The following is a 72089-nucleotide window of genomic DNA, read 5'->3' as shown; positions in this document are numbered from 1 at the left end:
GAACATAATGTATACATACGTATTGCCTTGGCTGCTATAGAGAGATATATTTGATTCCAAAGCCAGATATTGTGATGTAGAGTGAATTACATACATCTTTTTCATTGTTTAGATAGTTTATCCATAAAGTATAATTGTACATATTGATAATGCAAAATTCATATGCAAAACAAGTAAGCTATATTTCATACGTTCAAGTCTGGGATAAAATGTGGTGAAAACAGTTATAGTTTACCTGAGAATATATTTTATTTGAGTGTTGTAGTTGAATAGGCTGAATAGGTTGGGTGGTAGTGGTAGTGTTGTAGTAGAAGCAGTAGTAGTAGTAGTAGTTGTAGTAGTAGTGGTAGTTGTAGTAGTAGTAGTAGTAGTGGGAGTGTTGTAGTAGTGGTAGTTGTAGTAGTTTTAGGGTAAACAGTAGTAGAAGTAGTAGTAGTAGTAGTAGTAGTTGTAGTAGTAGTAGAAGCAGTAGTAGTAGTAGTAGTAGTGGTGGTAGTAGTAACAGTAGTAGTAGTACTAGTAGTAGTGCTGGTAGTAGTAGTAGTGCTGGTAGTAGTAGTGGTAGTAGTAGTAGTATGACTACCAGTTTATTAGGTACACCCATCTAGTACCAGGCCAGTTTATTAGGTACACCCATCTAGTACCAGGCCAGTTTATTAGGTACACCCATCTAGTACCAGGCCAGTTTTTTAGGTACACCCATCTAGTACCAGGTCAGTTTATTAGGTACACCCATCTAGTACCAGGCCAGTTTATTAGGTACACCCATCTAGTACCAGGCCAGTTTATTAGGTACACCCATCTAGTACCAGGCCAGTTTATTAGGTACACCCATCTAGTACCAGGCCAGTTTATTAGGTACACCTAATAAGGAGGACGGCCATTTATGAGATACTGAATCACCACGCTCAAAGTCGTTTAGGTCACTCGTTTCGCCCATTCTAACGTTAATTGGAACAGTAACTGAATGCCTTGAAGCCTGTCTGCCTGCTTTATATAGCAAGCCATGGCCACGTGACTCACTGTCTGTAGGAGCGATCCATTTTGGTGAACGTGGTTGTGCACCTAATAAAGTGGCCGGTGAGTGTAGTTTAGAATAACATAGCCATATCGAGTAACAACATGTTATCTACAACTGGCTTGATCTGAGAGCAGGATGACATCATTATTCAAACCCGAAGTTCATTTAGCCTGACAGGCAAATCGCCAGCACGTATCGGCTCGTCATTGGCTACCAAGCCCTCATTGGTTGTCTATCTCACTAGACATTGGTATTGTCTCTAAATGCATGTGCAGCATACATCACTGAGATATATCACTGGTATATCGCCCATGTCTTTCTAGTCTGAACTCGGCTATGGATTCAACTATTTCCTACATAATGAAGTCTGTCAACCACATATTTATTTACAGCAGGTAGAATACAATGTAGAGGCAAACGCTAGATTTATTTTAATATAGATTTGTACAGTGTTTTTGTATATAATGCACTATATGTCAATGATATTCTAATGCTGTCTCCTTGGAGAAGGGACCACACTCTTGTTGAATGGATGAATTCAGCTCCCGATCAACTGAAATGGAATTCAGAATCGCCGTTTGAAAAGGCTTCTTCGTGAATAATCTAGACCATTCTATGGAATTATAGATTCACAGAACAACATTCTATGGAATTATAGAATCACAGAACAACATTCTATGGAATTATAGAATCACGGAACAACTGAAGGGACGGAATCAGCTGACGTGGAGCTGAACTGTCTTCAACTAGCAAACACAGATTTACTTTTATAAAAACGGGGTATTTTTTATAAGAGAACAGAGTTTTCAATGAGTGAATTTTGTTGTTGTTGTTGATAATAATCATGGTTGATAATAAAAATGTACATCCTGATAGTATTGCAAATGATATCCAGTAAACACTATTTGTTTTGTGCACACATTGTTTTTGTTTATATCTAAACTATTGTGAAGTGTTTGTCTGCCACCCTCCAGTATTTTCTTCTTCACATTGCTCCATTTGAGTGATTCATGTATCTGAATGGAGTGCTTCCTTACAGGTCATAAGGTACAGGTATATCAGCAGTTTGATAGACTAGTGTCCTGTCCAGGGGGTGTCTTGTACATCAATCTATCTCACTACAGAAACAGGAGGTATTGTAGACTAGTGTCCTGTCCAGGGGGTGGACTAGTGTCCTGTCCAGGGGGTGGACTAGTGTCCTGTCCAGGGGGTGGACTAGTGTCCTGTCCAGGGGGTGGACTAGTGTCCTGTCCAGGGGGTGGACTAGTGTCCTGTCCAGGGGGTGTACTAGTGTCCTGTCCAGGGGTGGACTAGTGTCCTGTCCAGGGGTGGACTAGTGTCCTGTCCAGGGGTGTACTAGTGTCCTGTCCAGGGGGTGGACTAGTGTCCTGTCCCGGGGGTGGACTAGTGTCCTGTCCAGGGGTGGACTAGTGTCCTGTCCAGGGGTGTACTAGTGTCCTGTTCAGGGGTGTACTAGTGTCCTGTCCAGGGGGTGTACTAGTGTCCTGTCCAGGGGGTGGACTAGTGTCCTGTCCAGGGGTGTACTAGTGTCCTGTCCAGGGGGTGGACTAGTGTCCTGTCCAGGGGGTGTACTAGTGTCCTGTCCAGGGGGTGTACTAGTGTCCTGTCCAGGGGGTGTACTAGTGTCCTGTTCAGGGGGTGGACTAGTGTCCTGTCCAGGGGGTGTACTAGTGTCCTGTCCAGGGGGTGTACTAGTGTCCTGTCCAGGGGGTGGACTAGTGTCCTGTTCAGGGGGTGGACTAGTGTCCTGTCCAGGGGGTGTACTAGTGTCCAGTCCAGGGGGTGGACTAGTGTCCTGTCCAGGGGGTGGACTAGTGTCCTGTCCAGGGGGTGTACTAGTGTCCTGTCCAGGGGGTGAATACGATTCAATGCGATACAACACGATTCAATGTGTTACAACACAATTCAACGTGATACAACATGATTCAATGCGATACAATACGATTCAATGTGATACAACACGATTCAATGTGTTACAACACGATTCAATGTGATACAATATGATTCAATGTGATACAACACGATTCAATGCGATACGATACGATTCAATGCAATACCATACGATTCAATGCAATACCATACGATTCAATGTGATATAATACGATTCAATGCGATACGATACGATTCAATATGATATAATACGATTCAATGCAATACCATACGATTCAATATGATATAATACGATTCAATGTGATACAATACGATTCAATGTGATACAATACGATTCAATGTGATACAATATGATTCAATGTGATACAACACGATTCAATGCGATACAACACGATTCAATGTGATACCACACGATTCAATGTGATACAACACGATTCAATGCAATACCATACGATTCAATGCAATACCATACGATTCAATGTGATACAATACGATTCAATGTGATACCATACGATTCAATGTGATATAATACGATTCAATGTGATACAATACGATTCAATGTGATACCATACGATTCAATGTGATATAATACGATTCAATGTGATACAATACGATTCAATGTGATACAACACGATTCAATGTGATACAACACGATTCAATGTGATACCATACGATTCAATGCGATATAATACGATTCAATGTGATACAATACGATTCAATGTGATACAATACGATTCAATGTGATACCATACGATTCAATGTGATACGATTCAATGTGATACAACACGATTCAATGCGATACAACACGATTCAATGTGATACCACACGATTCAATGTGATACAACACGATTCAATGCAATACCATACGATTCAATGCAATACCATACGATTCAATGTGATACAACACGATTCAATGTGATACAACACGATTCAATGTGATACCATACGATTCAATGTGATATAATACGATTCAATGTGATACAACACGATTCAATGTGATACAACACGATTCAATGTGATACAACACGATTCAATGTGATACCATACGATTCAATGTGATATAATACGATTCAATGTGATACAACACGATTCAATGTGATACAACACGATTCAATGTGATACCATACGATTCAATGTGATATAATACGATTCAATGTGATACAACACGATTCAATGTGATACAACACGATTCAATGTGATACCATACGATTCAATGTGATACCATACGATTCAATGTGATACAACACGATTCAATGTGATACAATACGATTCAATGTGATACAACACGATTCAATGTGATACAACACGATTCAATGTGATACAACACGATTCAATGTGATACCATACGATTCAATGTGATACAACACGATTCAATGTGATACCATACGATTCAATGTGATACAACACGATTCAATGTGATACAACACGATTCAATGTGATATAATACGATTCAATGTGATACAACACGATTCAATGTGATACAACACGATTCAATGTGATACAACACGATTCAATGTGATATAATACGATTCAATGTGATATAACACGATTCAATGTGATACCATACGATTCAATGTGATATAATACGATTCAATGTGATACAACACGATTCAATGTGATACCAACGATTCAATGTGATATAATACGATTCAATGTGATACAATACGATTCAATGTGATACAACACGATTCAATGTGATATAATACGATTCAATGTGATACAATACGATTCAATGTGATACAACACGATTCAATGTGATATAATACGATTCAATGTGATACAACACGATTCAATGTGATATAATACGATTCAATGTGATACAACACGATTCAATGTGATACAACACGATTCAATGTGATACCATACGATTCAATGTGATAAAAGATTCAATGTGATACAACACGATTCAATGTGATACAACACGATTCAATGTGATACAACACGATTCAATGTGATACCATACGATTCAATGTGATATAATACGATTCAATGTGATACAACACGATTCAATGTGATACAAACGATTCAATGTGATACCATACGATTCAATGTGATATAATACGATTCAATGTGATACAACACGATTCAATGTGATACAACACGATTCAATGTGATACCATACGATTCAATGTGATACCATACGATTCAATGTGATACAACACGATTCAATGTGATACAATACGATTCAATGTGATACAACACGATTCAATGTGATACAACACGATTCAATGTGATACAACACGATTCAATGTGATACCATACGATTCAATGTGATACAACACGATTCAATGTGATACCATACGATTCAATGTGATACAACACGATTCAATGTGATACAACACGATTCAATGTGATATAATACGATTCAATGTGATACAACACGATTCAATGTGATACAACACGATTCAATGTGATACAACACGATTCAATGTGATACCATACGATTCAATGTGATATAATACGATTCAATGTGATACCATACGATTCAATGTGATATAATACGATTCAATGTGATACAACACGATTCAATGTGATACCATACGATTCAATGTGATATAATACGATTCAATGTGATACAATACGATTCAATGTGATATAATACGATTCAATGTGATACCATACGATTCAATGTGATACAATACGATTCAATGTGATATAATACGATTCAATGTGATACAATACGATTCAATGTGATACAACACGATTCAATGTGTTACAACACGATTCAATGTGATACAACACGATTCAATGTGATACAATACGATTCAATGTGATATAATACGATTCAATGTGATACAACACGATTCAATGTGATACAACACGATTCAATGTGATACCATACGATTCAATGTGATACAACACGATTCAATGTGATACAACACGATTCAATGTGATACAACACGATTCAATGTGATATAATACGATTCAATGTGATACAATACGATTCAATGTGATAACATTTGTTGCATAAACACATTAATTTTCCTTTTTATATTCACATCTATTGCTGATGGAGCTCATGAGCTGGGCCTCTCTGAGCTGCATCTGTCTGAGCTGTGTGTGTGTGTGTGTGTGTGTGTGTGTGTGTGTGTGTGTGTGTGTGTGTGTGTGTGTGTGTGTGTGTGTGTGTGTGTGTGTGTGTGTGTGTGTTTATTCAATCCATTTTAGAGTAAGGCTGTTAAGTAACAAAATGTGTAAAAAGTCAAGGGGTCTGAATACTTTCCGAAGGCCATGTATCTTGATTAGATAACTATTCACCACCTGAGTCAATAGAGATTACAGCTGTGAGTCTTTCTGGGTAAGTCTCTAAGAGCTTTTCACACCTGGATTGTACAATATTCTGACATTATTATTTTCAAAATTCATCAAGCTCTGTCAAATTAGTTGTTGATCATTCAAATCAAATCAAATCAAATTGATTTATATAGCCCTTCGTACATCAGCTGATATCTCAAAGTGCTGTACAGAAACCCAGCCTAAAACCCCAAACAGCAAGCAATGCAGGTGTAGAAGCATGGTGGCTAGGAAAAACTCCCTAGAAAGGCCAAAACCTAGGAAGAAACCTAGAGAGGAACCAGGCTATGTGGGGTGGCCAGTCCTCTTCTGGCTGTGCCGGGTGGAGATTATAACAGAACATGGCCAAAATGTTCATAAATGACCAGCATGGTCGAATAATAATAAGGCAGAACAGTTGAAACTGGAGCAGCAGCACAGTCAGGTGGAAGTTGAAACTGGAGCAGCAGCATGGCCAGGTGGACTGGGGACAACAAGGAGTCATCATGTCAGGTAGTCCTGGGGCATGGTCCTAGGGCTCAGGTCAGTTGAAACTGGAACAGCAGCATGGCCAGGTGGACTGGGGACAGCAAGGAGTCATCATGTCAGGTTGTCCTGGGGCATGGTCCTAGGGCTCAGGTCCTCCGAGTGAGAGAAAGAAAGAGAGAAGGAGAGAATTAGAGAGCGCACACTTAGATTCACACAGGACACTGAATAGGACAGGAGAAGTACTCCAGATATAACAAACTGACCCCAGCCCCCCGACACATAAAGTACTGCAGCATAAATACTGGAGGCTGAGACAGGAGGGGTCAGGAGACACTGTGGCCCCATCCGAGGACACCCCCGGACAGGGCCAAACAGGAAGGATATAACCCCACCCACTTTGCCAAAGCACAGCCCCACACCACTAGAGGGATATCTTCAACCACCAATTTACCATCCTGAGACAAGGCTGAGTATAGCCCACAAAGATCTCCGCCACGGCACAACCCAAGGGGGGGGCGCCAACCCAGACAGGATGGCCACAACAGTGAATCAACCCACTCAGGTGACGCACCCCCTCCAGGGACGGCATGAGAGAGCCCCAGTAAGCCAGTGACTCAGCCCCTGTAATAGGGTTAGAGGCAGAGAATCCCAGTGGAAAGAGGGGAACCGGCCAGGCAGAGACAGCAAGGGCGGTTCGTTGCTCCAGAGCCTTTCTGTTCACCTTCCCACTCCTGGGCCAGACTACACTCAATCATATGACCCACTGAAGAGATGAGTCTTCAGTAAAGACTTAAAGGTTGAGACCGAGTTTGCGTCTCTGACATGGGTAGGCAGACCGTTCCATAAAAATGGAGCTCTGTAGGAGAAAGCCCTGCCTCCAGCTGTTTGCTTAGAAATTCTAGGGACAATTAGGAGGCCTGCGTCTTGTGACCGTAGCGTACGTGTAGGTATGTACGGCAGGACCAAATCAGAGAGATAGGTAGGAGCAAGCCCATGTAATGCTTTGTAGGTTAGCAGTAAAACCTTGAAATCAGCCCTTGCTTTGACAGGAAGCCAGTGTAGAGAGGCTAGCACTGGAGTAATATGATCAAATTTTTTTGGTTCTAGTCAGGATTCTAGCAGCCGTATTTAGCACTAACTGAAGTTTATTTAGTGCTTTATCCGGGTAGCCGGAAAATAGAGCATTGCAGTAAAAAAGCATGGATTAATTTTTCTGCATCATTTTTGGACAGAAAGTTTCTGATTTTTGGCAATGTTACGTAGATGGAAAAAAGCTGTCCTCGAAATGGTCTTGATATGTTCTTCAAAAGAGATCATTGGTGTTCCAGTCTCCCTACATAGTGATGAGAGGTGTTCCAGTCTCCCTACATAATTATACGTGATGGGAGGGTGTTTCAGACATAATTATACGTGATGGGAGGGTGTTTCAGACATAATTATACGTGATGGGAGGGTGTTTCAGACATAATTATACGTGATGGGAGGGTGTTTCAGACATAATTATACGTGATGGGAGGGTGTTTCAGACATAATTATACGTGATGGGAGGGTGTTTCAGACATAATTATACGTGATGGGAGGGTGTTTCAGACATAATTATACGTGATGGGAGGGTGTTTCAGACATAATTATACGTGATGGGAGGGTGTTTCAGACATAATTATACGTGATGGGAGGGTGTTTCAGACATAATTATACGTGATGGGAGGGTGTTTCAGACATAATTATACGTGATGGGAGGGTGTTTCAGACATAATTATACGTGATGGGAGGGTGTTTCAGACATAATTATACGTGATGGGAGGGTGTTTCAGACATAATTATACGTGATGGGAGGGTGTTTCAGACATAATTATACGTGATGGGAGGGTGTTTCAGACATAATTATACGTGATGGGAGGGTGTTTCAGACATAATTATACGTGATGGGAGGGTGTTTCAGACATAATTATACGTGATGGGAGGGTGTTTCAGACATAATTATACGTGATGGGAGGGTGTTTCAGACATAATTATACGTGATGGGAGGGTGTTTCAGACATAATTATACGTGATGGGAGGGTGTTTCAGACATAATTATACGTGATGGGAGGGTGTTTCAGACATAATTATACGTGATGGGAGGGTGTTTCAGACATAATTATACGTGATGGGAGGGTGTTTCAGACATAATTATACGTGATGGGAGGGTGTTTCAGACATAATTATACGTGATGGGAGGGTGTTTCAGACATAATTATACGTGATGGGAGGGTGTTTCAGACATAATTATACGTGATGGGAGGGTGTTTCAGACATAATTATACGTGATGGGAGGGTGTTTCAGACATAATTATACGTGATGGGAGGGTGTTTCAGACATAATTATACGTGATGGGAGGGTGTTTCAGACATAATTATACGTGATGGGAGGGTGTTTCAGACATAATTATACGTGATGGGAGGGTGTTTCAGACATAATTATACGTGATGGGAGGGTGTTTCAGACATAATTATACGTGATGGGAGGGTGTTTCAGACATAATTATACGTGATGGGAGGGTGTTTCAGACATAATTATACGTGATGGGAGGGTGTTTCAGACATAATTATACGTGATGGGAGGGTGTTTCAGACATAATTATACGTGATGGGAGGGTGTTTCAGACATAATTATACGTGATGGGAGGGTGTTTCAGACATAATTATACGTGATGGGAGGGTGTTTCAGACATAATTATACGTGATGGGAGGGTGTTTCAGACATAATTATACGTGATGGGAGGGTGTTTCAGACATAATTATACGTGATGGGAGGGTGTTTCAGACATAATTATACGTGATGGGAGGGTGTTTCAGACATAATTATACGTGATGGGAGGGTGTTTCAGACATAATTATACGTGATGGGAGGGTGTTTCAGACATAATTATACGTGATGGGAGGGTGTTTCAGACATAATTATACGTGATGGGAGGGTGTTTCAGACATAATTATACGTGATGGGAGGGTGTTTCAGACATAATTATACGCTATAGCTGTATTTGCTGCTATAACAGGATGGGCACTGATGTTGGGCGATTAGGCCTGGCTCGCAGTCGGCGTTCCAATTCATCCCAAAGGTGTTCGATGGGGTTCAGGTCAGGGCTCTGTGCAGGCCAGTCAAGTTCTTTCACACCGATCTCAGCAAACCATTTCTATATGGACCTCGCTTTAATGCTGAAACAGGAAACTGTTGCCACAAAGTTGGAAGCACAGAATCATCTAGAATATCATTGTATGCTGTAGCATTAAGATTTCCCTTCACTGGAACTAAGGGGCCCGAATCATGAAAAACAGCCCCAGACCATTATTCCTCATCCACCAAACTTTTCCGTTGCCACTATGTATTGGGGCAGGTAGTGTTCTCCTGGCATCCACCAAAACCAGATTCAGCTGTCGGATTGCCAGATGGTGAAGCGTGATTCATCACTCCAGAGAACGTGTTTCTACTGCTCCAGAGTCCAATGTTGGCAAGCTTTACACCCTTCCAGCCGACGCTTGGCATTGTGCATGATGATCTTAGGCTTGTGTGCGGCTGCTCAGCCATGGAAACTAATTTCATGAAGCTCCCTACGAACAGTTATTGTGCTGACGTTGCTTCCAGAGTCAGTTTGGAACTTGGTAGTGAGTGTTGCAACCGAGCACAGAATATTTTTACACGCTACACGCTTCAGCACTCGGCGGTCACGTTAAGTGAGCTTGTTTGGCCTATCACTTTGCGGCTGAACCGTTGTTTCTCCTAGACGTTTCCACTTCACAATAACAGCACTTACAGTTGACCAAGGCAGCTCTAGCAGGGCCGAAATTTGACAAAATGACTTTTTGTGGCTTCCTATGACGGTGCCACATTGAAAGTCCCTGAGCTCTTCAGTAAGGCCATTCAACTGCCAATGTTTGTCTATGAAGATTGCATAGCTGTGTGCCGAATCCACTAATTTCAAGGGGTGTCCACATACTGCTGTATATATAGTGTATGTTGGTCAATAGAGCCATTGGACTTGTCTCAATGATGTTCCTATCTGCCAGGACATTGCAGGTTGACTCATTTTCCCTGGCTTTGTAAAGACTGCAGCCTGATGGGAGACCTACTTCCTGGTTCCCACTCTCGAAGGCAGTCTTTTCAAAATGGTTCTGGTACTAGATAACAGGTTCACAGGAGCTATGTTGATTTTCTTTTACATAGGAACATACAACCCATTGATTTCAGCTGGGATACACTGGAGACGAGTTGAGTCATGGAAAGATTTCGTACATTTCTGTAAGATTTTGAGAAGGTGACTTACCCTAGTTCCTGGTGCTGAGCGTGATGTTGAGGCCGCTGCAGATGTTGATGGAATCACAGTTTGCCTCTGCGGTAGATAGTTAGCTAGTTATTTGTCGAATGATTCATTAGTTAGCTAGCTAACATAACCTAACAAAGCTAATGTTATCTCATCACCAGATAGCGGCTGGCTACTTGCATTGATATGCTTTGGAATGTCTAGCTAGCTAACTTTTGATTCAGATAAACAAATGTAGTTTGCTAGTTACATTACATTTACATTTAAGTCATTTAGCAGACGCTCTTATCCAGAGCGACTTACAAATTGGTGCTTTCACCTTATGACGTCCAGTGGAACAGCAGTTACCTAGGTAATGTTGGGTACCTTACCTCAGCATACTATATTCAGTATGCTTACTTAATTTATTAAATACAGTATGCTTACTTAATTTATTGTGTTCTTCTTATTCTTATATCTTGTGTGTTTTTGTTCTACCCTTGTTATTTTTAGTATTACATTGATTATGTAAAGGCACTGTACGTGTGCGTGATGAGACATTTAAAAACGTGAAACTAATGACAGAAAGAATGAAGTGTGTTTTGTGGAACTCCCAAAGAGGCTGATTCTATGATTTAATCTGTTTTCTGCTGACTTTCACTAGTAAGAATAAGCACAAAATAACCACTGAGATATAATAAGAACTGAAGACTGTGTCCAAGATGTCCGACTGTTGTTTTCAAGGTAATCTGCTCCTCTTCCCATACTCCGATTCATGGACTGTCTATATCCGTGTTGCATCCGGTTTACATGGAGCAACCTCATAGCGCGAGCAGCAACGGTGTCATCACAAAAACATGGCAGACATTGGACGAATAGAAAATTGTAATATCTTCGATTGTGAATGATGGACAAAAAAAATAATCTGCCTCAGCTAAAGTGTCTTATTAGGAATTTTCAGATTGGACTTTTCTATGTGGCTGTCTATGGAAGTTTAAAGAACATTTCCATGTGCAAATGTACTTTCTTAATTAAGGATGTGGTGATGTTCAACACTTGGCCAATATCAAAGTCCTATCCTCAACCACTTATATTTCTCAAATCTTTTCGAGCTTAAATTCCAGCTAAATTTAGAGCACAGTTAGGGCTAACTACTTACAAAAGCATGTTTCTGATTAATCAAATCAAATGTATTTATATAGCCCTTCGTACATCAGTTGATCTCAAAGTGCTGTACAGAAACCCAGCCTAAAACACCAAACAGCAAGCAAATGCAGGTGTAGAAGCACGGTGGCTAGGAAAAACTCCCTAAAAGGCCAAAATCTAGGAAGAACCCTAGAGAGGAACCAGGCTCTGAGGGGTGGCCAGTCCTCTTCTGGCTGTGCCGGGTGGAGATTATAACAGAACATGGCCAAGATGTTCAACTGTTCATAGATGACCAGCATGGTCAAATAATAATAATCACAGTAGTTGTCGAGGTGCAACAGGTCAGCACCTCAGGAGTAAATGTCAGTTGGCTTTTCATAGCCGATCATTCAGAGTATCTCTACCGCTCCTGCTGTCTCTAGAGAGTTGAAAACAGCAAGTCTGGGACAGGTAGCACGTCCGGTGAACAGGTCAGGGTTCCATAGCCGCAGGCAGAACAGTTGAAACTGGAGCAGCAGCACGACCAGGTGGACTGGGGACAGCAAGGAGTCATCATGCCAGGTAGTCCTGAGGCATGGTCCTAGGGCTCAGGTCCTCCGAGAGAAAGAAAGAAAGAAAGAGAGAATTAGAGAGAGCGTACTTAAATTCACACAGGACACCGGATAAGACAGGAGAAATACTCCAGATATAACAGACTGACCCTAGCCCCACGACACAAACTACTGCAGCAAAAACACTGGAGGCTGAGACAGGAAGGGGTCAGGAGACACTGGCCCCATCCATTGATACTCCCAGACAGGGCCAAACAGGCAGGATATAACTCCACCCACTTTGCCAAATCACAGCCCTCACACCATGAGAGGGATATCTTCAACCACCAACTTACCATCCTGAGACAAGGCTGAGTATAGCCCACAAAGATCTCCGCCACGGCACAACCCAAGGTGGGGCGCCAACCCGGACAGGAAGATCACTTCAGTGACTCAACCCACTCAGGTGACGCTCTCCTCCTAGGGACGGCATGGAAGAGCACCAGTAAGCCAGTGACGCAGCCACTGTAATAGGGTAGCGGTAGCTAATGTGGCTGTTTTATTTCAAGTAGGAAAGCAGCCTACACAAGAAATACAGAACATTGGGAAAGTATTCAGACCTGCTAGATCTACTGTCTCTATTATATTATAACAGACCAGCTAGATCTACTGTCTCTATTATATTATGACAGACCAGCTAGATCTACAGTCTCTATTATATTATGACAGACCAGCTAGATCTACTTTCTCTATTATATTATGACAGGCCAGCTAGATCTACTGTCTCTATTATATTATGACTGACCAGCTAGATCTGCTGTCTTAAATATATTATGACAGACCAGCCTGATCTACTGTCTCTATTATATTTTGACAGACCAGCTAGATCTACTGTCTCTATTGTATTATGACAGACCAGCTAGATCTACTGTCTCTATTATATTATAACAGACCAGCTAGATCTACTGTCTCTAATATATTATGACAGACCAGCTAGATCTACTGTCTCTATTATATAATGACAGACCAGCTATATCTACAGTCTCTATTATATTATAACAGACCAGCTAGATCCACTGTCTATTATATTATGAAGGACCAGCTAGATCTACTGTCTCCATTATATTTTGACAGACCAGCTAGATATACAGTCTCTATTATATTATAACAGACCAGCTAGATCCACTGTCTATTATATTATGAAGGACCAGCTAGATCTACTGTCTCTATTATATTATGACAGACCAGCTAGATCTACAGTCTCTATTATATTATGACAGACCAGCTAGATCTACTGTCTCTATTATATTATGAAGGACCAGCTAGATCTACTGTCTCTATTATATTATAACAGACCAGCTAGATATACTGTCTCTATGTCTCTATTATATTATGACAGACCAGCTAGATCTACTATCTCTATTATACTATGACAGACCAGCTAGATCTAATGTCTCTATTATATTATGACAGACAAGCTGGATCTACTGTCTCTATTATATTATGACAGACCAGCTAGATATACTGTCTCTATCATATTATGATAGACCAGCTAGATCTACTGTCTCTATTATATTATGACAGACCAGCTAGATTTACTGTCTCTATTACATTATGACAGACCAGCTAGATCTACAGTCTCTATTATATTATGACAGACCAGCTAGATCTACTGTCTCTATTATATTATGACAGACCAGCTAGATCTAATGTCTCTATTATATTATGACAGACCAGCTAGATATACTGTCTCTATCATATTATGACAGACCAGCTAGATCTACTGTCGCTATTATATAATGACAGACCAGCTAGATCTACTGTCTCTAATATATTATGACAGACCAGCTAGATCTACTGTCTCTATTATAATATGACAGACCAGCAATAAATAATCTCTCTATTATATTAATGACAGACCAGCTAGATCTACAGTCTCTATTATATTTTGACAGACCAGCTAGATCTACTGTCTCTAATATATTATGACAGACCAGCTAGATCTACTGTCTCTATTATAATATGACAGACCAGCTAGATCTACAGTCTCTATTATATTATGACAGACCAGCTAGAAATACTGTCTCTATCATATTATGATAGACCAGCTAGATCTACTGTCTCTATTATATTATGACAGACCAGCTAGATTTACTGTCTCTATTACATTATGACAGACCAGCTAGATCTACAGTTTCTATTATATTATGACAGACCAGCTAGATCTACTGTCTCTATTATATTATGAAGGACCAGCTAGATCTACTGTCTCTATTATATTATAACAGACCAGCTAGATCTACTGTCTCTATTATATTATGACAGACCAGCTAGATCTTCTTTCTCTATTATAATATGACAGACCAGCAAGAACTACTCTCTCTAATATATTATGACAGACCAGCTAGATCTACTGTCTCTATTATAATATGACAGACCAGCAATAAATAATCTCTCTATTATATTAATGACAGACCAGCTAGATCTACTGTCTCTATTATATTGATGACAGACCCGCTAGATCTACTGTCTCTATTATATTAATGACAGACCAGCTAGATCTACTGTCTTTATTATATTAATGACAGACCAGCTAGATCTACTGTCTCTATTATATTATGACAGACCAGCTAGATCTACAGTCTCTATTATATTATGACAGACCAGCTAGATCTACTGTCTCTATTATATTATGAAGGACCAGCTAGATCTACTGTCTCTATTATATTATAACAGACCAGCTAGATCTACTGTCTCTATGTCTCTATTATATTATGACAGACCAGCTAGATCTTCTTTCTCTATTATAATATGACAGACCAGCAATAACTACTCTCTCTATTATATTAATGACAGACCAGCTATATCTACTGTCTCTTTTATATTATGACAGACCAGCTAGATCTATTGTCTCTATTATATTATGACAGACCAGCAAGAACTACTCTCTCTATTATATTAATGACAGACCAGCTATATCTACTGTCTCTTTTATATTATGACAGACCAGCTAGATCTATTGTCTCTATTATATTATGATGGACCAGCTAGATCTACTGTCTCTATTATATTAGGACAGACCAGCTAGATTTACTGTCTCTATTACATTATGACAGACCAGCTAGATCTACTGTCTCTTTTATATTATGACAGACCAGCTAGATCTATTGTCTCTATTACATTATGACAGACCAGCTAGATCTACAGTCTCTATTATATTATGACAGACCAGCTAGATCTACTGTCTCTATTATATTATGACAGACCAGCTAGATCTACTGTCTCTATTATATTATGACAGACCAGCTAGATATACTGTCTCTATTATACTATGACAGACCAGCTAGATCTACTGTCTCTATTATATTATGACAGACCAGCTAGATATACTGTCTCTATCATATTATGACAGACCAGCTAAATCTACTGTCTCTATTATATTATGACAGACCAGCTAGATCTACTGTCTCTATTATATTATGACAGACCAGCTGGATCTACTGTCTCTATTATATTATGACAGACCAGCTAGATCTACTGTCTCTATTACAACATGACAGACCAGCTAGATCTACTGTCTCTAATATATTATGACAGACCAGCTTGATCTACTGTCTCTATTACAATATGACAGACCCGCTCTATCTACTGTCTCTAATATATTATGACCGACAAGTTAGATCTACTTTCTCTATTATATTATAACAGACGAGCTAGATCTACTGTCTCTATTATATTATGACAGACCAGCTAGAACTACTGTCTCTATTATTTTGTGACAGACGAGCTATATCTACTGTCTCTATTATATTATGACAGACCAGCTAGATATACTGTCTCTATCATATTATGACAGACCAGCTAAATCTACTGTCGCTATTATATAATGACAGACCAGCTAGATCTACTGTCTCTATTATATTATGACAGACCAGCTGGATCTACTTTCTCTATTATATTATAACAGACGAGCTAGATCTACTGTCTCTATTATATTATGACAGACCAGCTAGAACTACTGTCTCTATTATTTTGTGACAGACCAGCTAGATATACTGTCTCTATTGTATTATGACAGACCAGCTAGATCTACTGTCTCTATTATATTATAACAGACCAGCTAGATCTACTGTCTCTATTATATTATGACAGACCAGCTAGATCTACTGTCTCTATTATATTATGACAGACCAGCTAGATCTACTGTCTCTATTATATTATGACAGACCAGCTAGATCTACTGTCTCTATTATATTTTGACAGACCAGCTAGATATACTGTCTCTATTATATTATAACAGACCAGCTAGATCCACTGTCTATTATATTATGAAGGACCAGCTAGATCTACTGTCTCTATTATATTATGAAGGACAAGCTAGATCTACTGTCTCTATAATATTATGACAGACAAGCTAGATCTACTATCTCTATTATATTTTGACAGACCAGCTAGATATACAGTCTCTATTATATTATAACAGACCAGCTAGATCCACTGTCTATTATATTATGAAGGACCAGCTAGATCTACTGTCTCTATTATATTATGAAGGACAAGCTAGATCTAATGTCTCTATTATATTATGACAGACCAGCCTGATCTACTGTCTCTATTATATTATGACAGACCAGCTAGATCTACTGTCTCTATTATATTATGACAGACCAGCTAGATCTACTGTCTCTATTATATTATGACAGACCAGCTAGATCTACTGTCTCTATTATATTATGACAGACCAGCTAGATCTACTGTCTCTATTATATTATAACAGACCAGCTAGATCTACTGTCTCTGTCTCTATTATTTTATGACAGACCAGCTAGATCTTCCTTCTCTATTATAATATGACAGACCAGGAAGAACTACTCTCTCTATTATATTTTTACAGACCAGCTAGATCTACAGTCTCTATTATATTTTTACAGACCAGCTAGATCTACTTTCTCTAATATATTATGACAGACCAGCTAGATCTACTTTCTCTAATATATTATGACAGACCAGCTAGATCTACTGTCTCTATTAAAATATGAACAGACCAGCAATAAATAATCTATCTATTATATTAATGACAGACCAGCTAGATCTACTGTCTCTATTATATTAATGACAGACCAGCTAGATCTACTGTCTCTATTATATTATGACAGACCAGCTAGATCTACAGTCTCTATTATATTATAACAGACCAGCTAGATCTAATGTCTCTATTATATTATGACAGACCAGCTAGATCTACTGTCTCTATTATATTAATGACAGACCAGCTAGATCTACTGTCTCTATTATATTATGACAGACCAACTAGATCTACTGTCTCTATTATATTATTACAGACCAGCTAGATTTACTGTCTCTATTACATTATGACAGACCAGCTAGATCTACTGTCTCTATTATATTATGACAGACCAGCTAGATCTACAGTCTCTATTATATTATGACAGACCAGCTAGATCTACTGTCTCTATTATATTATGACAGACCAGCTAGATCTAATGTCTCTATTATATTATGACAGACCAGCTGGATCTACTGTCTCTATTATATTATGACAGACCAGCTAGATCTACTGTCTCTATTATATTATGACAGACCAGCTAGATCTACTGTCTCTATTATATTATGACAGACCAGCTAGATCTACTGTCTCTATTATTTTATGACAGACCAGCTAGATATCTACTGTCTCTATTATATTATGAAAGACCAGCTAGATCTACTGTCTCTATTATATTATGACAGACCAGCTAGATCTACTGTCTCTATTATATTATGAAGACCAGCTAGATCTACTGTCTCTATTATATTATGACAGACCAGCTAGATCTACTGTCTCTATTATATTATGACAGACCAGCTAGATCTATTGGCTCCATTATATTATGACAGACCAGCTAAATCTACTGTCTCCATTATATAATGACAGACCAGCTAGATCTACTGTCTCTATTATATTATGACAGACCAGCTAGATCTACTGTCTCTATTATATTATGACAGACCAGCTAGATCTACTGTCTCTATTACAATATGACAGACCAGCTAGATCTACTGTCTTTATTATATTATGACAGACCAGCTAGATCTACTGTCTCTAATATATTATGACCGACAAGTTAGATCTACTTTCTCTATTATATTACAACAGACGAGCTAGATCTACTGTCTCTATTATATTATGACAGACCAGCTAGATCTACTGTCTCTATTATTTTGTGACAGACCAGCTATATCTACTGTCTCTATTATATTATGACAGACCAGCTAGATCTACTGTCTCTATTATTTATGACAGACCAGCTAGATCTACTGTCTCTATTATATTATGAAAGACCAGCTAGATCTACTGTCTCTATTATATTATGACAGACCAGCTAGATCTACTGTATCTATTATATTATGAAGGACCAGCTAGATCTACTGTCTCTATTATATTATGACAGACCAGTTAGATCTACTGTCTCTATTATATTATGACAGACCAGCTAGATCTACTGTCTCTATTATATTATGACAGACCAGTTAGATCTACTGTCTCTATTATATTATGACAGACCAGCTGGATCTACTGTCTCTATTATATTATGACAGACCAGCTAGATCTACTGTCTCTATTACAATATGACAGACCAGCTAGATCTACTGTCTCTATTATATTATGACAGACCAGCTAGATCTACTGTCTCTATTATATTATGACAGACAAGCTAGATCTACTGTCTCTATTATATTTTGACAGACCAGCTAGATATACAGTCTCTATTATATTATAACAGACCAGCTAGATCCACTGTCTATTATATTGTGAAGGACCAGCTAGATCTACTGTCTCTATTATATTATGACAGACCAGCTAGATCTACTGTCTCTATTATATTATGACAGGCTTGTTAGATCCACTGTCTCTATTATATTATGAAGGACCAGCTAGATCTACTGTCTCTATTATATTATGACAGACCAGCCTGATCTACTGTCTCTATTATATTATGACAGACCAGCTAGATCTACTGTCTCTATTATATTATGACAGACCAGCTAGATCTACTGTCTCTATTATATTATGACAGACCAGCTAGATCTACTGTCTCTATTATATTATGACAGACCAGCTAGATCTACTGTCTCTATTATATTATAACGGACCAGCTAGATCTACTGTCTCTGTCTCTATTATTTTATGACAGACCAGCTAGATCTTCCTTCTCTATTATAATAAGACAGACCAGGAAGAACTACTCTCTCTATTATATTAATGACAGACCAGTTAGATCTACAGTCTCTATTATATTTTTACAGACCAGCTAGATCTACTTTCTCTAATATATTATGACAGACCAGCTAGATCTACTGTCTCTATTAAAATATGACAGACCAGCAATAAATAATCTATCTATTATATTAATGACAGACCAGCTAGATCTACTGTCTCTATTATATTATGACAGACCAGGTAGATCTACTGTCTCTATTATATTATAAAGGACCAGCTAGATCTACTGTCTTTAATATATTATGACAGACCAGCTAGATCTACTGTCTCTATTATATTATTACAGACCAGCTAGATCTAATGTCTCTATTATATTATGACAGACCAGCTGGATCTACTGTCTCTATTATATTATGACAGACCAGCTAGATATACTGTCTCTATCATATTATGACAGACCAGCTAAATCTACTGTCGCTATTATATAATGACAGACCAGCTAGATCTACTGTCTCTATTATATTATGACAGACCAGCTGGATCTACTGTCTCTATTATATTATGACAGACCAGCTAGATCTACTGTCTCTATTACAATATGACAGACCAGCTAGATCTACTGTGTCTAATATATTATGACAGACCAGCTTGATCTACTGTCTCTATTACAATATGACAGACCCGCTCTATCTACTGTCTCTATTATATTATGACAGACCAGCTAGAACTACTGTCTCTATTATTTTGTGACAGACGAGCTATATCTACTGTCTCTATTATATTATGAAAGTCCAGCTAGATCTACTGTCTCTATTATATTATGACAGACCAGCTAGATCTACTGTATCTATTATATTATGAAGGACCAGCTAGATCTAATGTCTCTATTATATTATGACAGACCAGCTGGATCTACTGTCTCTATTATATTATGACAGACCAGCTAGATATATTGTCTCTATCATATTATGACAGACCAGCTAAATCTACTGTCGCTATTATATAATGACAGACCAGCTAGATCTACTGTCTCTATTATATTATGACAGACCAGCTGGACCTACTGTCTCTATTATATTATGACAGACCAGCTAGATCTACTGTCTCTATTACAATATGACAGACCAGCTAGATCTACTGTCTTTAATATATTATGACAGACCAGCTAGATCTACTGTCTCTAATATATTATGACCGACAAGTTAGATCTACTTTCTCTATTATATTATAACAGACGAGCTAGATCTACTGTCTCTATTATATTATGACAGACCAGCTAGAACTACTGTCTCTATTATTTTGTGACAGACGAGCTATATCTACTGTCTCTATTATATTATGACAGACCAGCTAGAACTACTGTCTCTATTATTTTGTGACAGACGAGCTATATCTACTGTCTCTATTATATTATGAAAGTCCAGCTAGATCTACTGTCTCTATTATATTATGACAGACCAGCTAGATCTACTGTATCTATTATATTATGAAGGACCAGCTAGATCTACTGTCTCTATTATATTATGACAGACCAGTTAGATCTACTGTCTCTATTATATTATGACAGACCAGCTAGATCTACTGTCTCTATTATATTATGACAGACCAGTTAGATCTACTGTCTCTATTATATTATGACAGACCAGCTGGATCTACTGTCTCTATTATATTATGACAGACCAGCTAGATCTACTGTCTCTATTACAATATGACAGACCAGCTAGATCTACTGTCTCTAATATATTATGACAGACCAGCTAGATCTACTGTCTCTATTGTATTATGACAGACCTGCTAGATCTACTGTCTCTATTATATTATAACAGACCAGCTAGATCTACTGTCTCTAATATATTATGACAGACCAGCTAGATCTACTGTCTCTAATATATTATGACAGACCAGCTAGATCTACTGTCTCTATTATATTATGACAGACCAGCTAGATCTACTGTCTCTATTATATTTTGACAGACCAGCTAGATATACAGTCTCTATTATATTATAACAGACCAGCTAGATCCACTGTCTATTATATTATGACAGACCAGCTAGATCTACTGTCTCTATTATATTATGACAGACCAGCTAGATCTACTGTCTCTATTATATTATGACAGGCCAGTTAGATCCACTGTCTCTATTATATTATGAAGGACCAGCTAGATCTACTGTCTCTATTATATTATGACAGACCAGCCTGATCTACTGTCTCTATTATATTATGACAGACCAGCTAGATCTACTGTCTCTATTATATTATGACAGACCAGCTAGATCTACTGTCTCTATTATATTATGACAGACCAGCTAGATCTACTGTCTCTATTATATTATGACAGACCAGCTAGATCTACTGTCTCTATTATATTATAACAGACCAGCTAGATGTACTGTCTCTGTCTTTATTATTTTATGACAGACCAGCTAGATCTACTTCTCTATTATAATAAGACAGACCAGGAAGAACTACTCTCTCTATTATATTAATGACAGACCAGTTAGATCTACAGTCTCTATTATATTTTTACAGACCAGCTAGATCTACTTTCTCTAATATATTATGACAGACCAGCTAGATCTACTGTCTCTATTAAAATATGACAGACCAGCAATAAATAATCTATCTATTATATTAATGACAGACCAGCTAGATCTACTGTCTCTATTATATTATGACAGACCAGGTAGATCTACTGTCTCTATTATATTATAAAGGACCAGCTAGATCTACTGTCTTTAATATATTATGACAGACCAGCTAGATCTACTGTCTCTATTATATTATTACAGACCAGCTAGATTTACTGTCTCTATTATATTATGACAGACCAGCTAGATCTACTGTCTCTATTATATTATGACAGACCAGCTAGATCTACTGTCTCTATTATATTATGACAGACCAGCTAGATATACTGTCTCTATTATACTATGACAGACCAGCTAGATCTACTGTCTCTATTATACTATTACAGACCAGCTAGATCTAATGTCTCTATTATATTATGACAGACCAGCTGGATCTACTGTCTCTATTATATTATGACAGACCAGCTAGATATACTGTCTCTATCATATTATGACAGACCAGCTAAATCTACTGTCGCTATTATATAATGACAGACCAGCTAGATCTACTGTCTCTATTATATTATGACAGACCAGCTGGATCTACTGTCTCTATTATATTATGACAGACCAGCTAGATCTACTGTCTCTATTACAATATGACAGACCAGCTAGATCTACTGTGTCTAATATATTATGACAGACCAGCTTGATCTACTGTCTCTATTAATATGACAGACCAGCTAGATCTACTGTCTCTAATATATTATGACCGACAAGTTAGATCTACTTTCTCTATTATATTATAACAGACGAGCTAGATCTACTGTCTCTATTATATTATGACAGACCAGCTAGAACTACTGTCTCTATTATTTTATGACAGACCAGCTAGATCTACTGTCTCTATTATATTATGACAGACCAGCTAGATATACTGTCTCTATCATATTATGACAGACCAGCTAAATCTACTGTCGCTATTATATAATGACAGACCAGCTAGATCTACTGTCTCTATTATATTATGACAGACCAGCTGGATCTACTGTCTCTATTATATTATGACAGACCAGCTAGATCTACTGTCTCTATTACAATATGACAGACCAGCTAGATCTACTGTCTCTAATATATTATGACAGACCAGCTTGATCTACTGTCTCTATTACAATATGACAGACCCGCTCTATCTACTGTCTCTAATATATTATGACCGACAAGTTAGATCTACTTTCTCTATTATATTATAACAGACGAGCTAGATCTACTGTCTCTATTATATTATGACAGACCAGCTAGAACTACTGTCTCTATTATTTTGTGACAGACGAGCTAGATCTACGGTCTCTATTATATTATGACAGACCAGTTAGATCTACTGTCTCTATTATATTATGACAGACCAGCTAGATCTAAAGTCTCTATTATATTTTGACAGACCAGCTAGATCTACTGTCTCTAATACATTATGACAGACCAGCTAGATCTACAGTCTCTATTATATTATGAAGGACCAGCTAGATCTACGGTCTCTATTATATTATGACAGACCAGTTAGATCTACTGTCTCTATTATATTATGACAGACCAGCTAGATCTACTGTATCTATTATATTATGAAGGACCAGCTAGATCTACGGTCTCTATTATATTATGACAGACCAGTTAGATCTACTGTCTCTATTATATTATGACAGACCAGCTAGATCTACAGTCTCTATTATATTTTGACAGACCAGCTAGATCTACTGTCTCTAATACATTATGACAGACCAGCTAGATCTACAGTCTCTATTATATTTTGACAGACCAGCTAGATCTACAGTCTCTATTATATTATAACAGACCATCTAGACCCTTTCTTTCTAAAATTATCTGCCGAAATTGTTGCCACCCCTATTACTAGCCTGTTCAACCTCTCTTTCTTGTCATCTGAGATTCCCAAAGATTGGAAAGCAGCTGCGGTCATCCCCCTCTTCAAAGGGGGGGACACTCTTGACCCAAACTGCTACAGACCTATATCTATCCTACCATGCCTTTCTAAGGTCTTCGAAAGCCAAGTCAACAAACAGATTACCGACCATTTCGAATCTCACCATACCTTCTCTGCTATGCAATCTGGTTTCAGAGCTGGTCATGGGTGCACCTCAGCCACGCTCAAGGTCCTAAACGATATCTTAACCGCCATCGATAAGAAACATTACTGTGCAGCCGTATTCATTGATCTGGCCAAGGCTTTCGACTCTGTCAACCACCACATCCTTATCGGCAGACTCGACAGCCTTGGTTTCTCAAATGATTGCCTCGCCTGGTTCACCAACTACTTCTCTGATAGAGTTCAGTGTGTCAAATCGGAGGGTCTGCTGTCCGGACCTCTGGCAGTCTCTATGGGGGTGCCACAGGGTTCAATTCTTGGACCGACTCTCTTCTCTGTATACATCAATGATGTTGCTCTTGCTGCTGGTGAGTCTCTGATCCACCTCTACGCAGACGACACCATCCTGTATACTTCCGGCCCTTCTTTGGACACTGTGTTAACAACCCTCCAGGCAAGCTTCAATGCCATACAACTCTCCTTCCGTGGCCTCCAATTGCTCTTAAATACAAGTAAAACTAAATGCATGCTCTTCAACCGATCGCTACCTGCACCTACCCGCCTGTCCAACATCACTACTCTGGACGGCTCTGACTTAGAATACGTGGACAACTACAAATACTTAGGTGTCTGGTTAGACTGTAAACTCTCCTTCCAGACCCATATCAAACATCTCCAATCCAAAGTTAAATCTAGAATTGGCTTCCTATTTCGCAACAAAGCATCCTTCACTCATGCTGCCAAACATACCCTTGTAAATTGACCATCCTACCAATCCTCGACTTTGGCGATGTCATTTACAAAATAGCCTCCAATACCCTACTCAACAAATTGGATGCAGTCTATCACAGTGCTATCCGTTTTGTCACCAAAGCCCCATATACTACCCACCATTGCGACCTGTACGCTCTCGTTGGCTGGCCCTCGCTTCATACTCGTCGCCAAACCCACTGGCTCCATGTCATCTACAAGACCCTGCTAGGTAAAGTCCCCCTTATCTCAGCTCGCTGGTCACCATAGCATCTCCCACCTGTAGCACACGCTCCAGCAGGTATATCTCTCTAGTCACCCCCAAAACCAATTCTTTCTTTGGCCGCCTCTCCTTCCAGTTCTCTGCTGCCAATGACTGGGAACGAACTACAAAAATCTCTTAAATTGGAAACACTTATCTCCCTCACTAGCTTTAAACACCAACTGTCAGAGCATCTTACAGATTACTGCACCTGTACATAGCCCACCTATAATTTAGCCCAAACAACTACCTCTTTCCTAACTGTATTTAATTTATTTATTTATTTTGCTCCTTTGCACCCCATTATTTTTATTTCTACTTTGCACATTCTTCCATTGCAATACTACCATTCCAGTGTTTTACTTGCTATATTGTATTTACTTTGCCACCATGGCCTTTTTTGCCTTTACCTCCCTTCTCACCTAATTTGCTCACATTGTATATAGACTTGTTTTTTTTTTACTGTATTATTGACTGTATGTTTGTTTTTACTCCATGTGTAACTCTGTGTCGTTGTATGTGTCGAACTGCTTTGCTTTATCTTGGCCAGGTCGCAATTGTAAATGAGAACTTGTTCTCAACTTGCTTACCTGGTTAAATAAAGGTGAAATAAAAAATAAATAAATAAAAAAATCTACTGTCTCTATTATATTATGAAGGACCAGCTAGATCTACTGTCTCTATTATATTATGACAGACAAGTTAGATCTACTGTCTCTATTATATTATGAAAGACCAGCTAGATCTACTGTCTCTAATATATTATGACAGACCAGCTATATCTACTGTCTCTAATATATTATGACAGCCCAGCTAGATCTACTGTCTCTATTATATTATGACAGACAAGCTAGATCTACTGTCTCTATTATATTATAACAGACCAGCTAGATCTACTGTCTCTAATATATTATGACAGACCAGCTAGATCTACTGTCTCTAATATATTATGACAGCCCAGCTAGATCTACTGTCTCTATTATATTTTGACTGACCAGCTAGATCTTCTGTCTTAAATACATTTACATTTTACATTTAAGTCATTTAGCAGACGCTCTTATCCAGAGCGACTTACAAATTGGTGCTTTCACCTTATGACATCCAGTGGAACAGCCACTTTACAATAGTGCATCTAGGTCTTTTAAAGGGGGTGAGAAGGATTACTTTATCCTATCCTAGGTATTCCTTGAAGAGGTGGGGTTTCAGGTGTCTCCGGAAGGTGGTGATTGACTCCGCTGTCCTGGCGTCGTGAGGGAGTTTGTTCCACCATTGGGGGGCCAGAGCAGCGAACAGTTTTGACTGGGCTGAGCGGGAACTGTACTTCCTCAGTGGTAGGGAGGTGAGCAGGCCAGAGGTGGATGAACGCAGTGCCCTTGTTTGGGTGTAGGGCCTGATCAGAGCCTGGAGGTACTGAGGTGCCGTTCCCCTCACAGCTCCGTAGGCAAGCACCATGGTCTTGTAGCGGATGCGAGCTTCAACTGGAAGCCAGTGGAGAGAGCGGAGGAGCGGGGTGACGTGAGAGAACTTGGGAAGGTTGAACACCAGACGGGCTGCGGCGTTCTGGATGAGTTGTAGGGTTTAATGGCACAGGCAGGGAGCCCAGCCAACAGCGAGTTGCAGTAATCCAGACGGGAGATGACAAGTGCCTGGATTAGGACCTGCGCCGCTTCCTGTGTGAGGCAGGGTAGACTCTGCGGATGTTGTAGAGCATGAACCTACAGGAACGGGCCACCGCCTTGATGTTATTTGAGAACGACAGGGTGTTGTCCAGGATCACGCCAAGGTTCTTAGCGCTCTGGGACGAGGACACAATGGAGTTGTCAACCGTGATGGCGAGATCATGGAACGGGCAGTCCTTCCCCGGGAGGAAGAGCAGCTCCGTCTTGCCGAGGTTCAGCTTGAGGTGATGATCCGTCATCCACACTGATATGTCTGCCAGACATGCAGAGATGCGATTCGCCACCTGTCAGAAGGGGGAAAGGAGAAGATTAATTGTGTGTCGTCTGCATAGCAATGATAGGAGAGACCATGTGAGGTTATGACAGAGCCAAGTGACTTGGTGTATAGCGAGAATAGGAGAGGGCCTAGAACAGAGCCCTGGGGACACCAGTGGTGAGAGCACGTGGTGAGGAGACGGATTCTCGCCACGCCACCTGGTAGGAGCGACCTGTCAGGTAGGACGCAATCCAAGCGTGGGCCGCTAGATCCGGAGATGCCCAACTCGGAGAGGGTGGAGAGGAGGATCTGATGGTTCACAGTATCGAAGGCAGCCGATAGGTCTAGAAGGATGAGAGCAGAGGAGAGAGAGTTAGCTTTAGCAGTGCGGAGCGCCTCCGTGATACAGAGAAGAGCAGTCTCAGTTGAATGACTAGTCTTGAAACCTGACTGATTTGGATCAAGAAGGTCATTCTGAGAGAGATATTATGGAGAGCTGGCCAAGGACGGCACGTTCAAGAGTTTTGGAGAGAATAGAAAGAAGGGATACTGGTCTGTAGTTGTTGACATCGGAGGGATCGAGTGTAGGTTTTTTCAGAAGGGGTGCAACTCTCGCTCTCTTGAAGACGGGAGGGGACGTAGCCAGCGGTCAGGGATGAGTTGATGAGCGAGGTGAGGTAAGGGAGAAGGTCACCGGAGATGGTCTGGAGAAGAGAGGAGGGGATAGGTCAAGCGGGCAGGTTGTTGGGCGGCCGGCCGTCACAAGACGCGAGATGTCATCTGGAGAGAGAGGGGAGAAAGAGGTCAGAGCACAGGGTAGGGCAGTGTGAGCAGAACCAGCGGTGTCGTTTGACTTAGCAAACGAGGATCGGATGTCGTCGACCTTCTTTTCAAAATGGTTGACAGAAGTCATCTGCAGAGAGGGAGGAGGGGGAGGGGAGGAGGATTCAAGAGGGAGGAGAAGGTGGCAAAGAGCTTCCTAGGGTTAGAGGCAGATGCTTGGAATTTAGAGTGGTAGAAAGTGGCTTTAGCAGCAGAGACAGAGGAGGAAAATGTAGAGAGGAGGGAGTGAAAGGATGCCAGGTCCGCAGGGAGGCGAGTTTTCCTCCATTTCCGCTCGGCTGCCCGGAGCCCTGTTCTGTGAGCTCGCAATGAGTCGTCCCGAGCCACGGAGCGGGAGGGGAGGACCGAGCCGGCCTGGAGGATAGGGGACATAGAGAGTCAAAGGATGCAGAAAGGGAGGAGAGGAGGGTTGAGGAGGCAGAATCAGGAGATAGGTTGGAGAAGGTTTGAGCAGAGGGAAGAGATGGAAGAGGAGAGAGTAGCGGGGGAGAGACCAGCGAAGGTTGGGACGGCGCGATACCATCCGAGTAGGGGCAGTGTGGGAAGTGTTGGATGAGAGCGAGAGGGAAAAGGATACAAGGTAGTGGTCGGAGACTTGGAGGGGAGTTGCAATGAGGTTAGTGGAGGAACAGCATCTAGTAAAGATGAGGTCGAGCGTATTGCCTGCCTTGTGAGTAGGGGGGAAGGTGAGAGGGTGAGGTCAAAGAGGAGAGGAGTGGAAAGAAGGAGGCAGAGAGGAATGAGTCAAAGATAGACGTGGGGAGGTTAAAGTCGCCCAGAACTGTGAGAGGTGAGCTGTCCTCAGGAAAGGAGCTTATCAAGGCATCAAGCTCATTGATGAACTCTCCGAGGAACCTGGAGGCGATAAATGATAAGGATGTTAAGCTTGAAAGGGCTGGTAACTGTGACAGCATGGAATTCAAAGGAGGCGATAGACAGATGGGTAAGGGGAGAAAGAGAGAATGACCACTTGGGAGAGATGAGGATCCCGGTGCCACCACCCCGCTGACCAGAAGCTCTCGGGGTGTGCGAGAGCACGTGGGCGGACGAAGAGAGAGCAGTAGGAGTAGCGGTGTTGTCTGTGGTGATCCATGTTTCCGTCAGAGCCAAGAAGTCGAGGGACTGGAGGGAGGCATAGGCTGAGATGAACTCTGCCTTGTTGGCCGCAGATCGGCAGTTCCAGAGGCTACCGGAGACCTGGAACTCCACGTGGGTCGTGCGCGCTGGGACCACCAGATTAGGGTGGCCGCGGCCATGCGGTGTGGAGCGTTTGTATGGTCTGTGCAGAGAGGAGAGAACAGGGATAGACAGACACATAGTTGACAGGCTAGAGAAGAGGCTACGCTAATGCAGAGGAGATTGGAATGACAAGTGGACTACACGTCTCGAATGTTCAGAAAGTTAAGCTTACGTAGCAAGAATCTAATTGACTAAAATGATTAAAATGATACAGTACTGCTGAGGTAGGCTAGCTGCGTTGTTGACACTACCGTAATCATGTCGTTCCGTTGAGTGTGAAGTTTCTACAATGCTGCTTTTCGGGGGCTAGCTGGCTAGCTAGCAGTGTTGGTTACGTTCGTTGCGTTAGGAGAACGACAATAGCTGGCTAGCTAACCTAGAAAATCGCTCTAGACTACACAATTATCTTTGAAACAAAAGACGGCTATGTAGCTGGCTATGTAGCTCTACGATCAAACAAATCACACCGTTGGGACTGTAATGAAATGAAATGAAAATATGATACTACCTGTGGAGCGAGCGGAATGACAGACCGGAATGCGAAAGTTCTATTCAGTAGACGTTGGCTGGCTATTGGCTAGCTAGGAGTGTCTCCTACGTTAAGGACGACAAAATAGCTGGCTAGCTAACCTCGGTAAATTAAGATAATCACTCTAAGACTACACACTCTAACTACACAATTATCTTGGATACGAAGACAGCAAAGACAACTATGTAGCTAGCTAACACTACACTAATCAAGTCGTTCAGTTGAGTGTGATAGTTACTATAGTGCTACGGTAGACGGTGAACGTGTTGGGCAGATAGGAGACGACGAAATACGATAATTACGCAATTATCTTTGATACAACGACGACTATGTAGCTAGCTAAGAAGAAATTGCTAAGATTAGACAAATCAGACCGTTGTAGCTAGATCTACTGTCTCTATTATATTATGACAGACCAGCTAGATCTACTGTATCTATTATATTATGAAGGACCAGCTAGATCTACTGTCTCTATTATATTATGACAGACCAGTTAGATCTACTGTCTCTATTATATTATGACAGACCAGCTAGATGTACTGTCTCTATTATATTATGACATACCAGTTAGATCTACTGTCTCTATTATATTATGACAGACCAGCTAGATCTACTGTATCTATTATATTATGAAGGACTAGCTAGATCTACTGTCTCTATTATATTATGACAGACCAGTTAGATCTACTGTCTCTATTATATTATGACAGACCAGCTAGATCTACTGTCTCTATTATATTATGACAGACCATCTAGATCTACTGTCTCTATTACAATATGACAGACCAGCTAGATCTACTGTCTCTAATATATTATGACAGACCAGCTTGATCTACTGTCTCTATTACAATATGACAGACAAGCTAGATCTACTGTCTCTAATATATTATGACAGACCAGCTTGATCTACTGTCTCTATTACAATATGACAGACAAGCTAGATCTACTGTCTCTAATATATTATGACAGACCAGCTAGAACTACTGTCTCTATTATTTTGTGACAGACCAGCTAGATCTACTGTCTACATTATATTATGACAGACCAGCTAGATCTACTGTCTCTATTACAATATGACAGACCAGCTAGATCTACTGTCTCTAATATATTATGACAGACCAGCTAGATCTACTGTCTCTATTGTATTATGACAGACCAGCTAGATCTACTGTCTCTATTATATTATAACAGACCAGCTAGATCTACTGTCTCTAATATATTATGACAGACCAGCTAGATCTACTGTCTCTAATATATTATGACAGCCCAGCTAGATCTACTGTCTCTATTATATTATGACAGACAAGCTAGATCTACTGTCTCTATTATATTTTGACAGACCAGCTAGATATACAGTCTCTATTATATTATAACAGACCAGCTAGATCTACTGTCTATTATATTGTGAAGGACCAGCTAGATCTACTGTCTCTATTATATTATGACAGACCAGCTAGATCTACTGTCTCTATTATATTATGACAGACCATCTAGATCTACTGTCTCTATTACAATATGACAGACCAGCTAGATCTACTGTCTCTATTATATTATGACAGACCAGCTAGATCTACTGTCTCTATTATATTATGACAGACCAGCTAGATCTACTGTCTCTATTACAATATGACAGACCAGCTAGATATACTGTCTCTAATATATTATGACAGACCAGCTAGATCTACTGTCTCTATTATATTATGACAGACCAGCTAGAACTACTGTCTCTATTATTTTGTGACAGACGAGCTATATCTACTGTCTCTATTATATTATGAAAGTCCAGCTAGATCTACTGTCTCTATTATATTATGACAGACCAGCTAGATCTACTGTATCTATTATATTATGAAGGACCAGCTAGATCTACTGTCTCTATTATATTATGACAGACCAGTTAGATCTACTGTCTCTATTATATTATGACAGACCAGCTAGATCTAATGTCTCTATTATATTATGACAGACCAGCTGGATCTACTGTCTCTATTATATTATGACAGACCAGCTAGATATACTGTCTATCATATTATGACAGACCAGCTAGACCAGCTAGATCCAGCTGTCTCTTTTATATTATATAAGAGCAGCTAGATCTACTGTCTCTATTATATTATGACAGACCAGCTAGATCTACTGTCTCTATTATATTATGACAGACCAGCTAGATCTACTGTCTCTATTATATTATGACAGACCAGCTAGATCTACTGTCTCTATTATATTATGACAGACCAGCTAGATCTACTGTCTCTATTATATTATGACAGACCAGCTAGATCTACTGTCTCTATTATATTATGACAGACCAGCTAGATCTACTGTCTCTATTATATTATGACAGACCAGCTAGATCTACTGTCTCTATTATATTATGACAGACCAGCTAGATCTACTGTCTCTATTATATTATGACAGACCAGCTAGATCTACTGTCTCTAATATATTATGACAGACCAGCTAGATCTACTGTCTCTATTATATTATGACAGACCAGCTAGATCTACTGTCTTTATTATATTATGACAGAGCAGCTAGATCTACTGTCTCTATTATATTATGACAGACCAGCTAGATCTACTGTCTCTATTATATTATGACAGACCAGCTAGATCTACTGTCTCTATTATATTATGACAGACCAGCTAGATCTACTGTCTCTATTATATTATGACAGACCAGCTAGATCTACTGTCTCTTTTACAATATGACAGACCAGATAGATCTACTGTTTCTATAATATTATGACAGACCGGCTAGATCTACTGTCTTTATTATATTATGACAGACCAGCTAGATCTATTGTCTCTATTATATTATGACAGACAAGCTAGATCTACTGTCTCTATTATATTATGACAGACCAGCTAGATCTACTGTCTCTATTAAAATATGACAGACCAGCAATAAATAATCTCTCTATTATATTAATGACAGACCAGCTAGATCTACTGTCTCTATTATATTAATGACAGACCAGCTAGATCTACTGTCTCTATTATATTATGACAGACCAGCTAGATCTACTGTCTCTATTATATTATGACAGACCAGCTAGATCTACTGTCTCTATTATATTATGAAGGACCAGCTAGATCTACTGTCTCTATTATATTATAACAGACCAGCTAGATTTACTGTCTCTATTATATTATGACAGACCAGCTAGATCTATTGTCTCTATTATATTATGACAGACCAGCTACATCTACTGTCTCTATTATATTATGACAGACCAGCTAGATTTACTGTCTCTATTACATTATGACAGACCAGCTAGATCTACAGTCTCTATTATATTATGACAGACCAGCTAGATCTACTGTCTCTATTATATTATGACAGACCAGCTAGATCTAATGTCTCTATTATATTATGACAGACCAGCTGGATCTACTGTCTCTATTATATTATGACAGACCAGCTATATATACTGTCTCTATCATATTATGACAGACCAGCTAAATCTACTGTCGCTATTATATAATGACAGACCAGATAGATCTACTGTCTCTATTATATTATGACAGACCAGATAGATCTACTGTCTCTATTATATTATGACAGACCAGCTGGACCTACTGTCTCTATTATATTATGACAGACCATCTAGATCTTCTGTCTCTATTACAATATGACAGACCAGCTAGATCTACTGTCTCTAATATATTATGACAGACCAGCTAGATCTACTGTCTCTATTACAATATGACAGACCAGCTAGATCTACTGTCTTTAATATATTATGACAGACAAGTTAGATCTACTTTCTCTATTATATTATAACAGACGAACTAGATCTACTGTCTCTATTATATTATGACAGACCAGCTAGAACTACTGTCTCTATTATTTTGTGACAGATCAGCTGGATCTACTGTCTCTATTATATTATGACAGACCAGCTAGAACTACTGTCTCTATTATATTATGACAGACCAGCTGGATCTACTGTCTCTATTATATTATGACAGACCAGCTAGATCTACTGTCTCTATTATATTATGACAGACCAGCTAGATCTACTGTCTCTATTACAATATGACAGACCAGCTAGATCTACTGTCTCTATTATATTATGACAGACCAGCTAGATCTACTGTCTCTAATATATTATGACAGACCCGCTAGATCTACTGTCTCTAATATATTATAACCGACAAGTTAGATCTACTTTCTCTATTATATTATAACAGACGAACTAGATCTACTGTCTCTATTATATTATGACAGACCAGCTAGAACTACTGTCTCTATTATTTTGTGACAGACCAGCTATATCTACTGTCTCTATTATATTATGAAGGACCAGCTAGATCTACTGTCTCTATTATATTATGACAGACCAGCTAGATCTACTGTATCTATTATATTATGAAGGACCAGCTAGATCTACTGTCTTTATTATTTTATGTCAGACCAGCTAGATCTACTGTCTCTATTATATTATGAAGGACCAGCTAGATCTACTGTCTCTATTATATTATGACAGACCAGCTAGATCTACTGTCTCTATTATATTATGAAAGACCAGCTAGATCTACTGTCTCTATTATATTATGACAGACCAGCTAGATCTACTGTCTTTTTTATATTATGTCAGAGCAGCTAGATCTACTGTCTCTATTATATTATGACAGACCAGCTTGATCTACTGTCTCTATTATATTATGACAGACCAGCTAGATCTACGGTCTCTATTATATTATGAAGGACCAGCTAGATCTACTGTCTCTATTATATTATGACAGACCAGCTAGATCTACTGTCTTTATTATTTTATGTCAGACTAGCTAGATCTACTGTCTCTATTATATTATGAAGGACCAGCTAGATCTACTGTCTCTATTATATTATGACAGACCAGCTAGATCTACTGTCTCTATTATATTATGAAAGACCAGCTAGATCTACTGTCTCTATTATATTATGACAGACCAGCTAGATCTACTGTCTCTATTATATTATGAAGGACCAGCTAGATCTACTGTCTCTATTATAATATGACAGACCAGTTAGATCTACTGTCTCTATTATATTATGAAGGACCAGCTAGATCTACTCTCTTTATTATTTTATGTCAGACTAGCTAGATCTACTGTCTCTATTATATTATGAAGGACCAGCTAGATCTACTGTCTCTATTATATTATGACAGACCAGCTAGATCTACTGTCTCTATTATATTATGAAAGACCAGCTAGATCTACTGTCTCTATTATATTATGACAGACCAGCCAGATCTACTGTCTTTATTATATTATGTCAGAGCAGCTAGATCTACTGTCTCTATTATATTATGACAGACCAGCTAGATCTACTGTCTCTATTATATTATGACAGACCAGCTAGATCTACTGTCTCTATTATATTATGACAGACCAGCTAGATCTACTGTCTCTATTATATTATGACAGACCAGCTAGATCTACTGTCTCTATTATATTATGAAAGACCAGCTAGATCTACTGTCTCTATTATATTATGACAGACAGAGATCTACTGTCCAGCTAGATCTACTGTCTCTATTATATTATGACAGACCAGCTAGATCTACTGTCTCTATTATATTATGACAGACCAGCTAGATCTACTGTCTCTATTATATTATGACAGACCAGCTAGATCTACTGTCTCTATTATATTATGACAGACCAGCTAGATCTACTGTCTCTATTATATTATGACAAGTTAGACTTTCTCAGCTTGATCTAGATGACAGACCAGCTACTGTCTCTATTATATTATGACAGACCAGCTAGATCTACTGTCTCTATTATATTATGACAGACCAGCTCAGATCTAAGCTGTCTCATTTTATTATAGTTAGACACAACATGGAGTAAAACAAACATACACAGTAGCTATATCTACTGTCTCTATTATTTTATGTCAGACCAGCTAGATCTACTGTCTCTATTATATTATGACAGACCAGCTAGATCTACTGTCTCTTTTACAACATGACAGACCAGCTAGATCTACTGTCTCTATAATATTATGACAGACCAGCTAGATCTACTGTCTCTATTATATTATGACAGACCAGCTATATCTACTGTCTCTATTATTTTATGTCAGACCAGCTAGATATACTGTCTCTATTATGATATGACAGACCAGCTAGATCTACTGTCTCTATTATATTATGAAAGTCTAGCTAGATCTACTGTCTCTATTATATTATGACAGACCAGTTAGATCTACTGTCTCTATTATATTATGAAGGACCAGCTAGATCTACTGTCTTTATTATTTTATGTCAGACCAGCTAGATCTACTGTCTCTATTATATTATGAAGGACCAGCTAGATCTACTGTCTCTATTATATTATGACAGACCAGCTAGATCTACTGTCTCTATTATATTATGAAAGACCAGCTAGATCTACTGTCTCTATTATATTATGACAGACCAGCTAGATCTACTGTCTTTATTATATTATGTCAGAGCAGCTAGATCTACTGTCTCTATTATATTATGACAGACCAGCTTGATCTACTGTCTCTATTATATTATGACAGACCAGCTAGATCTACGGTCTCTATTATATTATGAAGGACCAGCTAGATCTACTGTCTCTATTATATTATGACAGACCAGCTAGATCTACTGTCTTTTTTACAATATGACAGACCAGCTAGATCTACTGTCTCTATTATATTATAACAGATGAACTAGATCTACTGTCTCTATTATATTATGACAGACCAGCTAGAACTACTGTCTCTATTATATTATGAAGGACCAGCTAGATCTACTGTCTCTATTATATTATGACAGACCAGCTAGATCTACTGTCTCTATTATATTATAACAGACGAACTAGATCTACTGTCTCTAATATATTATGACAGACCCGCTAGATCTACTGTCTCTAATATATTATAACCGACAAGTTAGATCTACTTTTTCTATTATATTATAACAGACGAGCTAGATCTACTGTCTCTATTATATTATGACAGACCAGCTAGATCTACTGTCACTATTATATAATGACAGACCAGCTAGATCTACTGTCTCTATTATTTTGTGACAGACCAGCTATATCTACTGTCTCTATTATTTTATGAAGGACCAGCTAGATCTACTGTCTCTATTATATTATGACAGACCGGCTAGATCTACTGTCTTTATTATATTATGACAGACCAGCTAGATCTATTGTCTCTATTATATTATGACAGACTAGCTAGATCTACTGTCTCTATTATATTTTGACAGACCAGCTAGATCTACAGTCTCTATTATATTATAACAGACCAGCTAGAACTATTGTCTCTATTATATTATGAAGGACCAGCTAGATCTACTGTCTCTATTATATTATGACAGACCAGCTAGATCTACTGTCTCTATTATATTATGACAGACCAGCTAGATCTACTGTCTTTATTATATTATGACAGACCAGCTAGATCTATTGTCTCTATTATATTATGACAGACAAGCTAGATCTACTGTCTCTATTATATTTTGACAGACAAGCTAGATCTACTGTCTCTATTATATTATGACAGACCAGCTAGATCTACTGTCTCTTTTACAACATGACAGACCAGCTAGATCTACTGTCTCTATAATATTATGACAGACCAGCTAGATCTACTGTCTCTATTGTATTATGTCAGACCAGCTAGATCTACTGTCTCTATTATATTATGACAGACCAGCTAGATCTACTGTCTCTATTGTATTATGTCAGACCAGCTAGATCTACTGTCTCTATTATATTATGACAGACCAGCTAGATCTACTGTATCTATTATATTATGACAGACCAGCTAGATCTACTGTCTCTATTATTTTGTGACAGACCAGCCATATCTATTGTCTTTATTATATTATGTCAGACCAGCTAGATCTACTGTCTCTATTATAATATGACAGACCAGCTGTCTGCCAAGAGTGTGCAAAGCTGTCATCAAGGCATAGGGTGGCTACTTTGAAGAATCTCAAATATCAAATATATTTTGATTTAACATTTTTGGTTACTACATGATTCCATATGTGTTGTTTCATAGTTGTGATGTCTTCACTTTTACTCTACAATGTAGAAAATAGTAAATAAACATAAACCCTTGAATTAGAAGGTATTCTAAAACTTTTGACTGGTACTGAATAAATACACACACTGAACAAAAATATAAATCAACATTTTCTATGTTTTTACTGAGTTACAGTTCAATAAGGAAATCAGTAAATGTAAATAAATTCATTAGGCCCTAATCTATGGATTTCACATGACTGAGCAGGGGTGCAGCCATGGGTGGGCCTGGGAGGGTGTAGGCCCACCCACTGGGGAGTCAGACCCACCCACTGGGGAGCCAGACCCACCCACTGGGGAGCCAGACCCACCCACTGGGGAGTCAGACCCACCCACTGGGGAGCCAGACCCACCCACTGGGGAGCCAGACCCACCCACTGGGGAGCCAGACCCACCCACTGGGGAGCCAGACCCACCCACTGGGGAGCCAGACCCACCCACTGGGGAGCCAGACCCAGCCACTGGGGAGCCAGACCCAGCCACTGGGGAGCCAGACCCAGCCACTGGGGAGCCAGACCCACCCACTGGGGAGCCAGACCCAGCCACTGGGGAGCCAGACCCACCCACTGGGGAGCCAGACCCACCCACTGGGGAGCCAGACCCAGCCACTGGGGAGCCAGACCCACCCACTGGGGAGCCAGACCCAGCCAATCAGAGTTAGTTTTCCCCAACAAAAAGGCTTTAATACAGACAGAAACACTTTTGAGTTTCATCAGCTGTGGCTGGTCTCAGACGATCCCCCAGGTGAAGAAGCCGTATGCGGAGGTCCTGAGCTGGTGTGGTTACACGTGGTCTGCGGTTGTGAGGCCAGTTGGATGTACTGACAAGTTCTCTAAAACGACGTTGAAGGCAGCTTATGGCAGAGAAATGAACATAGCATTTTCTGTCAACAGCTCTGGTGGACATTCCTGCAGTCAGCATGCCAATTGCATGCTCCCTCAAAACTTGAGACATCTGTAGCATTGTGTTGTGTGACAAAACTGCCCCCCAAAAAAATCAAGTGGTCTTTTATTGTCCCCAGCACAAGGTGCACCTGTGTAATAATCATGCTGTTTAGAAATGCTCACTAACATATAGTGCACTACATTTGACCAGGACCCATAGGACTCTAAAGTAGTGCACTACATGGGGAATAGGGTGCCATTTGGGCTGCAGTGAGAGGGTATTTTATGTTTTAACCACAACTCCTACTGTTTCAGAGGAGCTTTTAACAGTGTTGTATTATTTTAACTGAAAATACATTCTGCTTGGGGGTATTTCTGCTTCTCTTGTTATTTTACCCCTCAACACCAGGGGGTATTTCTGCTTCTCTTGTTATTTTACCCCTCAACACCAGGGGGGGGTATTTCTGCTTCTCTTGTTATTTTACCCCTCAACACCATTTACCCCTCAACACCAGGGGGGGGGGGGGGGTATTTCTGCTTCTCTTGTTATTTTACCCCTCAACACCAGGGGGGGGGGGTTTAGTTTTTAATCTGGATTTTAGAATTGTCCCTGAAACAAATTGGGACTATTTGTCACGTTCTGACCTTTATTTCCTTTGTTTTGTATTTATTTAGTATGGTCAGGGCGTGAGTTGGGTGGGCAGTCTATGTTTGTTTTTCTATGATTTGGGTATTTCTATGTTTCGGCCTAGTATGGTTCTCAATCAGAGGCAGGTGTCATTAGTTGTCTCTGATTGAGAATCATACTTAGGTAGCCTGGGTTTCACTGTGTGTTTGTGGGTGATTGTTCCTGTCTCTGTGTTTTGCACCAGATAGGGCTGTTTTTGGTTTTCCACGTTTATTGTTTTGTAGTGTTCATGGTTATCTGTTTTTATTAGACATGAATCAATATAACCACGCTGCGTTTTGGTCCTCCTCTACTTCACCACAGGAAAACCCTTACACTATTGATAATAATTGACAGCTTGTATTAATATTTCCATAAATGCCAGAACATCCAAAGATGGTAACTAGCTGGAGCCTTCCTGCCCCCTCTTAACACTCTGTGTTTGTAGTGCTGTCATTGCAGTGACTCTATTTGGGCAGAGTCATATACTGAACATGTGGCTCTGTATCTGGGGTTGCCTGGGGTTGCCTGTACCTAAATGGACCACTAACTCCCATGTGTGTAGATCTGAGAAGATTGGACAGGTGTAGTAATATGGTGAAACGTTAAATTCCACTTATATTGCTTTATGCTGTACCAAATTAATTATCCTTATCACTCTACACTCTCGAACACTGGAAATGGGATCGGGCTGAGGGTTGATTTGGGGTTCTGCGTACATCGGTGAAGTATTTGGGGGGTTTGATGGAAAACGGGAAATATGCTTTTGTTTGTATGATGCGTTTCATGGCCAGTGCCTTGGATTGGTGAGACTGGTTGCTGTAATGTGAAGGTCTGCCCCCCTGCCCCCCTGCCCCCCTGGGCTAATGCTAATGTTCATTAAAGTGAATTAATGTCCAGATATTTTGGGGGGTTAATATCTTTCTGTCATTAGTTTAGAAAATAAACCCTCACACTGGCTTTCTTTTGGAATGACTCAATTTTAGGTTGAATCTCATTTCTATGTAGCCTCCTCAAATTGTATACTGGCAGCCCCCAGTGCTTGTACAGTTTGTACTCAAGCAGCATTTCTGCTGAGACTGTTATTCACTCGGTGTAGCTACATACATAAAAGGGGGTACTACAATGTTATGGTTTTAAATGACCTTGTGTCTTTGTTGTGTTGCTCATGTTTTTGGAGGTTTCATAACTGTACTTTGTCTATTGGCTGAACTGCCTGTCAACTAATGAAAATCCTCCTATCGTGGCTCTGTATGCTAATCTAATATCGGCCCCTTTCGCACGCCTGCGCAGACAGGTGTTTTCATGTTAGCTAACGGGGCTACATTTAATGTTTCTGTTGACTGCTGAACATGTCTGCCTCAATGGTGGCGAGAGCGACGGTCAGAGCTGTCAGTAAAAGAAAGATATTAGCTACAAGAGCTGCTTTAACTCTGGTAAGTGTGTAGAAGTATTCGACATTGCTATTTTCTTCTCTAAACTGACGGTTTGTGGTATGACCGCTAGCTCCGAAGGTACATTAAAGTGACCTAGCTAGCTAATGTTACGCCGCTCCGGCTAACGGGGGTCCTAGTTGTTGTTCTCTGGTGAATCTCATAACGTGTGGTATGCATGTTTCCTAATGATTTTGACGAACAGTGATTGAGTTGCGTGTGAGAGTTAGCTAAACTAGCTAATATCGTTAACGATTAGGAATACACTAGCTTTAGCTAGTTACAGATATGTTGTGATATAATCAAATATTTTTTGGTGTCATTTACTGGTGGACATGACATTTAAAAAAAAAAAAAAAATCTGATTAAAATTAGTATATTGCATCCGCCATGGAGCCCAGTTTCATAATATGACTGTGTGTCCAATCTGCTTGCCTTAGTTTATGTAATCGCGGAAAAACCCAGGCCTCATTTTAGTGCATTCTTCACCCTGCAGGTTTCTGTTGTTTTGAGCACCAACTCGCCTTCCGGAAGTTCTATTCCCAGACCATTGTTCTGATTAACAATGCCATCTTCATTATGCTGGCAATGAGATTAACCTTGAAGATTTACCTCCGGTAATTTCATATTGACATGGTTATGCTACTTAGTGAGCGATATCACTATTCGCCTGGGTACACGTTGTGGAGAGATGGCTGGCGCCTACCCTTCAAAAGTTACACATGTTCTGGTCATTGACCAGGGCCTAAAATTAATAACACTTGTCACCTGCCAAATGTGGGTAGGTTGTTGAATTCGCGGGTAAAACCGCTGCTTGGTCAATCCGGTGTTTGCATTGGCCGTGCAGCATTTACGGTGATACAGCCTTTGCAGAAGTCGCATTCATACTTGCGAAACAGCGTCCCTCTGTTTCTCTATGTCCCTCTGTTTCTCTATGTCCCTCTGTTTCTCTATGTCCCTCTGTTTCTCTATGTCCCTCTGTTTCTCTATGACCCGCTGTCTCTCTATGTCCCTCTGTGTATGTCCCTCTGTTTCTCTATGTCCCTCTGTCTCTCTATGGCCCGTTGTCTCTCTATGTCCCTCTGTGTATGTCCCGCTGTGTATGTCCCTCTGTTTCTCTATGTCCCTATGTCTCTCTATGTCCCTCTGTCTCTCTATGTCCCGTTGTCTCTCTATGTCCCTCTGTGTATGTCCCTCTGTGTATGTCCCTCTGTTTCTCTATGTCCCTCTGTCTCTCTATGTCCTGCTGTCTCTCTATGGCCCTCTGTTTCTCTATGGCCCTCTGTCTCTCTATGTCCCGCTGTTTCTCTATGTCTCTCTATGTCCCTCTGTGTATGTCCCGCTGTCTCTCTATGTCCCTCTGTCTCTCTATGTCCCGCTGTCTCTCTATGTCCCTCTGTCTCTCTATGTCCCTCTGTGTATGTCCCGCTGTCTCTATGTCCCGCTGTCTCTCTATGGCCCTCTGTTTCTCTATGTCCCTCTGTTTCTCTATGTCTCTCTATGTCCCTCTGTCTCTCTATGGCCCGCTGTCTCTCTATGTCCCTCTGTGTATGTCCCGCTGTCTCTCTATGTCCCTCTGTGTATGTCCCGCTGTCTCTCTATGTCCCTCTGTGTATGTCCCGCTGTCTCTCTATGTCCCTCTGTGTATGTCCCGCTGTCTCTCTATGTCCCTCTGTGTATGTCCCTCTGTCTCTCTATGGCCCGCTGTCTCTCTATGTCCCGCTGTTTCTCTGTCTCTCTATGGCCCGCTGTCTCTCTATGTCCCTCTGTGTATGTCCCGCTGTCTCTCTATGTCCCTCTGTTTCTCTATGTCCCGCTGTCTCTCTATGTCCCGCTGTTTCTCTATGTCTCTCTATGTCCCGCTGTCTCTCTATGTCCCGCTGTCTCTCTATGTCCCGCTGTCTCTCTATGTCCCTCTGTCTCTCTATGTCCCTCTGTCTCTCTGTCTCTCTATGTCTCTCTATGTCTCTCTGTCTCTCTATGTCCCTCTGTCTCTCTATGTCCCTCTGTCTCTCTATGTCTCTCTATGTCCCTCTATGTCCCTCTGTCTCTCTATGTCCCGCTGTCTCTCTATGTCCCGCTGTCTCTCTATGTCCCGCTGTCTCTCTATGCCCCTCTGTTTCTCTATGTCCCGCTGTCTTACAATCTGTCCCTCTATGTTAACTGTCTCTCTATGTCCCGTGTCTCTCTACAATAAGCTGTCTCTTATGTCCCCTCTCTTCTATGTCCCGTGTCTTAACACCCCTCTCTTACTCTATGTCCCTCTGTTTAACACCCCTACTCTTACAATAAGTGGCGTGGTTAACACCCCTACTCTTACAATAAGTGGCGTGGTTAACACCCCTACTCTTACAATAAGTGGCGTGGTTAACACCCCTACTCTTACAATAAGTGGCGTGGTTAACACCCCTACTCTTACAATAAGTGGCGTGGTTAACACCCCTACTCTTACAATAAGTGGCGTGGTTAACACCCCTACTCTTACAATGAGTGGCGTGGTAACTTTAGTCACCACAGAGTGTGGACACCCGTTTAGCGTCCCATCCAAAAGACTGCACCCTACAAAGGACAATGTCACTGAGGAAAGGGTGCCGCCTACTGTCCCTCCAACAACACTTCCAGCAGCATCTGCTCTCCCTTCCAGGGACTGACCAGGACCAACCTTGCTTAGCTTCAGAAGCAAGTCAGTGGTGGGGTGCAGGGTGGTATGCTGCTGGTTAAAGCCAGTGGTGGGATGCAGGGTGGTATGCTGCTGGTTAAAGCCAGTGGTGGGGTGCAGGGTGGTATGCTGCTGGTTAAAGCCAGTGGTGGGGGTGCAGGGTGGTATGCTGCTGGTTAAAACCAGTGGTGGGGTGCAGGGTGGTAAAGCCAGTGGTGGGGTGCTGCTGCTGTTAAAGCCAGTGGTGGGGTGCAGGGTGGTATGCTGCTGGTTAAAGCCCAGTGGTGGGGTGCAGGGTGGTATGCTGCTGGTTAAAGCCAGCGGTGGGGTGCAGGGTGGTATGCTGCTGGTTAAAGCCAGAGGTGGGGTGCAGGGTGGTATGCTGCTGGTTAAAGCCAGTGGTGGGGTGCAGGGTGGTATGCTGCTGGTTAAAGCCAGTGGTGGGATGCAGGGTGGTATGCTGCTGGTTAAAGCCAGCGGTGGGATGCAGGGTGGTATGCTGCTGGTTAAAGCCAGCGGTGGGGTGCAGGGTGGTATGCTGCTGGTTAAAGCCAGCGGTGGGGTGCAGGGTGGTATGCTGCTGGTTAAAGCCAGTGGTGGGGTGCAGGGTGGTATGCTGCTGGTTAAAGCCAGCGGTGGGGTGCAGGGTGGTATGCTGCTGGAAGACTGCCAGCGGTGGGGTGCAGGGTGGTATGCTGCTGGTTAAAGCCAGCGGTGGGATGCAGGGTGGTATGCTGCTGGTTAAAGCCAGCGGTGGGATGCAGGGTGGTATGCTGCTGGTTAAAGCCAGCGGTGGGATGCAGGGTGGTATGCTGCTGGTTAAAGCCAGCGGTGGGGTGCAGGGTGGTATGCTGCTGGTTAAAGCCAGCGGTGGGGTGCAGGGTGGTATGCTGCTGGTTAAAGCCAGCGGTGGGGTGCAGGGTGGTATGCTGCTGGTTAAAGCCAGCGGTGGGATGCAGGGTGGTATGCTGCTGGTTAAAGCCAGTGGTGGGGTGCAGGGTGGTATGCTGCTGGTTAAAGCCAGCGGTGGGATGCAGGGTGGTATGCTGCTGGTTAAAGCCAGTGGTGGGGTGCAGGGTGGTATGCTGCTGGTTAAAGCCAGTGGTGGTATGCTGCTGGTTAAAGCCAGAGGTGGGGTGCAGGGTGGTATGCTGCTGGTTAAAGCCAGTGGTGGGGTGCAGGGTGGTATGCTGCTGGTTAAAGCCAGTGGTGGGGTGCAGGGTGGTATGCTGCTGGTTAAAGCCAGTGGTGGGGTGCAGGGTGGTATGCTGCTGGTTAAAGCCAGTGGTGGGGTGCAGGGTGGTATGCTGCTGGTTAAAGCCAGTGGTGGGGTGCAGGGTGGTATGCTGCTGTTTAAAGCCAGTGGTGGGGTGCAGGGTGGTATGCTGCTGGTTAAAGCCAGTGGTGGGGTGCAGGGTGGTATGCTGCTGGTTAAAGCCCGGTGGTGCAGGGTGGTGGGAGTGGTGGGGTGCAGGGTGGTATGCTGCTGGTTAAAGCCAGTGGTGGGGTGCAGGGTGGTATGCTGCTGTTTAAAGCCAGTGGTGGGGTGCAGGGTGGTATGCTGCTGGTTAAAGCCAGTGGTGGGGTGCAGGGTGGTATGCTGCTGGTTAAAGCCAGTGGTGGGGTGCAGGGTGGTATGCTGCTGGTTAAAGCCAGTGGTGGGGTGCAGGGTGGTATGCTGCTGGTTAAAGCCAGTGGTGGGGTGCAGGGTGGTATGCTGCTGGTTAAAGCCAGTGGTGGGGTGCAGGGTGGTATGCTGCTGGTTAAAGCCAGTGGTGGGGTGCAGGGTGGTATGCTGCTGGTTAAAGCCAGCGGTGGGATGCAGGGTGGTATGCTGCTGGTTAAAGCCAGTGGTGGGGTGCAGGGTGGTATGCTGCTGGTTAAAGCCAGCGGTGGGGTGCAGGGTGGTATGCTGCTGGTTAAAGCCAGTGGTGGGGTGCAGGGTGGTATGCTGCTGGTTAAAGCCAGTGGTGGGGTGCAGGGTGGTATGCTGCTGGTTAAAGCCAGTGGTGGGGTGCAGGGTGGTATGCTGCTGGTTAAAGCCAGTGGTGGGGTGCAGGGTGGTATGCTGCTGGTTAAAGCCAGTGGTGGGGTGCAGGGTGGTATGCTGCTGGTTAAAGCCAGTGGTGGCTGGTTGCCAGTGGTGGTATGCTGCTGGTTAAAGCCAGTGGTGGGGTGCAGGGTGGTATGCTGCTGGTTAAAGCCAGTGGTGGGGTGCAGGGTGGTATGCTGCTGGTTAAAGCCAGTGGTGGGGTGCAGGGTGGTATGCTGCTGGTTAAAGCCAGTGGTGGGGTGCAGGGTGGTATGCTGCTGGTTAAAGCCAGTGGTGGGGTGCAGGGTGGTATGCTGCTGGTTAAAGCCAGTGGTGGGGTGCAGGGTGGTATGCTGCTGGTTAAAGCCAGTGGTGGGGTGCAGGGTGGTATGCTGCTGGTTAAAGCCAGTGGTGGGGTGCAGGGTGGTATGCTGCTGGTTAAAGCCAGTGGTGGGGTGCAGGGTGGTATGCTGCTGGTTAAAGCCAGTGGTGGGGTGCAGGGTGGTATGCTGCTGGTTAAAGCCAGCGGTGGGGTGCAGGGTGGTATGCTGCTGGAAAGCCAGTGGTGGGGTGCAGGGTGGTATGCTGCTGGTTAAAGCCAGTGGTGGGGTGCAGGGTGGTATGCTGCTGGAAGACTGCCAGTGGTGGGGTGCAGGGTGGTATGCTGCTGGTTAAAGCCAGTGGTGGGGTGCAGGGTGGTATGCTGCTGGAAGACTGCCAGTGGTGGGGTGCAGGGTGGTATGCTGCTGGTTAAAGCCAGTGGTGGGGTGCAGGGTGGTATGCTGCTGGTTAAAGCCAGTGGTGGGGTGCAGGGTGGTATGCTGCTGGTTAAAGCCAGTGGTGGGGTGCAGGGTGGTATGCTGCTGGTTAAAGCCAGTGGTGGGGTGCAGGGTGGTATGCTGCTGGTTAAAGCCAGTGGTGGGGTGCAGGGTGGTATGCTGCTGGTTAAAGCCAGTGGTGGGGTGCAGGGTGGTATGCTGCTGGTTAAAGCCAGCGGTGGGGTGCAGGGTGGTATGCTGCTGGTTAAAGCCAGTGGTGGGGTGCAGGGTGGTATGCTGCTGGTTAAAGCCAGTGGTGGGGTGCAGGGTGGTATGCTGCTGGAAAAGCCAGTGGTGGGGTGCAGGGTGGTATGCTGCTGGTTAAAGCCAGTGGTGGGGTGCAGGGTGGTATGCTGCTGGTTAAAGCCAGTGGTGGGGTGCAGGGTGGTATGCTGCTGGTTAAAGCCAGTGGTGGGGTGCAGGGTGGTATGCTGCTGGTTAAAGCCAGTGGTGGGGTGCAGGGTGGTATGCTGCTGGTTAAAGCCAGTGGTGGGGTGCAGGGTGGTGGTATGCTGCTGGTTAAAGCCAGTGGTGGGGTGCAGGGTGGTATGCTGCTGGTTAAAGCCAGTGGTGGGGTGCAGGGTGGTATGCTGCTGGTTAAAGCCAGTGGTGGGGTGCAGGGTGGTATGCTGCTGGTTAAAGCCAGTGGTGGGGTGCAGGGTGGTATGCTGCTGGTTAAAGCCAGTGGTGGGGTGCAGGGTGGTATGCTGCTGGTTAAAGCCAGTGGTGGGGTGCAGGGTGGTATGCTGCTGGTTAAAGCCAGTGGTGGGGTGCAGGGTGGTATGCTGCTGGTTAAAGCCAGTGGTGGGGTGCAGGGTGGTATGCTGCTGGTTAAAGCCAGTGGTGGGGTGCAGGGTGGTATGCTGCTGGTTAAAGCCAGCGGTGGGGTGCAGGGTGGTATGCTGCTGGTTAAAGCCAGGGTGGGGTGCAGTGGTGGTATGCTGCTGGTTAAAGCCAGTGGTGGGGTGCAGGGTGGTATGCTGCTGGTTAAAGCCAGTGGTGGGGTGCAGGGTGGTATGCTGCTGGTTAAAGCCAGTGGTGGGGTGCAGGGTGGTATGCTGCTGGTTAAAGCCAGTGGTGGGGTGCAGGGTGGTATGCTGCTGGTTAAAGCCAGTGGTGGGGTGCAGGGTGGTATGCTGCTGGTTAAAGCCAGTGGTGGGGTGCAGGGTGGTATGCTGCTGGTTAAAGCCAGTGGTGGGGTGCAGGGTGGTATGCTGCTGGTTAAAGCCAGTGGTGGGGTGCAGGGTGGTATGCTGCTGGTTAAAGCCAGTGGTGGGGTGCAGGGTGGTATGCTGCTGGTTTAAAGCCAGTGGTGGGGTGCAGGGTGGTATGCTGCTGGTTAAAGCCAGCGGTGGGGTGCAGGGTGGTATGCTGCTGGTTAAAGCCAGTGGTGGGGTGCAGGGTGGTATGCTGCTGGTTAAAGCCAGTGGTGGGGTGCAGGGTGGTATGCTGCTGGTTAAAGCCAGTGGTGGGGTGCAGGGTGGTATGCTGCTGGTTAAAGCCAGTGGTGGGGTGCAGGGTGGTATGCTGCTGGTTAAAGCCAGTGGTGGGGTGCAGGGTGGTATGCTGCTGGTTAAAGCCAGTGGTGGGGTGCAGGGTGGTATGCTGCTGGTTAAAGCCAGTGGTGGGGTGCAGGGTGGTATGCTGCTGGTTAAAGCCAGTGGTGGGGTGCAGGGTGGTATGCTGCTGGTTAAAGCCAGTGGTGGGGTGCAGGGTGGTATGCTGCTGGTTAAAGCCAGTGGTGGGGTGCAGGGTGGTATGCTGCTGAAGACTGCCAGTGGTGGGGTGCAGGGTGGTATGCTGCTGGTTAAAGCCAGTGGTGGGGTGCAGGGTGGTATGCTGCTGGTTAAAGCCAGTGGTGGGGTGCAGGGTGGTATGCTGCTGGAAACTGCCAGTGGTGGGGTGCAGGGTGGTATGCTGCTGGTTAAAGCCAGTGGTGGGGTGCAGGGTGGTATGCTGCTGGTTAAAGCCAGTGGTGGGGTGCAGGGTGGTATGCTGCTGGAAACTGCCAGTGGTGGGGTGCAGGGTGGTATGCTGCTGGTTAAAGCCAGTGGTGGGGTGCAGGGTGGTATGCTGCTGGTTAAAGCCAGTGGTGGGGTGCAGGGTGGTATGCTGCTGGTTAAAGCCAGTGGTGGGGTGCAGGGTGGTATGCTGCTGGTTAAAGCCAGTGGTGGGGTGCAGGGTGGTATGCTGCTGGTTAAAGCCAGTGGTGGGGTGCAGGGTGGTATGCTGCTGGTTAAAGCCAGTGGTGGGGTGCAGGGTGGTATGCTGCTGGTTAAAGCCAGTGGTGGGGTGCAGGGTGGTATGCTGCTGGTTAAAGCCAGTGGTGGGGTGCAGGGTGGTATGCTGCTGGTTAAAGCCAGTGGTGGGGTGCAGGGTGGTATGCTGCTGGTTAAAGCCAGTGGTGGGGTGCAGGGTGGTATGCTGCTGGTTAAAGCCAGTAGGTGGGGTGCAGGGTGGTATGCTGCTGTTTAAAGCCAGTGGTGGGGTGCAGGGTGGTATGCTGCTGGTTAAAGCCAGTGGTGGGGGTGCAGGGTGGTATGCTGCTGGTTAAAGCCAGTGGTGGGGTGCAGGGTGGTATGCTGCTGGTTAAAGCCAGTGGTGGTATGCTGCTGGTTAAAGCCAGAGGTGGGGTGCAGGGTGGTATGCTGCTGGTTAAAGCCAGCGGTGGGATGCAGGGTGGTATGCTGCTGGTTAAAGCCAGTGGTGGGGTGCAGGGTGGTATGCTGCTGGTTAAAGCCAGTGGTGGGGTGCAGGGTGGTATGCTGCTGGTTAAAGCCAGTGGTGGGGTGCAGGGTGGTATGCTGCTGGTTAAAGCCAGTGGTGGGGTGGTGGTATGCTGCTGGTTAAAGCCAGTGGTGGGGTGCAGGGTGGTATGCTGCTGGTTAAAGAAGGGTGGTATGCTGCTGGTTGCCAGTGGTGGGGTGCAGGGTGGTATGCTGCTGGTTAAAGCCAGTGGTGGGGTGCAGGGTGGTATGCTGCTGGTTAACCAGCCAGTGGTGGGTGCAGGGTGGTATGCTGCTGGTTAAAGCCAGTGGTGGGGTGCAGGGTGGTATGCTGCTGGTTAAAGCCAGTGGTGGGGTGCAGGGTGGTATGCTGCTGGTTAAAGCCAGTGGTGGGGTGCAGGGTGGTATGCTGCTGGTTAAAGCCAGTGGTGGGGTGGTATGGCTGGGTGCAGGGTGGTATGCTGCTGGTTAAAGCCAGTGGTGGGGTGCAGGGTGGTATGCTGCTGGTTAAAGCCAGTGGTGGGGTGCAGGGTGGTATGCTGCTGGTTAAAGCCAGTGGTGGGGTGCAGGGTGGTATGCTGCTGGTTAAAGCCAGTGGTGGGGTGCAGGGTGGTATGCTGCTGGTTAAAGCCAGCCAGGGTGGTATGCTGCTGGTAAAGCCAGTGGTGGTATGTATGCTGCTGGTTAAAGCCAGTGGTGGGGTGCAGGGTGGTATGCTGCTGGTTAAAGCCAGTGGTGGGGTGCAGGGTGGTATGCTGCTGTTTAAAGCCAGTGGTGGGGTGCAGGGTGGTATGCTGCTGGTTAAAGCCAGTGGTGGGGTGCAGGGTGGTATGCTGCTGGTTAAAGCCAGTGGTGGGGTGCAGGGTGGTATGCTGCTGGTTAAAGCCAGTGGTGGGGTGCAGGGTGGTATGCTGCTGGAAGACTGCCAGTGGTGGGGTGCAGGGTGGTATGCTGCTGGTTAAAGCCAGTGGTGGGGTGCAGGGTGGTATGCTGCTGGTTAAAGCCAGTGGTGGGGTGCAGGGTGGTATGCTGCTGGAAGACTGCCTGTTTGGTGGTGGGGTGCAGGGTGGTATGCTGCTGGTTAAAGCCAGTGGTGGGGTGCAGGGTGGTATGCTGCTGGTTAAAGCCAGTGGTGGGGTGCAGGGTGGTATGCTGCTGGTTAAAGCCAGTGGTGGGTGCAGGGTGGTATGCTGCTGGTTAAAGCCAGTGGTGGGGTGCAGGGTGGTATGCTGCTGGTTAAAGCCAGTGGTGGGGTGCAGGGTGGTATGCTGCTGGTTAAAGCCAGTGGTGGGGTGCAGGGTGGTATGCTGCTGGTTAAAGCCAGTGGTGGGGTGCAGGGTGGTATGCTGCTGGTTAAAGCCAGTGGTGGGGTGCAGGGTGGTATGCTGCTGGTTAAAGCCAGTGGTGGGGTGCAGGGTGGTATGCTGCTGGTTAAAGCCAGCGGTGGGGTGCAGGGTGGTATGCTGCTGGTTAAGACTGCCAGTGGTGGGGTGCAGGGTGGTATGCTGCTGGTTAAAGCCAGTGGTGGGGTGCAGGGTGGTATGCTGCTGGAAAGCCAGTGGTGGGGTGCAGGGTGGTATGCTGCTGGTTAAAGCCAGTGGTGGGGTGCAGGGTGGTATGCTGCTGGTTAAAGCCAGTGGTGGGGTGCAGGGTGGTATGCTGCTGGTTAAAGCCAGTGGTGGGGTGCAGGGTGGTATGCTGCTGGTTAAAGCCAGTGGTGGGGTGCAGGGTGGTATGCTGCTGGAAGACTGCCAGTGGTGGGGTGCAGGGTGGTATGCTGCTGGTTAAAGCCAGTGGTGGGGTGCAGGGTGGTATGCTGCTGGTTAAAGCCAGTGGTGGGGTGCAGGGTGGTATGCTGCTGGTTAAAGCCAGTGGTGGGGTGCAGGGTGGTATGCTGCTGGTTAAAGCCAGCCAGTGGTGGGGTGCAGGGTGGTATGCTGCTGGTTAAAGCCAGTGGTGGGGTGCAGGGTGGTATGCTGCTGGTTAAAGCCAGTGGTGGGGTGCAGGGTGGTATGCTGCTGGTTAAAGCCAGCGGTGGGGTGCAGGGTGGTATGCTGCTGGTTAAAGCCAGCGGTGGGGTGCAGGGTGGTATGCTGCTGGTTAAAGCCAGCGGTGGGGTGCAGGGTGGTATGCTGCTGGTTAAAGCCAGTGGTGGGGTGCAGGGTGGTATGCTGCTGGTTAAAGCCAGCGGTGGGGTGCAGGGTGGTATGCTGCTGGTTAAAGCCAGTGGTGGGGTGCAGGGTGGTATGCTGCTGGTTAAAGCCAGCGGTGGGGTGCAGGGTGGTATGCTGCTGGTTAAAGCCAGTGGTGGGGTGCAGGGTGGTATGCTGCTGGTTAAAGCCAGCGGTGGGGTGCAGGGTGGTATGCTGCTGGTTAAAGCCAGCGGTGGGGTGCAGGGTGGTATGCTGCTGGTTAAAGCCAGCGGTGGGGTGCAGGGTGGTATGCTGCTGGTTAAAGCCAGCGGTGGGGTGCAGGGTGGTATGCTGCTGGTTAAAGCCAGCGGTGGGGTGCAGGGTGGTATGCTGCTGGTTAAAGCCAGTGGTGGGGTGCAGGGTGGTATGCTGCTGGTTAAAGCCAGTGGTGGGGTGCAGGGTGGTATGCTGCTGGTTAAAGCCAGTGGTGGGGTGCAGGGTGGTATGCTGCTGGTTAAAGCCAGTGGTGGGGTGCAGGGTGGTATGCTGCTGGTTAAAGCCAGTGGTGGGGTGCAGGGTGGTATGCTGCTGGTTAAAGCCAGCGGTGGGGTGCAGGGTGGTATGCTGCTGGTTAAAGCCAGCGGTGGGGTGCAGGGTGGTATGCTGCTGGTTAAAGCCAGCGGTGGGGTGCAGGGGTATGCTGCTGGTTAAAGCCAGCGGTGGGGTGCAGGGTGGTATGCTGCTGGTTAAAGCCAGCGGTGGGGTGCAGGGTGGTATGCTGCTGGTTAAAGCCAGTGGTGGGGTGCAGGGTGGTATGCTGCTGGTTAAAGCCAGTGGTGGGGTGCAGGGTGGTATGCTGCTGGTTAAAGCCAGCGGTGGGGTGCAGGGTGGTATGCTGCTGGTTAAACTGCCAGTGGTGGGGTGCAGTGGTATGCTGCTGGAAGACTGCCAGTGGTGGTGCTGGTTGCTGCTGGCCAGTGGTGGGATGCAGGGTGGTATGCTGCTGGTTAAAGCCAGTGGTGGGGTGCAGGGTGGTATGCTGCTGGTTAAAGCCAGTGGTGGGGTGCAGGGTGGTATGCTGCTGGTTAAAGCCAGTGGTGGGGTGCAGGGTGGTATGCTGCTGGTTAAAGCCAGTGGTGGGGTGCAGGGTGGTATGCTGCTGGTTAAAGAGCCAGTGTATGCTGCTGGTTAAAGCCAGTGGTGGGATGCCAGTGGTGGGGTGCAGGGTGGTATGCTGCTGGTTAAAGCCAGTGGTGGGGTGCAGGGTGGTATGCTGGTTAAAGCCTGGTGGGGTAGGGTGGTATGCTGCTGGAAACTGCCAGTGGTGGGGTGCAGGGTGGTATGCTGCTGGTTAAAGCCAGTGGTGGGATGCAGGGTGGTATGCTGCTGGTTAAAGCCAGTGGTGGGGTGCAGGGTGGTATGCTGCTGGTTAAAGCCAGTGGTGGGATGCAGGAGTGGTATGCTGCTGGTTAAAGCCAGTGGTGGGGTGCAGGGTGGTATGCTGCTGGTTAAAGCCAGCCATGCTGCTGGTTAAAGCCCCGGTGGGGTGCAGGGTGGTATGCTGCTGGTTAAAGCCAGCGGTGGGGTGCAGGGTGGTATGCTGCTGGTTAAAGCCAGTGGTGGGGTGCAGGGTGGTATGCTGCTGGTTAAAGCCAGTGGTGGGGTGCAGGGTGGTATGCTGCTGGTTAAAGACTGCCAGTGGTGGGGTGCAGGGTGGTATGCTGCTGGTTAAAGCCAGTGGTGGGGTGCAGGGTGGTATGCTGCTGGTTAAAGCCAGCGGTGGGGTGCAGGGTGGTATGCTGCTGGAAGACTGCCAGTGGTGGGGTGCAGGGTGGTATGCTGCTGGTTAAAGCCAGTGGTGGGATGCAGGGTGGTATGCTGCTGGTTAAAGCCAGTGGTGGGGTGCAGGGTGGTATGCTGCTGGTTAAAGCCAGTGGTGGGATGCAGGGTGGTATGCTGCTGGTTAAAGCCAGTGGTGGGGTGCAGGGTGGTATGCTGCTGGTTAAAGCCAGTGGTGGGGTGCAGGGTGGTATGCTGCTGGTTAAAGCCAGTGGTGGGATGCAGGGTGGTATGCTGCTGGTTAAAGCCAGTGGTGGGGTGCAGGGTGGTATGCTGCTGGTTAAAGCCAGCGGTGGGGTGTAAGGGTGGTATGCTGCTGGTTAAAGCCAGCGGTGGGGTGCAGGGTGGTATGCTGCTGGTTAAAGCCAGCGGTGGGGTGCAGGGTGGTATGCTGCTGGTTAAAGCCAGCGGTGGGGTGCAGGGTGGTATGCTGCTGGTTAAAGCCAGCGGTGGGGTGCAGGGTGGTATGCTGCTGGTTAAAGCCAGCGGTGGGGTGCAGGGTGGTATGCTGCTGGTTAAAGCCAGCGGTGGGGTGCAGGGTGGTATGCTGCTGGTTAAAGCCAGCGGTGGGGTGCAGGGTGGTATGCTGCTGGTTAAAGCCAGCGGTGGGGTGCAGGGTGGTATGCTGCTGGTTAAAGCCAGCGGTATGGGGTGCCAGCGGTGGGGTGAGTGGTATGCTGCTGGTTAAAGCCCAGTGGTATGCTGGGTTAAAGCCAGCGGTGGGGTGAGTGGTATGCTGCTGGTTAAAGCCAGCGGTGGGGTGCAGGGTGGTATGCCCCTGGTCTGCTGCAGGGTGGTATGCTGCTGGAAGACTGCCAGTGGTGGGGTGCAGGGTGGTATGCTGCTGGTTAAAGCCAGTGGTGGGGTGCAGGGTGGTATGCTGCTGGTTAAAGCCAGCGGTGGGGTGCAGGGTGGTATGCTGCTGGAAGACTGCCAGTGGTGGGGTGCAGGGTGGTATGCTGCTGGTTAAAGCCAGTGGTGGGATGCAGGGTGGTATGCTGCTGTTTAAAGCCAGTGGTGGGGTGCAGGGTGGTATGCTGCTGGTTAAAGCCAGTGGTGGGGGTGCAGGGTGGTATGCTGCTGGTTAAAGCCAGTGGTGGGGTGCAGGGTGGTATGCTGCTGGTTAAAGCCAGTGGTGGGGTGCAGGGTGGTATGCTGCTGGTTAAAGCCAGTGGTGGGATGCAGGGTGGTATGCTGCTGGTTAAAGCCAGTGGTGGGGTGCAGGGTGGTATGCTGCTGGTTAAAGCCAGTGGTGGGGTGCAGGGTGGTATGCTGCTGGTTAAAGCCAGCGGTGGGGTGCAGGGTGGTATGCTGCTGGTTAAAGCCAGCGGTGGGGTGCAGGGTGGTATGCTGCTGGTTAAAGCCAGCGGTGGGGTAAGGGTGGTATGCTGCTGGTTAAAGCCAACGGTGGGGTGGTGGAATGCTGCTGGTAAAGCCAGCGGTATGCAGGGTGGTATGCTGCTGGTTAAAGCCAGCGGTGGGATGCAGGGTGGTATGCTGCTGGTTAAAGCCAGCGGTGGGGTGCAGGGTGGTATGCTGCTGGTTAAAGCCAGTGGTGGGATGCAGGGTGGTATGCTGCTGGTTAAAGCCAGTGGTGGGGTGCAGGGTGGTATGCTGCTGGTTAAAGCCAGTGGTGGGGTGCAGGGTGGTATGCTGCTGGTTAAAGCCAGTGGTGGGGTGCAGGGTGGTATGCTGCTGGTTAAAGCCAGTGGTGGGGTGCAGGGTGGTATGCTGCTGGAAGACTGCCAGTGTCTGCACTGTCATAACTGTTGTGAATGATCATCAACCCCTTTCCTCTGTTTGTTCTTCCAGACTCCTCCTGCTGTGAATAGGATCCGGACCCTCCTGGAGAACAAGCCAGAATATGTAAGTATCCTTCTAACTTACCCTCCTCTATCCCCCTGAGATAACATGTAACCCTCTATCCCCCTGAGATAATATATAACCCTCCTCTATACCCCTGAGATAATATGTAACCCTCTATCCCCCTCAGGAGATAATATGTAACCCTCCTCTATCCCCCTGAGATAATATGTAACCCTCCTCTATCCCCCTGTGGAGATAATATGTAACCCTCCTCTATCCCCCTGTGGAGATAATATGTAACCCTCCTCTATCCCCCTGAGGAGATAATATGTAACCCTCCTCTATCCCCCTGAGATAATATATAACCCTCCTCTATCCCCAGGAGATAATATGTAACCCTCCTCTATCCCCCTGTGGAGATAATATGTAACCCTCCTCTATCCCCCTGTGGAGATAATATGTAACCTTCCTCTATCCCCCTGTGGAGATAATATGTAACCCTCCTCTATCCCCCTGTGGAGATAATATGTAACCCTCCTCTATCCCCCTGAGGAGATAATATGTAACCCTCCTCTATCCCCCTGAGATAATATGTAACCCTCCTCTATCCCCCTGAGATAATATATAACCCTCCTCTATACCCCTGAGATAATATGTAATCCTCCTCTATCCCCAGGAGATAATATATAACCCTCCTCTATACCCCTGAGATAATATGTAACCCTCCTCTATCCCCCTGAGATAATATGTAACCCTCCTCTATCCCCCTGAGATAATATATAACCCTCCTCTATCCCCTGTGGAGATAATATGTAACCCTCCTCTATCCCCCTGAGGAGATAATATGTAACCCTCCTCTATCCCCCTGTGGAGATAATATGTAACCCTCCTCTATCCCCCTGTGGAGATCATATGTAACCCTCCTCTATCCCCCTGTGGAGATAATATGTAACCCTCCTCTATCCCCCTGTGGAGATAATATGTAACCCTCCTCTATCCCCCTGTGGAGATAATATGTAACCCTCCTCTATCCCCCTGAGGAGATAATATATAGTGGCTGTGAGGGGTTACGGGTAGTGGTATGGTATAATGGTGTTTGTGTTCCAGATTGGTCTGAAGGTGGGTGTGAGGACAAGGGGCTGTAACGGTATGACCTACACTCTGGACTTCACCAAGCAGAAGGATCAGGCTGATGAGGAGGTGCTGCAGGATGGTGAGCAACGTTATCGTCTTCCTTCCTTATCACTGAAATGTTTTCCTCAGAATGATGTATGTAATTGATTGTCTGTCGTTGAATTGTGTAACTTTACCATCAACATCTCCCCAATGTAATGTTGAAATGTTTTTTTCAAAACATATGTATTAAGAGATATGTATATGGAGTGATTTCAGTGAGAATAAAAAATGTATTTAATATTTTTGCATTTTTAATGCTCAAATTGGATCTTATTTTTTGCCATTTAAACTGGTCCTTGGTCTGGTTGTGGACTGGGTCCACTGGTCCTTGGTCTGGTTGTGGACTGGGTCCACTGGTCCTTGGTCTGGTTGTGGACTGGGTCCACTGGTCCTTGGTCTGGTTGTGGACTGGGTCCACTGGTCCTTGGTCTGGTTGTGGACTGGGTCCACTGGTCCTTGGTCTGGTTGAGGACTGGGTCCACTGGTCCTTGGTCTGGTTGTGGACTGGGTCCACTGTCTGGTTGCGGACTGGGTCCTTGGTCTGGTTGAGGACTGGGTCCACTGGTCCTTGGTCTGGTTGCGGACTGGGTCCACTGGTCCTTGGTCTGGTTGTGGACTGGGTCCACTGGTCCTTGGTCTGGTTGTGGACTGGGTCCACTGGTCCTTGGTCTGGTTGCGGACTGGGTCCACGGTCTGGTTGCGGACTGGGTCCACGGTCTGGTTGCGGACTGGGTCCACGGGTCCTTGGTCTGGTTGCGGACTGGGTCCACTGGTCCACGGTCTGGTTGCGGACTGGGTCCACGGTCTGGTTGTGGACTGGGTCCACTGGTCCTTGGTCTGGTTGCGGACTGGGTCCACGGTCTGGTTGCGGACTGGGTCCACGGTCTGGTTGCGGACTGGGTCCACGGTCTGGTTGCGGACTGGGTCCACGGTCTGGTTGCGGACTGGGTCCACGGGTCCTTGGTCTGGTTGCGGACTGGGTCCACTGGTCCACGGTCTGGTTGCGGACTGGGTCCACTGGTCCACGGTCTGGTTGCGGACTGGGTCCACGGTCTGGTTGCGGACTGGGTCCACGGTCTGGTTGCGGACTGTGTCCACGGTCTGGTTGCGGACTGGGTCCACGGGTCCTTGGTCTGGTTGCGGACTGGGTCCACTGGTCCTTGGTCTGGTTGCGGACTGGGTCCACGGTCTGGTTGCGGACTGGGAAATCCACGGTCTGGTTGCGGATTGGTATAATGTCCACGGTCTGGTTGATGGACTTGGTCCACGGTCTGGTTGCGGACTGGGTCCACTGGTCCTTGGTCTGGTTGCGGACTGGGTCCACTGGTCCTTGGTCTGGTTGCGGACTGGTCCACTGGTCCTTGGTCTGGTTGCGGACTGGGTCCACGGGTCCTTGGTCTGGTAGCGGACTGGGTCCACGGGTCCTTGGTCTGGTAGCGGACTGGGTCCACGGGTCCTTGGTCTGGTTGCGGACTGGGTCCACGGGTCCTTGGTCTGGTTGCGGACTGGGTCCACGGTCTGGTTGCGGACTGGGTCCACGGTCTGGTTGCGGACTGGGTCCACGGTCTGGTTGCGGACTGGGTCCACGGTCTGGTTGCGGACTGGGTCCACGGTCTGGTTGCGGACTGGGTCCACGGTCTGGTTGCGGACTGGGTCCACGGGTCCTTGGTCTGGTTGCGGACTGGGTCCACTGGTCCTTGGTCTGGTTGCAGACTGGGTCCACGGTCTGGTTGCGGACTGGGTCCACGGTCTGGTTGCGGACTGGGTCCACGGTCTGGTTGCGGACTGGGTCCACGGGTCCTTGGTCTGGTTGCGGACTGGGTCCACTGGTCCTTGGTCTGGTTGCGGACTGGGTCCACTGGTCCTTGGTCTGGTTGCGGACTGGGTCCACGGTCTGGTTGCGGACTGGGTCCACGGTCTGGTGGTGGGGCGGACTGGGTCCACTGGTCTGGTTGCGGACTGGGTCCACGGTCTGGTTGCGGACTGGGTCCACGGGTCCTTGGTCTGGTTGCGGACTGGGTCCACTGGTCCTTGGTCTGGTTGCGGACTGGGTCCACTGGTCCTTGGTCTGGTTGCGGACTGGGTCCACTGGTCTGGTTGCGGACTGGGTCCACGGTCTGGTTGCGGACTGGGTCCACGGTCTGGTTGCGGACTGGGTCCACGGTCTGGTTGCGGACTGGTGCAAACATTGTAGAGTATTGTGATACATGGCCAGCAAGGGGCTCTATATTCCCTCCAAGAGTGACTTGACGTCAGGCCCAAACTCACTCAACTTCATTGGGTCACACTAGCCATGACCTTTACGATATCAATTTAATTTATTATGCATTTAAAGATCTTTGTGTGTAGATGCTGTACACCAAGTTTCTGAGAAATCCATTTAGCCTGAGGGGATGCTGTTTGAAAATGTTGGAAGAATTTACACTATTTTCAAAATGGCTGATCTATCAAGTTTGTAGCGCCACCATTTGGCCGGGTGGCACCACGTGTAAGTTTGGTTTCTGTTGGTCGTACCATTTCAGAGCTACTACCCTAACAATTAGAATAGGTTTCCAGCCCTTACAAGGAGGGTTTCACCAGTCCCTAATGATAAGGAACCACAACAAATTCAAATTAATTATAATTCATTCTTAATACCAAATATTATGGAATTAAAATACAATTTCTGTTTGCTCTGAAATCACTCCATATGTGTTAAGTGATATTGTGTGTTTAATGCTGAGTGGTGGGGTTGGATGGTGTATAATGCTGAGTGGTGGGGTTGGATGGTGTATAATGCTGAGTGGTGGGTGGGGTTGGATGGTGTATAATGCTGAGTGGTGGGGTTGGATGGTGTTTAATGCTGAGTGGTGGGGTTGGATGGTGTATAATGCTGAGTGGTGGGGTTGGATGGTGTATAATGCTGAGTGGTGGGGTTGGATGGTGTATAATGCTGAGTGGTGGGGTTGGATGGTGTATAATGCTGAGTGGTGGGGTTGGATGGTGTTTAATGCTGAGTGGTGGGTGGGGTTGGATGGTGTATAATGCTGAGTGGTGGGTGGGGTTGGATGGTGTATAATGCTGAGTGGTGGGTGGGGTTGGATGGTGTATAATGCTGAGTGGTGGGGTTGGATGGTGTATAATGCTGAGTGGTGGGGTTGGATGGTGTTTAATGCTGAGTGGTGGGGTTGGATGGTGTATAATGCTGAGTGGTGGGGTTGGATGGTGTTTAATGCTGAGTGGTGGGGTTGGATGGTGTATAATGCTGAGTGGTGGGTGGGGTTGGATGGTGTATAATGCTGAGTGGTGGGTGGGGTTGGATGGTGTATAATGCTGAGTGGTGGGGTTGGATGGTGTATAATGCTGAGTGGTGGGGTTGGATGGTGTATAATGCTGAGTGGTGGGTGGGGTTGGATGGTGTATAATGCTGAGTGGTGGGGTTGGATGGTGTATAATACTGAGTGGTGGGGTTGGATGGTGTATAATGCTGAGTGGTGGGTGGGGTTGGATGGTGTATAATGCTGAGTGGTGGGTGGGGTTGGATGGTGTATAATACTGAGTGGTGGGGTTGGATGGTGTATAATGCTGAGTGGTGGGTGGGGTTGGATGGTGTATAATGCTGAGTGGTGGGTGGGGTTGGATGGTATATAATACTGAGTGGTGGGGTTGGATGGTATATAATGCTGAGTGGTGGGGTTGGATGGTGTATAATACTGAGTGGTGGGGTTGGATGGTATATAATACTGAGTGGTGGGGTTGGATGGTGTTTAATGCTGAGTGGTGGGTGGGGTTGGATGGTGTATAATACTGAGTGGTGGGTGGGGTTGGATGGTGTATAATGCTGAGTGGTGGGGTTGGATGGTGTATAATGCTGAGTGGTGGGGTTGGATGGTGTATAATGCTGAGTGGTGGGGTTGGATGGTATATAATGCTGAGTGGTGGGTGGGGTTGGATGGTGTATAATACTGAGTGGTGGGTGGGGTTGGATGGTATATAATGCTGAGTGGTGGGGTTGGATGGTGTATAATACTGAATGGTGGGGTTGGATGGTGTATAATGCTGAGTGGTGGGGTTGGATGGTGTATAATGCTGAGTGGTGGGTGGGGTTGGATGGTATATAATGCTGAGTGGTGGGGTTGGATGGTGTATAATGCTGAGTGGTGGGGTTGGATGGTGTATAATACTGAGTGGTGGGGTTGGATGGTGTATAATGCTGAGTGGTGGGGTTGGATGGTGTATAATGCTGAGTGGTGGGTGGGGTTGGATGGTATATAATGCTGAGTGGTGGGGTTGGATGGTGTATAATGCTGAGTGGTGGGGTTGGATGGTGTTTAATGCTGAGTGGTGGGGTTGGATGGTGTATAATGCTGAGTGGTGGGGTTGGATGGTGTTTAATGCTGAGTGGTGGGGTTGGATGGTGTATAATGCTGAGTGGTGGGTGGGGTTGGATGGTGTATAATGCTGAGTGGTGGGTGGGGTTGGATGGTGTATAATGCTGAGTGGTGGGTGGGGTTGGATGGTGTATAATGCTGAGTGGTGGGGTTGGATGGTGTATAATGCTGAGTGGTGGGTGGGGTTGGATGGTGTATAATGCTGAGTGGTGGGGTTGGATGGTGTATAATACTGAGTGGTGGGGTTGGATGGTGTATAATACTGAGTGGTGGGTGGGGTTGGATGGTGTATAATGCTGAGTGGTGGGTGGGGTTGGATGGTGTATAATACTGAGTGGTGGGGTTGGATGGTGTATAATGCTGAGTGGTGGGTGGGGTTGGATGGTGTATAATGCTGAGTGGTGGGTGGGGTTGGATGGTATATAATGCTGAGTGGTGGGTGGGGTTGGATGGTATATAATACTGAGTGGTGGGGTTGGATGGTATATAATGCTGAGTGGTGGGGTTGGATGGTGTATAATACTGAGTGGTGGGGTTGGATGGTATATAATACTGAGTGGTGGGGTTGGATGGTGTTTAATGCTGAGTGGTGGGTGGGGTTGGATGGTGTATAATACTGAGTGGTGGGTGGGGTTGGATGGTGTATAATGCTGAGTGGTGGGGTTGGATGGTGTATAATGCTGAGTGGTGGGGTTGGATGGTGTATAATGCTGAGTGGTGGGGTTGGATGGTATATAATGCTGAGTGGTGGGTGGGGTTGGATGGTGTATAATACTGAGTGGTGGGTGGGGTTGGATGGGTAATATAATGCTGAGTGGTGGGGTTGGATGGTGTATAATACTGAATGGTGGGGTTGGATGGTGTATAATGCTGAGTGGTGGGGTTGGATGGTGTATAATGCTGAGTGGTGGGTGGGGTTGGATGGTATATAATGCTGAGTGGTGGGGTTGGATGGTGTATAATGCTGAGTGGTGGGGTTGGATGGTGTATAATACTGAATGGTGGGGTTGGATGGTGTATAATGCTGAGTGGTGGGGTTGGATGGTGTATAATGCTGAGTGGTGGGTGGGGTTGGATGGTATATAATGCTGAGTGGTGGGGTTGGATGGTGTATAATGCTGAGTGGTGGGGTTGGATGGTGTATAATGCTGAGTGGTGGGTGGGGTTGGATGGTGTATAATGCTGAGTGGTGGGTGGGGTTGGATGGTGTATAATGCTGAGTGGTGGGGTTGGATGGTGTATAATGCTGAGTGGTGGGTGGGGTTGGATGGTGTATAATGCTGAGTGGTGGGTGGGGTTGGATGGTGTATAATGCTGAGTGGTGGGTGGGGTTGGATGGTGTATAATACTGAGTGGTGGGTGGGGTTGGATGGTATATAATGCTGAGTGGTGGGGTTGGATGGTGTATAATGCTGAGTGGTGGGGTTGGATGGTGTATAATGCTGAGTGGTGGGGTTGGATGGTGTATAATACTGAGTGGTGGGTGGGGTTGGATGGTGTATAATGCTGAGTGGTGGGGTTGGATGGTATATAATGCTGAGTGGTGGGGTTGGATGGTGTATAATACTGAGTGGTGGGTGGGTGGGGTTGGATGGTGTATAATACTGAGTGGTGGGGTTGGATGGTGTATAATACTGAGTGGTGGGGTTGGATGGTGTATAATGCTGAGTGGTGGGGTTGGATGGTATATAATACTGAGTGGTGGGTGGGGTTGGATGGTGTATAATGCTGAGTGGTGGGGTTGGATGGTATATAATACTGAGTGGTGGGTGGGGTTGGATGGTGTATAATGCTGAGTGGTGGTGGGGTTGGATGGTGTATAATGCTGAGTGGTGGGTGGGGTTGGATGGTGTATAATGCTGAGTGGTGGGTGGGGTTGGATGGTGTATAATGCTGAGTGGTGGGTGGGGTTGGATGGTGTATAATGCTGAGTGGTGGGGTTGGATGGTGTATAATACTGAGTGGTGGGGTTGGATGGTGTATAATACTGAGTGGTGGGTGGGGTTGGATGGTGTATAATGCTGAGTGGTGGGTGGGGTTGGATGGTGTATAATACTGAGTGGTGGGGTTGGATGGTGTATAATGCTGAGTGGTGGGTGGGGTTGGATGGTGTATAATGCTGAGTGGTGGGTGGGGTTGGATGGTGTATAATGCTGAGTGGTGGGTGGGGTTGGATGGTATATAATACTGAGTGGTGGGGTTGGATGGTATATAATGCTGAGTGGTGGGGTTGGATGGTGTATAATACTGAGTGGTGGCGTTGGATGGTATATAATACTGAGTGGTGGTGGGGTTGGATGGTGTTTAATGCTGAGTGGTGGGTGGGGTTGGATGGTGTATAATACTGAGTGGTGGGTGGGGTTGGATGGTGTATAATGCTGAGTGGTGGGGTTGGATGGTGTATAATGCTGATGGTGGTGGGGTTGGATGGTGTATAATGCTGAGTGGTGGGGTTGGATGGTATATAATGCTGAGTGGTGGGTGGGGTTGGATGGTGTATAATACTGAGTGGTGGGTGGGGTTGGATGGTATATAATGCTGAGTGGTGGGGTTGGATGGTGTATAATACTGAATGGTGGGGTTGGATGGTGTATAATGCTGAGTGGTGGGGTTGGATGGTGTATAATGCTGAGTGGTGGGTGGGGTTGGATGGTATATAATGCTGGTGGTGGGGTTGGATGGTGTATAATGCTGAGTGGTGGGGTTGGATGGTGTATAATACTGAATGGTGGGGTTGGATGGTGTATAATGCTGAGTGGTGGGGTTGGATGGTGTATAATGCTGAGTGGTGGGTGGGGTTGGATGGTATATAATGCTGAGTGGTGGGGTTGGATGGTGTATAATGCTGAGTGGTGGGGTTGGATGGTGTATAATGCTGAGTGGTGGGTGGGGTTGGATGGTGTATAATGCTGAGTGGTGGGTGGGGTTGGATGGTGTATAATGCTGAGTGGTGGGGTTGGATGGTGTATAATGCTGAGTGGTGGGTGGGGTTGGATGGTGTATAATGCTGAGTGGTGGGTGGGGTTGGATGGTGTATAATGCTGAGTGGTGGGTGGGGTTGGATGGTGTATAATACTGAGTGGTGGGTGGGGTTGGATGGTATATAATGCTGAGTGGTGGGGTTGGATGGTGTATAATGCTGAGTGGTGGGGTTGGATGGTGTATAATGCTGAGTGGTGGGGTTGGATGGTGTATAATACTGAGTGGTGGGTGGGGTTGGATGGTGTATAATGCTGAGTGGTGGGGTTGGATGGTATATAATGCTGAGTGGTGGGGTTGGATGGTGTATAATACTGAGTGGTGGGTGGTGGGGTTGGTTGGTGTATAATACTGAGTGGTGGGGTTGGATGGTGTATAATACTGAGTGGTGGGGTTGGATGGTGTATAATGCTGAGTGGTGGGGTTGGATGGTTGGATGGTGTATAATACTGAGTGGTGGGTGGGGTTGGATGGTGTATAATGCTGAGTGGTGGGGTTGGATGGTGTATAATACTGAGTGGTGGGTTTGGATGGTATATAATACTGAGTGGTGGGTGGGGTTGGATGGTGTATAATGCTGAGTGGTGGGGTTGGATGGTGTATAATGCTGAGTGGTGGGGTTGGATGGTATATAATACTGAGTGGTGGGTGGGGTTGGATGGTGTATAATGCTGAGTGGTGGGGTTGGATGGTATATAATACTGAGTGGTGGGGTTGGATGGTATATAATACTGAGTGGTGGGGTTGGATGGTGTATAATACTGAGTGGTGGGGTTGGATGGTGTATAATGCTGAGTGGTGGGTGGGGTTGGATGGTATATAATACTGAGTGGTGGGGTTGGATGGTGTATAATACTGAGTGGTGGGGTTGGATGGTGTATAATGCTGAGTGGTGGGTGGGGTTGGATGGTGTATAATGCTGAGTGGTGGGTGGATGGGTTGGATGGTGTATAATGCTGAGTGGTGGGGTTGGATGGTGTATAATACTGAGTGGTGGGTGGGGTTGGATGGTATATAATACTGAGTGGTGGGGTTGGATGGTGTATAATGATGAGTGGTGGGTGGGGTTGGATGGTATATAATACTGGGTGGTGGGTGGGGTTGGATGGTATATAATACTGAATGGTGGGTGGGGTTGGATGGTGTATAATGCTGAGTGGTGGGGTTGGATGGTATATAATGCTGAGTGGTGGGGTTGGATGGTATATAATGCTGAGTGGTGGGGTTGGATGGTGTATAATACTGAGTGGTGGGGTTGGATGGTGTATAATGCTGAGTGGTGGGGTTGGATGGTGTATAATGCTGAGTGGTGGGTGGGGTTGGATGGTGTATAATGCTGAGTGGTGGGTGGGGTTGGATGGTGTATAATGCTGAGTGGTGGGGTTGGATGGTGTATAATGCTGAGTGGTGGGTGGGTGGGGTTGGATGGTGTATAATGCTGAGTGGTGGGGTTGGATGGTGTATAATACTGAGTGGTGGGTGGGGTTGGATGGTATATAATGCTGAGTGGTGGGGTTGGATGGTATATAATACTGAGTGGTGGGGTTGGATGGTGTATAATACTGAGTGGTGGGGTTGGATGGTATATAATGCTGAGTGGTGGGGTTGGATGGTGTATAATACTGAGTGGTGGGTGGGGTTGGATGGTGTATAATACTGAGTGGTGGGTGGGGTTGGATGGTATATAATGCTGAGTGGTGGGGTTGGATGGTATATAATACTGAGTGGTGGGGTTGGATGGTGTATAATACTGAGTGGTGGGGTTGGATGGTATATAATGCTGAGTGGTGGGGTTGGATGGTATATAATGCTGAGTGGTGGGGTTGGATGGTATATAATACTGAGTGGTGGGTGGGGTTGGATGGTGTATAATACTGAATGGTGGGTGGGGTTTGAATGGTGTATAATACTGAATGGTGGGTGAGGGTTTGGATGGTGTATAATACTGAATGGTGGGTGGGGTTGGATGGTATATAATGCTGAGTGGTGGGTGGGGTTGGATGGTGTATAATAACTGAGTGGTGGGTGGGGTTGGATGGTATATAATGCTGAGTGGTGGGTGGGGTTGGATGGTGTATAATACTGAGTGGTGGGTGGGGTTGGATGGTATATAATACTGAGTGGTGGGTGGGGTTGGATGGTGTATAATACTGAGTGGTGGGTGGGGTTGGATGGTATATAATGCTGAGTGGTGGGGTTGGATGGTGTATGATGCTGAGTGGTGGGTGGGGTTGGATGGTGTATAATGCTGAGTGGTGGGGTTGGATGGTGTATAATGCTGAGTGGTGGGGTTGGATGGTGTATAATACTGAGTGGTGGGGTTGGATGGTATATAATACTGAGTGGTGGGGTTGGATGGTGTATAATGCTGAGTGGTGGGTGGGGTTGGATGGTGTATAATGCTGAGTGGTGGTGGGGTTGGATGGTATATAATGCTGAGTGGTGGGTGGGGTTTGATGGTGTATAATACTGAGTGGTGGGGTTGGATGGTGTATAATGCTGAGTGGTGGGGTTGGATGGTATATAATGCTGAGTGGTGGGGTTGGATGGTATATAATACTGAGTGGTGGGGTTGGATGGTATATAATACTGAGTGGTGGGGTTGGATGGTGTATAATGCTGAGTGGTGGGTGGGGTTGGATGGTATATAATACTGAGTGGTGGGGTTGGATGGTATATAATGCTGAGTGGTGGGGTTGGATGGTATATAATACTGAGTGGTGGGGTTGGATGGTATATAATACTGAGTGGTGGGGTTGGATGGTGTATAATACTGAGTGGTGGGGTTGGATGGTGTATAATGCTGAGTGGTGGGGTTGGATGGTGTATAATGCTGAGTGGTGGGGTTGGATGGTGTATAATGCTGAGTGGTGGGGTTGGATGGTGTATAATGCTGAGTGGTGGGGTTGGATGGTGTATAATGCTGAGTGGTGGGTGGGGTTGGATGTTGTATAATGCTGAGTGGTGGGGTTGGATGGTGTATAATGCTGAGTGGTGGGGTTGGATGGTGTATAATGCTGAGTGGTGGGTGGGGTTGGATGGTGTATAATGCTGATTGGTGGAGTTGGATGGTGTATAATGCTGAGTGGTGGGTGGGGTTGGATGGTGTATAATACTGAGTGGTGGGGTTGGATGTTGTATAATGCTGAGTGGTGGGTGGGGTTGGATGGTGTATAATACTGAGTGGTGGGTGGGGTTGGATGGTGTATAATGCTGAGTGGTGGGGTTGGATGGTATATAATGCTGAGTGGTGGGGTTGGATGGTATATAATACTGAGTGGTGGGGTTGGATGGTGTATAATACTGAGTGGTGGGGTTGGATGGTGTATAATGCTGAGTGGTGGGGTTGGATGGTATATAATGCTGAGTGGTGGGTGGGGTTGGATGGTATATAATACTGAGTGGTGGGGTTGGATGGTGTATAATACTGAGTGGTGGGGTTGGATGGTGTATAATGCTGAGTGGTGGGGTTGGATGGTATATAATGCTGAGTGGTGGGGTTGGATGGTATATAATACTGAGTGGTGGGGTTGGATGGTATATAATACTGAGTGGTGGGGTTGGATGGTGTATAATACTGAGTGGTGGGGTTGGATGGTGTATAATACTGAGTGGTGGGGTTGGATGGTATATAATACTGAGTGGTGGGTGGGGTTGGATGGTGTATAATACTGAGTGGTGGGTGGGGTTGGATGGTGTATAATGCTGAGTGGTGGGGTTGGATGGTATATAATGCTGAGTGGTGGGGTTGGATGGTATATAATGCTGAGTGGTGGGGTTGGATGGTATATAATGCTGAGTGGTGGGGTTGGATGGTATATAATACTGAGTGGTGGGGTTGGATGGTGTATAATGCTGAATGGTGGGTGGGGTTGGATGGTGTATAATGCTGAATGGTGGGGTTGGATGGTATATAATACTGAGTGGTGGGTGGGGTTGGATGGTATATAATGCTGAGTGGTGGGTGGGGTTGGATGGTATATAATACTGAGTGGTGGGTGGGGTTGGATGGTGTATAATGCTGAGTGGTGGGTGGGGTTGTCCTGCAGGTGTCCGTGTATTTATAGAGAAGAAGGCCCAGCTCACTCTGCTGGGGACAGAGATGGACTTCGTGGAGTCCAAGCTGTCCAGTGAGTTTGTCTTCAACAACCCCAACATCAAGGGCACCTGTGGCTGTGGAGAGAGCTTCAACATCTGACAGGGCTTCCTGCGGTGGAGAGGGCTTCAACATCTGAGAGGGCTTCAACATCTGAGAGGGCTTCAACATCTGAGAGGGCTTCCTGCTGTGGAGAGGGCTTCAACATCTGACAGGGCTTCAACATCTGACAGGGCTTCCTGCTGTGGAGAGGGCTTCAACATCTGAGAGAGCTTCAACATCTGACAGGGCTTCAACATCTGACAGGGCTTCCTGCTGTGGAGAGGGCTTCAACATCTGAGAGGGCTTCAACATCTGAGAGGGCTCCCTGCTGTGGTGGCCTCCCAACACACACACCGCCCAACCCTGCCTCCCTCCCTCTCTCATACAGCTCATCTCTTCCCCACTTCCCTCTCTCTCTCTCACAGCCCGTCTTCCCCGCCTCTCTCCCTCCCTCTCTCTCACAGCCCGTCTCTTCCCCTCTCTCACTCTCTCTCTCACAGCCCGTCTTCCCCGCCTCTCTCCCTCCCTCTCTCTCACAGCCCGTCTCTTCCCCTCTCTCACTCTCTCTCTCACAGCCCGTCTCTTCCCCTCTCCCTCCCTCTCTCTCACAGCCCGTCTCTTCCCCTCTCTCACTCTCTCTCTCACACAGCCCGTCTCTTCCCCTCTCTCCCACTCTCTCTCTCACAGCCCATCCCTTCCCCTCCTCCCTCCCACTCTCTCTCTCCCACAGCCCATCACTTCCCCTCCTCCCTCCCACTCTCTCTCTCACAGCCCATCCCTTCCCCTCCTCCCTCCCACTCTCTCTCTCACAGCCCATCCCTTCCCCCTCCTCCTCCCTCTCTCTCTCCCACAGCCCGTCTCTACCCCTCTCTCTCTCTCTCCCACAGCCCATCACTTTCCCTCCTCCCTCCCACTCTCTCTCTCACAGCCCATCCCTTCCCCTCCTCCCTCCCTCTCTCTCTCCCACAGCCCGTCTCTACCCCCTCTCTCTCTCTCTCTCACAGCCCGTCTCTTCCCTCTCTCACCCCTCTCTCTCTCACAGCCCGTCTCTACCCCTCTCTCTCTCTCACAGCCCGTCTCTTCCCCTGTCACTCTCTCTCTCTCCCTCCCACAGCCCATCACTTCACAGCCCATCCCTCCTCCCTCCCACTCTCTCTCTCCCTCTCACAGCCCATCCCTTCACAGCCCTCCTCCCTCACTCTCTCTCTCTCTCTCACAGCCCATCCCTTCCCTCCTCCCTCCCACTCTCTCTCTCACAGCCCATCCCTCCCTCCCTCCTCACAGCCCTCACTCTCTCTCTCTCTCTCACAGCCCATCCCTTCCCTCCTCCCACTCTCTCTCTCTCTCACAGCCCATCCCTTCCCCTCCTCCCTCCCTCTCTCTCTCACACAGCCCATCACTTCCCCTCCCTCTCTCACTCTCTCTCTCCCACAGCCCATCCCTTCCCCTCCTCCCTCTCACTCTCTCTCTCTCACAGCCCATCACTTCCCCTCCTCCCTCCCACTCTCTCTCTCACAGCCCGTCCCTTCCCCTCCTCCCTCCCACTCTCTCTCTCTCCCACAGCCCATCACTTCCCCTCCTCCCTCCCACTCTCTCTCTCTCTCACAGCCCATCCCTTCCCCTCCTCCCTCACTCTCTCTCTCTCTCTCTCACAGCCCATCCCTTCCCCTCCTCCCTCCCACTCTCTCTCTCACAGCCCATCCCTTCCCCTCCTCCCTCACTCTCTCTCTCTCTCTCTCACAGCCCATCCCTTCCCCCTCCTCCTACTCTCTCTCTCTCACAGCCCATCCCTTCCCCTCCTCCCTCCCACTCTCTCTCTCACAGCCCATCCCTTCCCCTCCTCCCTCACTCTCTCTCTCTCTCACAGCCCATCACTTCCCCCTCCTCCCTCCCACTCTCTCTCTCACAGCCCATCCCTTCCCCTCCTCCCTCCCACTCTCTCTCTCCCACAGCCCATCACTTCCCCTCCTCCCTCCCACTCTCTCTCTCCCACAGCCCATCACTTCCCCTCCTCCCTCCCTCTCTCTCTCCCACAGCCCGTCCCTTCCCCTCCTCCCTCTCACTCTCTCTCTCCCACAGCCCGTCCCTACCCCTCCCTCCCACTCTCTCTCCCACAGCCCATCACTTCCCCTCCTCCCTCCCACTCTCTCTCTCCCACAGCCCGTCTCTTCCCCTCCTCCCTCCCACTCTCTCTCTCCCACAGCCCGTCTCTTCCCCTCCTCCCTCCCACTCTCTCTCTCCCACAGCCCGTCCCTTCCCCTCCCTCCCACTCTCTCTCTCCCACAGCCCGTCTCTTCCCCTCCTCCCTCCCACTCTCTCTCTCCCACAGCCCGTCCCTTCCCCTCCTCCCTCCCACTCTCTCTCTCTCACAGCCCGTCCCTTCCCCTCCTCCCTCCCACTCTCTCTCTCCCACAGCCCATCACTTCCCCTCCTCCCTCCCACTCTCTCTCTCCCACAGCCCATCACTTCCCCTCCTCCCTCCCACTCTCTCTCTCCCACAGCCCGTCCCTTCCCTAGCCAGAGGCCTGTGAGGTGAATAAAGAGGTGGAGAGCAGGACATTAAAGCTGTGGGCCTTGAAGCATGGTGGAGTCCTTAGACCTTGTAGCTAAACACTGACCAATAGACTTCCCCCTGAAGTCCTGTCTGCCCTCTTCTTAGACTAAAGAGCACATAGACACACCAGGGTTCTGACAGGCTATACTGTAACAGTACCCAGAAGACTTGGACAGCTAGGCTGAAAATACAGTAGACAGCAAAGGAAATGTTGGTTAGCCAATGGAACGCAGCACAGGAAATGTTGATTAGCCAATGGAACGCAGCACAGGAAATGTTGGTTAGCCAATGGAACGCAGCACAGGAAATGTTGGTTAGCCAATGGAACGCAGCACAGGAAATGTTGGTTAGCCAATGGAACGCAGCACAGGAAATTGCTATCCATCCAAATGGTGGGGCGGGGGGGGGGGTGCAACATTTACACAACATTCTGATAGAAATGTGTTTTATAGAACACAATCATAGAAGAATAGACAGTAGAGTCATGTCTGCTCTATTTGTTACATTTCACCTTCCTGAATACACCCCTGAGGTTGGAGAGTTCCCCACCGACTGTTTTTGAAACATGATTTTGCAGTTTGTAAATTATTTTAGTTTTACTGTGTGTGTGTGTGTGTGTGTGAATAAGAATGTACAAAACCCTGTAAACTGTATAAACGCACAAAACCATATTCCTCACCCACAGAGGGTTCCTTCTGCTCCATGCCAGAACACGTGTTTGTCATGTATGTAACGAGTGCAATACGTCTATGTACAGTTGGTGTGATGTGTCTCGACTAGAATAAATAGGAAATATAAAGTGTTTTTTTGTCTTTTTGTCTTCTTTTAACCAGGTCAGTTGACTGACAACACATTCTCATTTACAGCAACAGCCTAGAGGAATAGTTACAGGGGAGAGGATAGGGGATGAATGAGCCAATTGGGAGCTGGGGATGATTAGGTGACAGATTGGTAATTTAGTCAGGACACCAGGGTCAACACCCCTACACTTACAATAAACACCATGGGATCTTTAGTGACCATAGAGATTCAAGACACCCGTTTAACGTCCCATCCGAAATACGGCACCCTACACAGGGCAATGTCCACTCCAGTAACCTATAGACATATCTACCACTCCAGTAACCTATAGACATATCTACCACTACCACTCCAGTAACCTATAGACATATCTACCACTACCACTCCAGTAACCTATAGACATATCTACCACTCCAGTAACCTATAGACATATCTACCACTACAGTAACCTGTAGACATATCTACCACTACAGTAACCTGTAGACATATCTACCACTACAGTAACCTATAGACATATCTACCACTACCACTCCAGTAACCTATAGACATATCTACCACTACCACTCCAGTAACCTGTAGACATATGTACCACTACCACTCCAGTAACCTATAGACATATCTACCACTACCACTCCAGTAACCTGTAGACATATCTACCACTCCAGTAACCTGTAGACATATCTACCACTTCAGTAACCTGTAGACATACCTACCACTACCACTCCAGTAACCTGTAGACATACCTACCACTCCAGTAACCTATAGACATATCTACCACTACCACTCCAGTAACCTATAGACATATCTACCACTCCAGTAACCTGTAGACATATCTACCCCTCCAGTAACCTATAGACATATCTACCACTCCAGTAACCTATGGACATATCTACCACTCCAGTAACCTGTAGACATATCTACCACT

General features: G+C 45.7%; 1 protein-coding gene across 1 annotated transcript; it reads left to right on the top strand.

The window, feature by feature from the left end:
• The first annotated feature begins 41004 nt into the window (after positions 1-41004).
• LOC135565244 (iron-sulfur cluster assembly 1 homolog, mitochondrial) lies at positions 41005-68820 on the top strand. Its single transcript, XM_065011316.1, has 4 exons — positions 41005-41137; positions 55153-55206; positions 56254-56359; positions 67721-68820. Exons 1-4 carry the CDS (start codon positions 41054-41056, stop codon positions 67867-67869), a joined length of 393 nt encoding a protein of 130 aa, XP_064867388.1. The 5' UTR covers positions 41005-41053; the 3' UTR covers positions 67870-68820.
• The last annotated feature ends 3269 nt before the right edge of the window (positions 68821-72089 follow it).

The sequence above is a fragment of the Oncorhynchus nerka genome, linkage group LG27, assembly GCF_034236695.1.
Source record: "Oncorhynchus nerka isolate Pitt River linkage group LG27, Oner_Uvic_2.0, whole genome shotgun sequence".
NCBI classification, from domain to species: Eukaryota; Metazoa; Chordata; class Actinopteri; order Salmoniformes; family Salmonidae; genus Oncorhynchus; species Oncorhynchus nerka.
This window is presented reverse-complemented; position numbering and strand designations above follow the sequence as displayed.

Coding starts and splice junctions, on each gene's coding strand:
- LOC135565244 (XM_065011316.1), top strand. CDS start 41,054: ATGTCTGCCTCAATGGTGGCGAGAGCGACGGTCAGAGCTGTCAGTAAA. Junction 41,138..55,152: donor CAAGAGCTGCTTTAACTCTG/GTAAGTGTGTAG, acceptor TTGTTCTTCCAG/ACTCCTCCTGCTGTGAATAG. Junction 56,360..67,720: donor TGAGGAGGTGCTGCAGGATG/GTGAGCAACGTT, acceptor GTTGTCCTGCAG/GTGTCCGTGTATTTATAGAG.